General features: G+C 37.9%; 1 protein-coding gene across 4 annotated transcripts; it reads right to left on the bottom strand.

The window, feature by feature from the left end:
* Positions 1-11,794: 11,794 nt before the first annotated feature.
* Positions 11,795-68,459, bottom strand: IBTK (inhibitor of Bruton tyrosine kinase). Of its 4 annotated transcripts, none has more exons than XM_032682617.1 (29): positions 68,210-68,459; positions 60,185-60,852; positions 56,582-56,678; positions 55,204-55,328; positions 54,560-54,670; positions 52,515-52,685; positions 51,246-51,363; positions 49,279-49,459; positions 47,918-48,041; positions 46,009-46,186; positions 44,186-44,360; positions 42,762-43,355; positions 41,326-41,412; positions 40,337-40,419; positions 40,197-40,234; positions 38,342-38,438; positions 37,873-37,974; positions 36,834-36,951; positions 35,164-35,224; positions 34,312-34,439; positions 33,357-33,469; positions 32,580-32,728; positions 32,224-32,387; positions 30,772-30,864; positions 29,471-29,629; positions 23,016-23,168; positions 16,497-16,565; positions 16,264-16,396; positions 11,795-13,874 (listed from the first exon to the last, which is right to left on the bottom strand). In XM_032682617.1, the coding sequence occupies exons 2-29, from the start codon at positions 60,506-60,508 to the stop codon at positions 13,749-13,751; spliced, it is 4,071 nt and encodes a 1,356-aa protein (XP_032538508.1). In that variant the 5' UTR covers positions 60,509-60,852; positions 68,210-68,459; the 3' UTR covers positions 11,795-13,748. The 4 variants fall into 4 exon arrangements, with proteins under 4 accessions (XP_032538508.1, XP_032538507.1, XP_032538510.1 ...); XM_032682616.1 differs by having other exon boundaries at positions 44,186-44,363; positions 68,210-68,444; XM_032682619.1 differs by having other exon boundaries at positions 29,471-29,626; positions 44,186-44,363; positions 68,210-68,444.
* Positions 68,460-72,089: the final 3,630 nt, after the last annotated feature.

Below are 72,089 nucleotides of genomic sequence, written 5' to 3'. Positions count from 1 at the left end.
AGTTAGTCACATGAAAAGGGTAAAGATTGAAATTTCTCATAGGGAGGAAAAGTCACGGGTTCCAAATAAAAACATGCATATAGCAACTAAAACCTCAGATACACTAAACCTAAGATACACAACAAAAAAAAGTAAAATTTGATAAAAACAGGATAGTTATGAGTCAGTCATAGCACATAAGTAACACATTGTTTATCACTGACTCTGAAGAAGTAAAAATGCTACTGCAGATATCCATCCTTAGCATTATCAGTGCAATAACCATTAGGATTTAAAACTATCTGGTATTTTCTCAAAAACTTGGAAGTACTTTCACCATCTGAGACAACAAATGGAGTAAGCTTCTACAGGATACTGTCTCAGCACACTGCAGCTTAAATTTTGATAGGAGCTGGAAGCCAGCTACCACATCCTGAAAAACAAAGTGGTGAATGAAGAGGCAATCAGAATACAGCATGAGATCAGCCAGGCAGAGCAGAAGTACCACTCCAGCAAAAGGCACTGAGCTGCTGGACTGCACATCAGCTTCATTATCAACAGATGGTCGAGAAATACTTGGAAACAACATCTTAAAATAAATGTCTGCTTGACAAAAGCCAGCCAAAACTTTTAAGAGTAGGTAAAAACTAGTGGCAAAGGATATTAGAGGATATTAGCCAGTAAGGAGAGGTTTTTTTTTGTTCTTTTCCCACTTAGTTGATTACTGGGTTGTGGGAGTTCTGGGGTGTATTTTTTTGTTCTGTTTGGTTTTTAACAAAAAATATCACAATCAAAACAGGTACTTCACTGAAGTGACTGAGAGGTAGAGAGCAAACTGCTGAGGCAGAGTGGCCTTGCTATGAGAAAACACATCAACTGAACAAGAACTTTGACCTCGCAACGAAACAGAAAGCATCAACCACCCCAACTAGTTGAGAATTTTAATGCAGACACTAGAAGGAAACAGGAAAATAAAGCAGAAGTACCCAAGTGCACATATTCCTTATTCTGTCAGGCTTCCCCTGTCCCCACCTGCACTTGGAGAAAGAATTCTTCTCTGTGCCCACAAAGAAAAGAACCACAGAGACAAGAGTCACATTCAGAATCAGATTGAAAGCATTGCTTAAAAGATGAGTGGATCATCAAGAACAAAAGGGTTGTAAAAAGTCAGAGCCACTATGGGAGGGAAGGCTATTTCTGAAAAGTCAGATTTGCCAAATTCTGCCCAGGACGCTGGGTTAAGTGGTCATGATACTTGCAGAAGTCAATTTAAGTGGTAAAGAGATAATGAGAGCTCATAGCACTGGCAGCAGGTTTTATATTTTAGAGTATTGTTAGCTACAGATAAATCTTTACAGGGTTAAAAAAAAAAAAGGGAAAAAACTTAAACATCAAAAACTAAGGAAAAAATTTAGAAATTTAAAAAAAAAAGAAAAAAAAGAAAATGGAAAAAATAGAGAAAACACAAAAAAAAGGAAAGAAAAAAAAAAAAGAAAGAGAAAAAAAAAAAAGAAGAGCCCCAATAGTATTTCAGTGGAAGAGTATGGTTGTTTTCTTGCAGTTAGTTTGTAGAAATATGTGCATATAACATTACCACCATATCACTGTCACATATGGAGGAAAACCAAATCTTCTATTAAAATCCCAAAGAATACATTTTTTAATTGAAAAAAACCCTCTTCCTTGACAACACCAATGCTGAAATATTTCAACCTAAACATCTATGGAGGTCACTGGCTCTAGCATGTCCACAGACAGAAACAAGAGTAGGACTGATCATTCAGAAGAAAGATGATTACAAAGTGTCCAAGAAGCCCAGATCTGCTAGAAATACAAAAGCTCTGTAAGCATCAATCTTTCTCCCTGGGAGATATTGCTACATACATGAAAGAACTTACTTACAAATTCCCTTCAGTGTAGGACTGAGCACTTCAGTGAATCACCAGTAGTATGGAGAACACTGTGTTTGTTCAGGTTAGAGATAATTTTGTATTGACAAACTGTGCTGGTTTTGGCTGGGATAGAGTCAATTTTTTCCATATTAACTTGCATGGGGCTGTGTTTTGGATTTGTGCTGAAAACAGTATTGATAATACAGGGATGTTTTCATTATTTTTGAGAAGGGCACAAGGAGCTGGAAGGGGACACAGCCAGGACAGCTGACCCCAGCTGACCAAAGCAACATTCCATTCCATATGGCATCATGCTCAGCACATAAAGCTAGGAAAGAAGAAGGAAGTGGGGGATGTTCACAGTAATGGCATTTGTCTTCCCAAGTCACCATTACCAATGATGGGGCCCTGTTTTCCTGGGAAATGCTGAACATCTGCTGGTCCATGGGAAGTGGGGAATGAATTCCTTGTTTTGCTTTGCTTTTATGTGCAGTTTTTGCTTTACCTACTAAACTGTCTTTATCTCAACACATAAGTTTTCTCACTTCTACCCTTCCAATTCTTTCTCTCATCCCACTGGTCAGGGGTGAGGAAACAGCTGTGTGGGGCTGAGTTGGTGGCTAGGATTAAACCATGACACAAATATATAAAGAAGTCATCTAATCTACCCTAACACAACATGATTTGATTTTAAATTTACTGTCTCAAACTAATGTGACAGAAGCACAAGTGATGCAGTCTCCCTGAATAGGTAGCTATGATCTTATGTAAAAAAACTGAAAACAACTTTCAGGACCTTTTACTTGGTGAAGACAGCACATGTGCAAGAAGAAACAGAACCCGGACAACGAATTCTTGTCTCACTCTTGTCTTACACAGAACAGGAGGGAACCAAAAGAGTCTCCGTGATAATTTATATGCTTGAAATACTTTTAGCCACAGGGGACCAGGTCAATTTTGCCTGAAATTTTCTCTGCTCATTTGGAAGCATTTCCTGTCATGGATGTGAGTATGTGAGGGTGCATGAGAATGAAACTGGTTCCTGATTTCAGTCTGCTCTCCATCCTCCTCTTTGCTGCTTAGCTGCCTATACCTCCATACTACTGTCTAGGAGTTACCATAACCTCCATGTCACAGGTCAAGAGCATGAAACAGTTTAATGAGAAAATAATTTTTGCTTTTTTGTCTTTTCTACTCAAGCAAGCTTTCTGTACTATATAACTAGTACTTAGCATCAAAAAACCATGATAGAACCTTAACCCAGACCTTCATAATGTTATTACTGCAAGGCAGCATTTCAGTCAGTTCACTGCATAAGACATTAAAATAAATGCAACTGAATTTTTTTTTCTCCCTTTCAGCCTGATCCAAAATGGTAAACTGATAGAAGAATGCCAGAAATATTGCAAAGGCTCAAGTTCAATACATTGCATCTACAACAGCTGAACTGTACCACAGCTGCACCACCACAGGAGAGTACATGAAGAAGCAGCCATACTTTTAGTAGATATTCAAGGCACAGATACTCTGGGGGAAACAGGGCTGGAAAACTAGCATCTGATTAGAATCTGAGAAACTGCAAGAGAAATACTCTATATGTACAGCTCAACAGGACACAGAACTCTGTGAATTCATTTTTCATCTCTGCTTCACACTTTCACTTAAGCTTTAGTTTCTCTTCCCATGAACTGGAATTCAACATCCAGTATGTGAAATTAATCATCATTATGCTATCAGCAGTAGAATCCAAAAGAGATGTTATTAAAAATGCGAGAAATATCTAGACAAGAGTAAGAGTCAATAAATCAGCTCTTGAATCTGTTGGATGTCAGTGTATTGTTTCAGAGTCCAAAGCAGCATTACGAACATCCAACCCTGAACTTACAGATGTCACTTTTAATATGTTAATTAAAGAAATATTAAATTCCTATTCATAAAATCTTCCTTCTTCCAGAACAGAGATTGATTAATGTTCTCAATAAATAAAAGATCAACTTTTATTCTATGATAAATCTTTCAGTTGTCATGTGTTTGTACTTTCCTGCTCTACCCACTGCATCTCCTCCAGCTGCTATGAGCTATTACTAATATTTCCAGAATGAAAACATGGAACTGTTCCTGTTTCTTCCCAAATGCCAGAACTGACAAAAATGAAACAGAAAGTGACATTTCCAACAATTTTTACCTGACCCATCGTCCTTGCTGAAAATAAGTGTCCAAATAATAATGCAAGGCATAACTACTCCCACTTGATTTAACCTAAATTTTCCTTGGACTTAAGTGGGAGGAGATTCTTCATATGCTAGTCACAATCCCTAACCAGAGCCAGTGTCTCTATACTTCTCATTTCTCATCTGTAGCTTCACCTGGGGGGGGGGGGGGGAGGAGGTCTGTGTGGATGGAGTGGTGACATTTACCAAAAAAAACAAACCAAAAAAACCAACCCCAAAGAACAGGTCATGAAACAAACAAAACAAACAAACAAAAGTCCTGATCCACACATCATAGTTTAGTGAATATCTAGCCATGATATGCAGTGTACAGTTGTTTACAGGACCATATTAAAGAGCAGAATGTGTAAGTTTGTTATTTCCACATAGTCACATGCCCACTACCTAAGTTGGGGCTGGCCATGATTCTCCCAAGCAAAAAACTTGTGAAGCAGTAGTCTAAAGCAGATAGGTTTACAGAGAACTATCTTGCCAAAACATTTGATTTTTCAAAATATTCCTCAGCTTTGTAGCCCGAGGTTACTAAAGTAAACAGCTTTACAGTCCTTCAGGATAACCCAGTTCGACTAAGATGAAAATAAAGGAACAGTGATAAGTATAAATGTGATAAGGCAAAGCATTGATTTTCAGTCCATTACATTGCTCCTTTAAAAGGCATAAACCTCCTTGCATTAGCTTCACGGGGAGATTAAGTTCCTGTGCTTTCCTTGCCTAAAAAGAACTGATGCAGAAATTCTCTTTTCAGAGTTCCTTTTCTCCAATATACCCATCTTACCATGGTAGAGATAAGAAGTCCTACCCAAAGAAGATCATCTTCAATAGTTCATAAATTAATTTCCTTTCCTATTTAACATACAACACATTTTGTGCTAACAAAGCTTTAAGAGCTTGCTGGACTTTCATATTTCTGTCCCTGCAGTAAGGTTTCTGAGAATCTGGTCAAGACCTCACCCCAACAGAAGCACAGTAATAGCAATAGATATATTATAATGTTATACAATGAATGACATGGTAATCTGCTTTAAACTCTTGTTTAAGGATAATTCTGACCATGCAGACATTCCCTATCAACAACTCCTTTAAGTAAAGCTGAGAAGGACATGTAAATGCAGATGTGAAGGGAGGTGGTGAACAGAGAAAGCTCCTTTCCCATTCATGAAACAATTGAAACAAGCAAACAGTACACTATCAGTAAGCAAACTCTGACAGCTTTCCCCCTAAAATCTTACTAACACAGAAACATGGAGGCAAGTAGGTTGTGAGGCCTAAGATGAATACAGCCAGTAAAGATCTCTTTGATCCATCAGTGCTGTCTCATCCAAACCACGGGGAAGGAAAAGGCAAGAGGGTACACATCCTAAGTGGAGAGAAATGGGAACACTCTCCTCAGAAAATGAAAAGGAGGTAGATATACTAAGACTAATGGCATTAGTCTTTAGGCATTACCTCTTCTACTGGTGTTTTCCCCCAAATTTAGGGTCATTCCCCTTCAAAGATCCAACTGTTTGAATGCAGCCTCTGAACACTCCAACTGGAAAGCCTGTCCCTTAAATATTCCTAGACAGTCCAAAAGCACAGGCATTTAATTTTCCCTTGGTGAGAGAACTAGCTTACCAAGAGGGTACCCCCGACTACAGATGTAACCGTTGTGACTTCCAACATGGTGCGACAGAAAGGTAACGGAAGACAGCCTTATGCTGACCTCTGCAAAACAGGACAAGACAAAGATGTTGCAAAAAGTGATTTCATGTTCTAACAAGAGTTTGCACCAGGTCAGTAGTTACCTTCATTTTGCAATGGTTTTCAATACTAGACCTTCAGTTACTGCTGCTCCTTCTGAAGCTTCAAAGGAACAGGGGGAAAAGGACTGTAAGAAATTGTAAGATGAAAGTGAACAAAGGGCAGCATAAACAACTGCAGCTTGCAACTTATACAATGAGTTTTCAGAATTCCAGACAAAAGAGAGAGTGCCCTTGGGAGTGCAACTTCCACCTCTGCTTGCATTGCTGTCCAGCCCTGAAATATTACACGTATCAAATAATACCACATGCTTTGAAATCTAAATATATTCCTCTTTTCCCCTTAATCAATTATGCTCATGCCTTTTTTTTTTTAATTTTATTGTACTGTTTAACCATTTCCTTGTCTCTCTTCTGCCACTCCCACTCCCCCTGCCCCCAGCTTAACTACTGGGAATAATTTTAATTTTATTGCTTCAAATAACCGGAATTTCAGGTCAAAAATTTCCTAGATTTACAAGAGGACATTTTAGAGACTCAAAAGTTGTTTACCACCTGTTCTTACAGGTTAGATGAAAGATGTTACCTGTTAAACACCTCGAAGAGAATATCTGTGTTGAGATGAATACACGTTGTGATTAAAATCTTCACCTTCTCTTTGCTTCTTTCTTGTCCTGACAGTACTAAGATAATACAGTATCTTTAACATAGAGATGGATTGAACATGTGATGCAAAAAAAAAATGATGTACAGAAATATGTAAAAGATGTACTGTAAAACTACTTCTACGACATGAACAACAAACCGCAGAGGATGTAAATTCAATTTTCTTCTCTTTGCAGTTCACTTTCAGACACCTTACAGTCAGCCCATCACTTCTCCACGCAAGTGGCACTTATTATTTTGTGCAGTTCCTGCCACAGGTTAGTGTGCTTTCCCTCAAGGAATTCATCATTACCAGTTCAACTAGTTAAGCTTCCCTATTTAAAGTGACATCATCACACTAAAACGTAATCACAACCATCATAGACTTATCAATAACAGGTCAAGCACTTTTTACAAAAACATTAGTTTACAAGACTAGAAATTGCTCATGAACATGGAAACAAAACAAAAGAGAAATATGACCTGATCAGCTTGTGAAGGGCTTACAGCCCCTTCAGAACAGTAATGAACAGATATAACCAAACAGCTGGGAGCCCAGAGGAGCATGTTCTGGCAGCAGATGCACTTGCTTTATAAAGACGGTCAGAGAAAGAGAAGAACAAGTTTTGGTTGAAAGGAATTTCTATATAGCTGATCCCAGAAAAGCTGCAGTCTCCACATGGGACTGGAACAAAAAAACTTATAGACTCTCCTTCAGGACATGACCATAAATGAGTACATTTAACCTCAGACTAACCAAATTCCTACTTGTGTGCTGACAGCCACCACCTGGAAGCTGGGTAACAGTCCACAGTTAGTGTACCTCACAAATACAGTGAGACGTAATTGTTAACATTTGCAAAGCATAGAGATAAAGTTCAGATGAAAAGGTTCACTACCACTCAGTACACACAGATGGAGGGAAGAGATAACACATTAACTGTATTTGTTGAAGTGGTGCAATATATTCTAATTCTACAAAGACAAGCAAATATGGCTATGCACACGTGCATGCACACACATTCTCCTTCAGCCCATTTGCTACAAGCTGTATGTGTAACACAAAGATGTGATCCTGGAAACCCTGCTGCACTCACAGCTCATTCCATCTTTGCAGTATCCATGAACGTGGACAGTGTGTCTTGTAAACATCTTAAAATACAGTGGGGGAAAAAAGACTTATATTCTGCATATTTTTCCCTTCTGTTGCAATAAAGGCAGCATATAGAAGGCAGGGTAAGCAAAAATATCTGTATGTGTGTATAAGGAAAACAAAAAAACAGCTTTATGCTTAATACATCCTTTATATCTTTTTGTTTTATGCTAATGTATCAGCAGTTGCTTTTGTATGAGTACAGTTCTCACCAGGAAGTGCTGTGTTGCCATCTATGACATTTAGCAGAAGTGGTAGGGTCCCCTTCAGAAAAAACCCTGCAGCAGAAGATCAAAAATACCCGTAGAAGCCCAGTCACGCTGAAGGCAGTCACAGCTGATGAATCAGGATGACGGGAGAGAGCTGAGCAGGAGCAGGAGCAAGTAGCTTGTATTCCCTGTGCAGCTCTCATGACCTCTTCACCTCCTGTACAGGGACAACAGCCAGGCTCATGCAGCAGGTACAGCTACTGTGCTTAAAGCAAAGGGCACCTGGCACCCTCCCAATCACGTAACCTATAGCACAGGCAGCTATTTCCCTGTAGTCAGGGTTCAGTGCCTGACAAACATACGTGACATATTCCTGCAGAATTACAGAACAGTGAAATGACTACGTGAAGAAGACTCATCTTTTTCTTTAATGGTACTTCAATTCGAGGAGACAGAGACCTGTAAATATTTTTAGTGCTATGAGAAATTAGTTAAGAACACAGACTCAGGAGTTGCATTCTCCTTATCTTCCTGAAAAAACTTTTAAAGAATATGGAAGGGGGGGGGGGGAGGTGAAGAAATCTTGAAGTATTGAGAATGATATAAAAAAACTTTTGGGTCCATTATTTCCTGCCTACTTTCTTATTTGAGAATGATACATGAAAATTATGATTATTTTTTATTAGGAGAAAGGAGAGAACTGACTCTTGGCTTTCCCCCAGCTGTACATTAGTACTTGAGAGAATACGCAGTGGATCTGTTTCAGTCTGCTCTAAGGTAAATTTGCCTTTTGTTTGTTTGTTTGCTTGCTTATCTGGATCTCATGCATGCTATATCCTTTATGCAAATGAAATCAGAAGAAAAAAAAACAATAAAACATACCGAGGCTTTTACCAGTTTTACTCCCCTCATTATCTGAAAAGTTTATGCACAATTTGGAAGAATCGACCCCAAACATTAAAAGAATGTATTTTAAAGCAACTCTTAAAATCGGGATCAAGGGGCGTGTGATTATCTGTTCTAAACCATCCCTTAACTCAGACCTCGTGAACTTTCTGGATCAGTTTCTTCTCAAAAAAATGCAGTTGAATGAGAACATTGTTATCCCACTGTGAAATTATTAATCCTATAGAAGGTTTTGACTGGGTATTAAAAGCATCCTCCAAGAAGGGCTACCCAAAGAAAATGCACTTGCACAAAGCCTCATGCTTTTGACAAACTCATGCTGTTCCTGTGAAAAGATGAACCAAAAAGTTCTTTTCCTTCTTTGGAAAGGCTGAGACATGCAAATTCAAGTACCTTCATGTGGTCTGAATGGAGCTGGAGAAGACCCATCCAAGGCAAGCACCAGAGCCTAGAGAACTCCACTGAGCAGCCCTCAGAAGCCCACTCCAGGATCTTCACGCTCCCTTGACTCAACTGCCGACCTCTTTACTGTCTGCAGCAGCAGCTTAGTCACATAACTCCTACCCCAAGGCCCGGTTTCAGGCCCTGATACCCATACACAATCACATCTGAGCAGAAGACTGCTGGCATTTCAGTCACTCAAATTACAGGAAATACAACATGGTTTAAGCAACACTTTGATAAATTTGAGTACACTCTTCAAGGCTGACCTACAGAGCAGAGTTTCAACTTTTATTAGTATATGTTAGTATTAGTTCCTGCCAATCCTTATCTGAAGCCATTGCAAGTTTGCTGAATTTCTTTTCTTATTTTATTCAAGTGCTAAGAGAGAAAAAAGGGGGGAAAAAGGCCATGCTAAAGAAATAGCATTCTATATGAGTAATAAAAGCAAAAGAAAAGGGGAAAGGGAGAATAAAAGAGAAAAGGGGGGAAAGGGAGAATAAAAAAGGGGGGAAAGGGAGAATAAAAAAGGGGGGAAAGGGAGAATAAAAAAGGGGGGAAGGGGAGAATAAAAAAGGGGGGAAGGGGAGAATAAAAAAGGGGGGAAGGGGAGAATAAAAAAGGGGGGAAGGGGAGAATAAAAAAGGGGGGAAGGGGAGAATAAAAAAGGGGGGAAGGGGAGGGAAAGGGGGAAAGAAGGTAGAAATGCTGCTGGAACAATAAAGATAACTCATCTGAGGAGTATCTTCATCTTGTTTCTTTACATCCAACTGCCTTCCTCCAGAAAAGGCCTTCAAGGCTCCTAGTGCTGAAGCACTAGTGTAACATAAGTCCATGCAGGTCTTATCCATCTGAAAGCTGCTACAAAATTGGTATTTTTTTGGTGCCATGATATACACCATAGTTCAAGAAAGTTTCCTGAAAAGCAAAAACTTTCTAGGTAGAGTTTGTGTCAGATACAACTCCCTCATCCAAGAAAAATCTCTCACAAACATTAGGGGAACTTTCTGAACCCAAAGAATACCTTTGCTGCACCATTGCTAAAAGCCTTTCCATACATGTATTGTATGTGTGTGAATTTGTTGGTCTTCTACAATTAATAAGTTCTTTTTTAAGGATAGACACCTAAAATGCTACAAATAGTCTCTGCCCTCTTGGCGCTTATGAGGTCTGCCACAGCTTGAGTCTTGACAGGAGGGATTCGCCTTTTGGATGCCTTAACATCTCACTTGACCAGGCTACAGAACATCACATGTTAAAGAGAGAAAAACTTTCCCTGTGGTTTAACTAACAGGCTCTTTGGTGGAGTTTTACAAACTTTCTTTGGAGTAAAATGGATGGAATCCATTCTGAAATCTTTCAATACTTTAACTGACCAGTTCCTGTTACTGGAAAGGAACATTCTCTGATGACATCACGCAAGTCAAGGTTTAAGGGTTTAAGTTACTTAATTCCAGTGTAAATCTTTTATATTTAGAGTGAGATCTAAAAATCCAGTGTTCTACTCTGACTTATGTTGTCTTTACATTATAGCAAGCAATTCTTTGGGTAAGGAAGAGTTCAGATTGCAAAGGGGCTGCAAAATGTGATTTCAATAGCAGAACGATCAATGAACTTCAAGTTGAGCACTTTCAAAAGAGTTCAAAGAGTTTCTCACTGTATTATTTACAGAAAAAGAAAAGAGGGGGATGGGAGGACGTGTGGACACAAATGGACACCAAAATCATTCAAAGTCCAAAGGCTTTTAAAGAAGTTCAGTTCCACAACTTGACTATTGCAGTAGAGCCTTCGTGAATACTTTCATTTTAGAATATGTAGCTTTTTAAAAGGTCCTGTTGCCACCTATAAATGACACCAATCACAAGGGGCAGGGAATGGGGAATTCAGTTAAAAAACATATGGTAGGAAGGTATCATCAAGATTTATACAAGTCAAATTAGGAAATTTAGTAACTTTTTGTCAATGCTCTTCTGTGAAAGATTGTATAATCAGTCCTTATATGGAGATTCCATTCAGTGATACTCTACTGTCACATTATTCACTAAAAAACAACCTCTTGAGGAACAAAAGCAGTTAAGGTTCTCTAATTGACTGAACTCTCCTACTTTACTTACATTTTCATTTCAATATACAATGCAGAAAAGTTATACATTTCTCAAATGCCTTGACACGACTATAACAGCACGTGCTGAAGGCAGTGCAGTACTATTAGAATTTTAGATGTATTTTTTCTCCATTTTAATGTGAAAACATTTGCAAGTTTTACTTATCCTTCCATTTTTTAAGAAGTGACTAAGGTTGGGGATAATGAATGATGAAGAAAAGACAAAATGCTTACTGTTGTTCAAGAAACCTGTTTCGGGGGTTGGTTGGTTTGAGATATAACAAATATTTCACTAGAATCCTTTTGATAACTTTGCATTTCTTACACTAATTAGCCATAATACATTTCCTTGAAATATATCTGTATCCTAAATATTGTTTTTTACTGCAAACTCTGAGGTGTTGCTTTATGTTTGTAGGAACCTGGGAATTCCACCCTGTTTTGGTGTAAGTTAAAGGAATTAATAAGCCCAGAAATGACAAGAAATTATTAGAGTTGAGTGAACAAAGATTTTTAGCATTATGAGAAAGGTCACAAACTTGGGCATCTGACTTAGAAAATGCCAGCCTTCTGTGTCACAGTTTAGCCTTAACTTTAAGCTATTCTACCACAACAGTTTAAAAACATTCTCAGCTCAAGAAGAGTGGCACACTGATCATTCCTTATTTTTGTTTAGGAGTATTACATATAAGTGATGATGCCTAAACAAACTGTGACAATAAACCCAGAACTTAAAGCAGTCAAGCTCCCTGGCACAGTGGAAGCATCAATCCTCTTACAATATCAGGAGAATGAGATTTTAAACAGCATATTTTGAAAAGAAAAAAACCCCACAAATTAGGAACTTTACAATAATTTTACATTTGATAACAAATTGGGTTCACACCTGGAAAGGTCCACTTCTTTTATAGCTGTTTCTCACAGTACATAAGCTTTCTTTTAAATCAGAAGTATAGTTTCAGCAGGCTCTAAAGCCCTGCAGTGCATCAAGTAAAGCCCTTACTGCAAGCAGTACCATCAGTATAGTGAATGAATCACCAGTAGAATTTAAAACAGAATTAAAAGTTACATCATTTTTCACCTGTGCAGCTTCAAAATGCCTACAATTCTTGTTTCATACAGAAGAGAAATACTTTTAGATCACTCTGCAGTTACCTAAATCATTGATTATATATAGACAGCACATAGAAGTATATTAACTTTGTGTAAATCAAGATTTTATGGTTTATTGCGTTTGTTTACAATTTTTGTGGGGAATTTTTTTGGTGTAGCTTGACCTGAAATCATTAAGACATATCTACATAAGTTTTTTCAAGATTCTTTTATCACACAGTGATCAATTCTCTACATTCATTTTCTATAGCTCTCTCAATTCCAGTTTTCCAGAGTTTGCAAGTACTAACACTACTGAGAAAGTACAAGTTCAAACACACCTACACAAACAAGACAAACTAGACAGAATATTGCAGATAAGGCTACCTTTTTTTTTTTTTATATACAAATTTGTTTCAACCAGGCACAGAGAACTTTGGAACACACTATTGAAAGCCATCTACGATAATCTTTGAAGGTTAGGTGTTTGCAAATTCCCCAGTCAAGCACTCATCTCTATAGCTTTAATAATGCATGCTCAGATCTTTTATTTCCTTCAGCATTTCAAGTGAATTGTTCCTCAAACACAGTGGTTCTAAAACTGTACCATATTTACCAGAATAAGACTACAGATGGGCTAATTAAGTGCCACCATCTTCTATCCAACTGTGTGCTTCACTTCACAACAGAGCTCACTGCTCAAAGGCTGATCTCACAACAGTGGAAAACATACAATTGAGCCAGGAGCAGGCAAAGATCGGGCACTTGGGAACAGCCTGGGGCACAACAGTGAAATGTACTGGCCACAGCAACCAGAGAACCAGTACCGGCACACGGAACTTAAGGAAAACTGCATCATCAAACTATACCTTTACACAAAATCCAAGCACAAACTTTTTTCCAATAATCCCAATTGGTCAGAAAGCTCTAAAGGACATACTATCCCCCCAAACTTTTCAAGTGTGTAATTCTGCACATTCAATTCCACATTAAATCACAAAATAAGCACTCGCTTTCCAGCCACCTGTAAATTTAACAAAAAACCCTTACAATTTAAGATTAGCAAATGCATTCCCAATCTACAGCTTCAAGTAACATTACTAATAGTATGTCTTGTTAAAGAAATTCTCTCAAAACATACATACAATAGATACTGTGGGAAAAGGACACAGTGAACATATTATTTCATTCTCTTTAACAAATACCTAGTGATTATGGGCAGTGTTTTAATGCTGATGTTAAAAGTTTCATGATTCTTATTCTTCCAGTCCTGTTTTACTTGTAGCAAGAATTACAACTTCAAAAGTGCACATACAACTGTGAAGACTGTGTAAGGGAGGACTTTGAAGAGTACGGATTAGTGCTTGTTCCACATAGGTGCAGCTATGGGTCCCTGTGAAGCCCTTTCAACAGTCACAAATTCATCAGGGTTGTCAAAAGCTTCATAGTGGATTAATAAATCTTGAATTGCACACTCCTCGATCTGGAAGAAAGAAAAAGAACATGTATGTCAGTGTCAGATCTACATTTACAACACTGGCATAGTTATGAACTGGCTTTACTGGTCCTGAATGCATGCCTGTTACAGACCTCCTAATCAGGAAGGAGTAGTAGGTGAGATTTTCTTCAGGCAACTTGAAGAAACCTCATGTTTTCAGGCCCTGCTCCTCATGGGAAACTGAACTACCATAGTATCTGCTGTAAAGGCAACACAGTAGGGCACAAGCAGTCCAGGAGGTTTGCATTGGTGAAAACTTCTTAACACAGATGATCAAGGAGCTGATCAAGGGAGACACTCTGCTGGATCTCATACTTGCAAAAAAAAAAAAAGGACTGGTCAGGGATAAGAAGGCTGAGGGCAGCCTTGGCTGTAATGACAATGAGATGCTGGAGTTCGGGATCTTGAGAGTTAGGAACAAGACAAATAGCAAATAACAACCTGGGACGTCAGAAGAGAAGACTATGATCTGAAGGGGTCTGCTTGGAAAAAATTCAAGAGTTATGGTCTCAGAAAGCAGAGGAGTCCAGGTCAGCCGGTTGATTTTAAGGATCAACTCCTCCAAGCTCAGAAATGGTTCATGCCAATGAGCTTCTTAGCCCAGCAAGAGTGGTAAGATGACTGCATGGACATAAAAAGAGCTCCTGACAAAACTCAAACAAAAAGGAAGCATATAAGAGGTGGAAGCAGAGAAAGGTGACACAGAAGGAAAACACAGACACTGTAAGCACACAGGAACAGAATTAAGAAAGTCAGTGCCCATCTGTAGTGGAATCTGTCAAGGAACTTGAAGTGCAACAAAAAAGGCTTCTACAGTAGCAAAAAAAGACAACATGGGTCCACTGCTGAATGACAAAGGCACAGAAAAGGCTGGGGACCCAACAGTCGTCTTATCTTGGTCTTTAGTGGCAAGATCAGTCTTCAGCAACCTCAAGCCCCTGAGATAAGAGCTGGCTAATATATCTGCAAGCCTCACTCTCAAAAAAAAAAAAAATCTTTGAAAGATTGGTTCCTGAGAACTTGAAGGAATCAAATGTCAGTGCTACATTCAAAGAGCGCAATAGGGTGACTACTTATCAGCAACCCTCATCTCGATCCCTAGGAAAGTGTTACAGCTTAAGTATGGACTAAGAGCTTAAGTGGACAAGCCTAAGAACAGACCATATAAATGGCATGTGAGAGACTGAAAACTGGCTGAACTTGTGATCTCAAGGGGTTGTGTCCAGTGGCAAAAAGTCCAGCTAGATGCCAGGTACTAGCACCAATACTGAGACTAGGGCCAGTACTGTTTAACATCTTCATCAATAACCCACATGATAGAACACAGTGCACCCTTATCAAGGCTGCAGGGGTGGCTGATATACCAGATAGCTGTGCTGCCACTCAGAGAGACCCAGACACATTGGAGAAATGAGCTACAAGGAACCTCATGAAGTTCAAGAAAGGAAAACACAAAGTCCAGCTCCTGGGAAGAATAATCCCAGGCACCAGTACACACTGGGAGTCGACAAGCTGGTAAGCAGCCCAGTATAAAAGCAGCTGGGGTTCTGGTGGACAAAGCTGACTTTTAGCCAGCAATGTGTGCATATGGCAAAGAAGTATGACAGCCTTCTGTGCTCTGTGAGGGACAGCACTGCCATCAAAATGAGATAGATGACCCTTTCCCTCTACTCAGCAGTGGTGAGACACATTTGGAGTGCTGGGTCCACTGATGGATTCCTCAGTACAAGAGACACACAGATATACTGGAGATAGTCCATTGAAGAGGTAAAAAATGATTAAAAGCTTGAAGCATCTGACACTGAAGAGATGCTGAGTACACTGCAGTTGTTTAGCATGGAGAAAAGAAGGCTTTGGGAGATCTTATCAAAGTATATAAATATCCGATAGGTGAGAATAAATACAACTGAGCCATGCTCTTCTCAGTGGTGCCCAAAGACAGGAGAAGAGGCAAAGGGCACAGATTGAAAAACAGAAAATTGCATTTAAAAGTCTTTTTTATTATGAGAGTAGTCCCTGGAATAGGTTTCCCAGAGAGGTTATTAGTCTCCATCCTTGCATGGCAGCTTTGAGAAACCTGATCTGACTGGCCGTGCTCTGAGAAGGGATTTGGATTAGACATTTCCAGAGGTTCCTTTCAACTTCAACCATTCTCTGATGCTGTGAATATATTTATCATGGACTCAGTAGTCAATCTGACTTTAATACAGGTCTACCTTATCAAAGAGCAATGTAAAGTTATTATTAAATTATATTTAACATTATCATATAAATGGCATGTACTAATACGTAATTAATACTATTAACTGATCTCTGAAACAGCCATTGGAAACACGCTGTGTTACTTTACAGCAGCAGTAACTTGGCACTTCACCTGGATCAAAGCCAAAGGTTTTTCTCTGCTCCTAATAAGAGCAGCCTCTTGCTGGAGCTCTTCCTCTACAATAGCTGAAAACATGACAGGTGCCATCACAGGAGAGCTGGCTGGTGACGCTGCTGACCAAGGACTGCAAAAAACACAAACAACATTATGAAGCAACATCAAGAACAAAGTCAGCACAACACACAGAAAACAAGCTCCAGAATCTAAGCCACTGTCAAACTTACTTATGATTCTCCAGCTGAGGAGAATCCACAACATGGTCTTCCAGACCTGGGCTACTTCTACTGGTGCACCTGGAAAAAAGTAGGAAAGGAGACTGAAAGTCACAGACAGAGCATTCTCCTACATCACATTGTGAAGTACAAACTTCCAGTAGGCAATTTGAACAAATGTGTATGATTTTTCCAGAAGAAAGGCATTACAATGCAATGGTGAATTTGTTTTTAAGTGTGATACTGTGACTAAAGGAGACACTGATGCTCATTTTTAACTACTAGAACTTAATGGAACTTCAGTTTGGGCATTAATTCTGGCATTTCCTAACATTTGAGCATTTAAACAAAAGTGCGCCATTTTTGGGTTTGGTTGTTTATTAAAAAAAAAAAAGGCTTTTTTCCTTTTTTACATGTGAATTAGCCAACTGAGTTATGCACTAACAGCACTGACTATAAAACTTTGCAATTAATATGAAAAGAACATGGTTTCAAGATAAAAATCCAACTGTCCTGCATTCAAATTAAGCATTTCATATAAAAGAACCAGTGTTACAATAGCACTAGAGGAAATTACTTCCTCAAGTGTAAGCCCAAAAATTATGGACTTTCAGTACTTACCCTGTAACCACCCCCCCACATTCATAAGAATAGCATAAAACCAGAATTAACAGAATAGAAAAAAAAAATCTTGAAATATTTATAGAGTTCCCAACAGGATGATATTTTATGCAGTTGCAAAATGTTAACCTCTTAGTAAAATAAGTCACATTTGGTATATTGTATTCCTCAAGAGACAAGGATTTTTGTAAGAAAAATCCTACACCAGTAGGAAGAGAGGACACTATTCTCATGATTTAATACCTCTCTTTGACAACCTCTGCAATTTCCAGAACTCTAAAAAAAGTGTTACAGCATACTATGAAACACTGGCAGACTTTTTTGAATTATTCTGTGGCATTGCAAATAACTCTGAGGGTGTTGCTATTACAATAAATCAGTCTCAACTTTCTTTAAGGTTTTGGTAATCCTTTGTAAGTGACCACAAACTCTTGAAAATGACACAAAAAAACCCTATAGAACGCTAAGAGAATTCCAGTAACTACTAAGTTCTCCGTATGGAATATTTTCCCCAGAACACAATTCCAAAGACAACAAAAACCATGATTCCTACCGCTAAGCAATGAGGGCAAGATCTCAAAAACTCTGGAATCCAACATCCATCATCAAAAATGACATTTAAATGAACTGTGTTGACCTCTTTGTCAAAAAATATAATTTGCCCACCAAACAAACAATGCACATTGCCAGGACATGTATCCTTGTACTCAGTCTGAAAAATATGGACTGAGTAAATGGACTACAAGATGGGTATAAAATAGGCTGGAAATGGATTAGCTGTACAAAGTCCAAATGGAAACCAAGTACTTGTGGTGGTTCTCAAGGACTGATACTGGAACCAATCCTTTCAAGTGTCTCTGGTACAAGAAAACACACCCTCAGCAGGCCACAGATGGATGGGGAAAGGATGTGGACAGTGCACACTCTGAATGCCACGCTGCCACTCAGAAGCCCTCAAGAGGCCAGGGAAATGTGCAACTGATAACCAATGAATTTCAACAGCAAGTGCAAAGTCTTGTATTTGGAAGAGAACAGCCCCACAACGCAGTACAGGGTAGGGGCTGACTCGCAAGAAAGCAGCTCTGCAGAGAGAAAGCAGAACCTGCAGAGTCCTCACTGGCAAGAAGTCGAAGATGTCATCAGCCTGTGCCTTGGCAGCAAAGGCAGCCAACTGCATCCTGGGCTATAATACAAAAAGTATAGCAAGGCAGTCAGAGGAACTGATTCTTCATATAAATGAAGAATAGCTACCCTGTATCTATTTGTCTATAAACAGAGTATCATTCTCACTTTTGTGCTCCTCAATTCAAGAAGAATGCTGTCAGGTTGGAACAAATCCAGCAGAGGGCCACCAAGATTAGGTGTTAATCCCAAAGGGAGTCAGCAAAGGGCAGATCTCACTACTGTTGTCTTCAACAACCTCACTGGAGGGTAGAGAAAAGATGCAGTGAGAATCTTCTTAGAGGGGCACAATAAGAAGCAACATACGCAAGAGGCAAAATAGGAGATCCCAGACAGATATAAAAAAAATAAAAATCCCATATGGAGATGATTATACACTGAAACATGCTGCCCAAAAAGTTTGGGGTATCTTCACACTTGGAAGCAGTCACAACTCAACTAGACCAGGTTCTGAGCAAAATTATCTAGTTTGACTTACTTAGAGTGGGAGTCTGAACTACAGAATCTAAATTATTCTATGATTTCAACAGCAGGGCACTACTTTTTATCTGCATCCAGCTTTGGGATCCTCAGCACAAAAAAACATGGACCTTGGAGCGAGTCCAGAGGAGGGATATCAAGATGATCAGAGGGATGGAGTACCAACTCTTGTATGAGGAAAGGCTGAGAGAATTGGGTTTGTTCAGCCTGGAAAAGAGAAGGCTTCAGGGTGACCAAATTGTGGCCTTCCAGTACTTGAAGGGAGCGTACAGGAAAGACAGATAGGGACATTCTACAAGAGCGTGTAATGAAAGGACAAGGGGGAACGGCTACAAGCTGAAAGACAGTAGGTTTAGATTAGATATTATGAGGAACTTCTTTGCTGTGAGGTTGGTGAGGCACTGGAACAGGTTGCCCAGAGAAGTTGTGGATGCTCCATCCCTGGATGTGTTCAAGGTCAGGCTGGATGGAGCTCTAAGCAACCTCATCTAGGAAAACATGCCCCTACACATGGCAGGGGGGATGAAACCAGATGATCCTTAATGTCTCTTCCAATCCAAACCATTCTATGATTCTATGATAAACTAGCATCCAGCTTTTACTGCACGTTAAGATAATAACATATTAAAAGCATGAAAGAACCAGAGGAGGGAAGAAGAAGAGGAGATGAAGGCAGCTTTTTGCACTTTTATACTCATGTTATCTCTCAGTTTTATCTCTTTTTCCACCTGCTTTAGTAATACTCACCTTCCTGCACGTTTGACAGTAACCAATTTGACAGTTACACTCTTCTTCCCACTCCCATCCCAAAGAACTCACAGCACTACTATAAATGACCCCAAGTAGAATGTTGTACTTGACAAAGTTGTCTCAGTACAGACTAAAAGTTCTTTCCAGAGTAAGATTTCTATACAAACAAACAAACAAAAAAACCTAAACAGCCAAAAAAACCACCTCAACAGGAATTTCCAAAAACTGGAATTGCTAGTTCCAGCATCACAGCATACTCTAGCGATCAGTTAAAAGACAAGTAAATACTTGTGTCATCTCCCTCAATTTAAATGTGGCTTTAAAATGTAGGAAGCAGTCGAGGTATTTTGAAGCTGTTTGTACATATATACATCTGTGCTGCTTGCTAGCAAGATATTCAGTCCAGATATTAAATCAACTGCAGATATTTCAACATACTAGATTAATTCCTCAGCTGGCATCAAAATAACTAGGAGAAATGGAATAGACAGGAAATGTGAAGCTAGCATATACAGGAAAATGGGAAAAAAAAGGCTCAAAAATATAAAACTTGGAAACCTGGAAGTCCTGGAATTTAAAGACTGATGCAGACATATAAGTGGTTCTGCATGATAACAAAGTAGCCACATATCATCAGTACTGAACCAACCGGATTAACTCAGTTGGCTGAACTTGCCATGATTCCTGCACAGCCACCAAAATGTCCCAGCACTCAGCTCCCCAGTGTTTCTTTAGGATTTGTTCATTCGAAGCCAGGTCAGGTCCAGTGCCTCCCTGATCTAATAACTGCTCTCAGAAAAAGAACATAAAGCGTGGTCTCCTGCAGAACCTCTTGGGTTTTGCTGTACCATTTGAGTCATATACTACTTATTAGCTCATTATTAGCCATGACAGAACTAGGTCGTTCCCACACAAAGCCACAAATGCTTGTTTCCACTAAGACTCTTCACTGCTCCCCGGAGTAAAACAGTGAAGACAACTCAGGCTGCCACAACAAAGTTAAGTCACGCCAGGCCTGTGTTTTTAGCTTGGACTATGAGCTACACATGCACAGCTGCACAGCGTAACTCCCAAGGTGAGGTGCCCCTGGAAACAATGCAGCCACATCCACACACCCCGGCTTTTGGGATGATCTGTGTCTGGACAAAATCCAGTCCACATCACCACAATAAATGACATGGCTTACACACAGAAAATTTCTGGGTTGCATAAATTTGAAGGTGGCATAGAAGAGTGTTTATGCAACCATCCAAAATCCACAGACATAAAATTGTCAGTTTAATTACCACACATTTTATCCAAAGAAAAAGTAAAAGCAGGAACATTAGTCATGCAAGTATCTTCAGTGTTCGACTAACAAATCTCACATCAACAGGTGAGGATTACTTATGTTCTACATGTGTGTAATTTTCTTCCCTTAAAAAGGAAGAGGTAAGGGTATGGATAATTAATCTTCACAGAAATAGTCCTTGAATGCCACAGGGAAAAATCAGAGCCTACTGTGACAGGAACTGTACAGTCAAAGAAGAAAATTACCTCAAACTAGAAACTCAGCTCATAAGTTTCAGATGGAGGAAAGAGTCACTGAGGCTCTTTATACCTAACACAGAGAAATAAGTGTCTTCAGACACAATTCAAAACCATCCTGAAATAGCTCTAGAAGTACCTTCTTTTCAAACTGATGATAGTCAAATTAGCCATTACTAGGTTTCCACTGGCTTAATGTAACATTTTCAGACAGTTAACATATTAGACCTGGATTCAGCTCAAATAATCCACTTTGAGAGCATGCAGACTGCCCAGAGTGCACAGACTAGACAGAGCAATGTGAAAGGAAAAGAAATGACTTCATGAAGATTACAAAGCTGTTGTGACAAAGCTAATAATAGCATCCAGTGCACCAGCCCTTGTCATCTCCTATATGATGAAAAGTTTTATTATTGTGCAAGCAACAAAAAGAATACCTGGTTTTGTGTGGATTTGTGTTTCATGTCCCTACACATCCACTCACTACAGCAACTTCAGCTTTATCCCTCTGTTCCTGAAGAATGCATACTCATCACACACACTCTCCAAATCTCTCCTACATCTCTGCTCCGACATCATCCCACACACAAGTGTTCCTATATTTCTACCCTCGTTTTGTTCTTTGTCTACCGATAAGACATGTACTACTTCTGTCCTAAGGAAACACCAGTTTTTATACAAGCTGAGCAACCAAAAGTGAGGTCCAATAGAATACTCTTTTCCCTAAAGAGGAGTCAGTTACTGGAGGAGAACAGAACAGGAGTTCATAAGAAAAACTAGTAGATAATGAGTGTCAGGGCTCTCTATGCATCAATGGGCTCTGCAAACTCTTCTCCCTCAATGCAGCTGTGTAAACTTGAGTCAAGTTGCTGTGAGGAGAGCTGGGTTGTAAGGAAGAGTTGAAGGACTACAGAGGCTACTGCTCTTTACTCAGGAGCTGCATTTAAGCTCAGTCCCTCAGTCTTAGCCGTTCTTGAGCTATGCTGCAGCTATGCCCAAGCCCAGCCTTGCTGTTCCTGAGCACGACATGACTTGCAGGTTTGACCTCAACCCTGCCTCATCACAATGGAATGCTCTGTGGTTCATCCAGGTTTCTGTCATACAGTCTGCCCTGCTCACCTCACTCTGGCACACTGGGGCTCTGTGCTTGGCACAAAGGCCAGCGCCCAGCCAGTCCTGCTGTCATCTCGGCTTCTGCACCACTGTGGGTCAGCTGGCCTGCATTATTTCCAATAGGAAGTAATGGGAAAATCTAAGATTTTCAGGTTCTCTGTCTTGTGAATATATCTGAAATGCCTAGCATTGAAAGTTACTGATGACAGAGGGAAGAGATGCAGGTGAGTGGGCAGCTCAGAAGCACCTTAGCAGTACCTTAGAACTGTAGTCCTGCAGTAGTTATAATACACAGACATAACCAATGCATCAATATTTCTGTAAGCCCTCCTAATCCATGAAAAATTCCTCTTAAACAATTAAGTCAGTTTATAAGCAAACTCGTATTAGGAAATGCCAGAACTGTGTTTGAATAAACTGATTTTATCCAGTCAGTGGTTACACAGAAATACCCCCAAGCAAACGAACTATGTAATGAATACATAATTTCTACAGAAGTCAGAAAATATAGGATTATCATTTTATACATACATATACAAACAAACACACACACACACACATATTTTGTTTGGAGGCTGAAGTGTTTGTATATATATATCTATATATACACATATATATCCATCTATACAGACACAAACACTTTGACCCTGAAACAAAGTATCAGCAGTGGCATTAAACTGCTTCCTATTCAAAAGAGTATTCTATTCATAAATCCTATTAATAGAATCATTAGAAAAATGTTTATGGGATTCTTTTTTCAAATTACAATTTTATTATTTCTTTTTTCAACAGAATCTAAACAAGGTCACTGTGATTCCTGTATAATGATTGATCAATTAGAAAAGACTACATTCTTACCTTAAGGTGTTTTGGACTAATGAATCCTCAGATCCTTTATATCCACATCTTCTGATACCAGTACCAGATGAACTATTCACACTCATACTTTTTTCTTCTTCCATTACAAGATCACGGAATGACTTGGGCGAGGCAGAATGTAACGAAGACGACCTTTTTAAAAACAAAACCCAAACAAAACCAATTCACTTTATATTTGCACTTTCCAAAACTCCATATTGTTCCATGATTCAGATATTAAAGAGAACCTTTTCACTTGCTAAAAATAAAAATATAATATTACTCAGTTTTTCTATTTCATCATTATCCTGATAGACCCCATTTGCTAAAATAAGTCATTTTGGGTCAAATAGGTAAAGAACAGGAAATAAATATCTGTGAGAACAGAACAAGCCAGTAGTTTTGAAATTTCATTAGAATTAAAAATAAAAAAATCAAACCAAAAACCCATCCCTCCTTCTATTCCCCCTAACACATCCTCTCAAAAATCAATTTTTTTTCCCACAGTACTAGCCTAACAGTACTAGTCCACGAAAAATATTTTCACAAACCATACGATGCCCTAGTACTGTTGATCTAATACTGGCAGTTTACCACCATGAAAGTCAAGTATAGCTGGTCTTTTTTCCCTGAGATATTGAATGAGTTACTCGTACCTTTTAGATGCTCTATAAATCACTTAATCCACAGTGAAGCTCAACTGATATCCTTGATTTTCTTTAACTTGACCAAGCATAAGTTACTGAACTAGAGCCTGCATATTATCTTTCAAAAATAAACCATTATGAAAATATAGCAATTTAGCACCTTGGGTATTATGAACTCTTTCTGATCCCAAAGCCTTTTTGTTTACAGAATTCAAGGCAATTACCATCAGTCCTTCCCTTATCCATCAAGGCTTTGGAATTAATTCTTCATACATTTGCAGTCCCATTCATTGTTAAATATACCAAATACATTCTGGAAGTACAGCTCTGCTCATTATCTACTCAAAGAAACAAAGGACTAATTATAAACACTACTGAAGTAAAACAAGCTCTTTATACAATGTCAATTGTTTGTGCAGCTGCCATAAGAAGGCAAGCATCTGAAGTCAAAGACTTTCAAACTATATCTAGGTGGAATACAATTTAAGATAAGAAACACAAAGGAATTAAAACATTGTAACATTGTATCTGAAATCTTACAACAAAAGCACCTGAAAGCTATACATGATGCCTGATGTTAGACCACCCCAGCTTTTGTTTGGGTCTTTTTCTTTTTTCTTGGTTTTTCTTTTTCTTTAAGTTGAATATTGGATGAGCAGCTCAGCAGACATAGAAATCAGAATGGGAACCTCCAGATGCAGGGGCTCAGAGTCATTTTGAACATCCTCTGTTCCTACCACCAGTTGGCACACAGAGGTCAAGGCAAGTGTTTGAACTTCCCCAAACCTATTATACCAAGTTGGCAGATGGTCCATATGATCTGCTTCCATAGAAGTTTCTTCTGCTACTAACATTTTAAGTAGCCTACTCATTTTCACGAAAATTCTATACTGCAATCAGAAATGTATTGCAACAGAGAACAAACAAAAAAACACAAACATCAAAACAATCTCCCCCCCAAAAAAATCAAAAAATCAATCCAGTTTGTTACCCAAAACAATTATTCTTGGCTTAAAATGGTTTGTCTTAAACTGGTACAAAACGTTTCTAACAGTAACAACTCTAAATTTCAGCCTGTCCTGTCTGATATATTGTCATTTCAATCTAATTTGTAAAATTAGAAAAACTAATTTATAAATTTTTTTTTAAAAAGTGGAATATGACTAAGTTTCTCTAAGCTGTAACTGCAAAACATCAAAGCATGAAGTTACAAAACAGCTGTTGATGTTTCAGTATAAGCTGGAATACTGTCAAACTGACAACCTAGACAGTAAAATATACAATTGTTAATTCTCAAGAGAGACTTCAAATTTCTTTATGCCTCCAGTCTTGAAAAGCCAGAGGTTCCCTTGATCTTAAAAAAGTCCCAAAACAAATAAGCAATACCCCCCCTCCCTCGATCAAAGTAGGTTTCAAGAACTAATAAAGTCAACATCTAGTTAACTTTAGAGATTCTTTCAAAGTATTTGATTTATTTTTTTTTTCCCTTCTAATTTTCACTTTTCTTTAAGGGAGGAAACATAGGTTCAGTTTCCACAAAAACTATGAAACTGGAGGTTTCTTTTGGTGGAAAAGGTATTGTGTATGACAGACTCTGACTTTCAGTCAACCAAAAAAGAGCCAGAAGGTCCCACACCCTTCTGGCAAGTGCACTCACTGCACATCCAAGATTATCTGATTTCACTGGAACACAAGTTCTATGGCTCTTACTATATTGCATGTGTGGAAAGCTCAATCTATTGACAAATGCACTCTCATAATCCACTGTGAATTTCCAGACTATAACTTTGCAAATATAATACTAGAGCAGATGAGTAACACTTATCATTCATACATACAAAAGATACTTTGAGAAAATAGGAGGGGCAATCAAATAATTTACTGCTTCCCTAAAGCAGCTTAAAGTTTATTCCAGCAGCTAGAGCTAATTTTAAATATTCATCTAGCTCTCACTGTTCTTTGCTTGAATTCTTGAGCTATTGGCATTTTCCAGAAGAGCAGCCAGAGCAACACAGGAGAGGAACGTACGGAATCATGCATGGAGACCACATGAGCATTAGATTGGATTCCATCCTCCTGAAATATACCCTAGCCTTTCCACTTAAGATGTTTGTGTAACACAGTAGAGCCCAGCTCTTTTCAAAAACTCTTTAATCAGAACCTTAAGAGCACAATATATTTTTTGGACACAGTTATCTATGGGTATTCCAAAATCAGTCCATATTTGCTTTTTAAATGCAAGGAACAGTTTATAGGCAGTTGGTAGTTTAAAATTAAATAACACCGAATACGTAAAGAATTATCTGTCAGAGAGTAGATGGGCAGCATGAATAGGACAAACTATTCAGGCAGGACTGCCCTTCATTAACCAGGATGATCTGCTCCATGACCTTCCCTGAAGCTGAAGTCAGGCTGACAGGCCTGTAGTTTCCCACATTCTCCTTCCGAGCGTTCCTGTAGATGGGCATCACCTTGGCTAAACTCCAGTTGTCTGGGACCTCCCCGGTTAGTCAGGGCTGCTGGTAAATGATGGGAGGTGGCTCAGTGATCACCTCCATCAGCTCACTCAGCTGGATCTCATCCAGCCCCACGGACTTGAGCGTGTCTAAGTGGTGTAGCACGTCACTGACTATTTACCCTTGGATTACGAGAAGCTTCATTCTGCTCCCCCCATGTCCATCTTCCAGCTCAGGGGGCTGGGCACCTGGAGAATGACTGGTCTTGCTATTAAAGAGTGAGGTAAAGAAAGCATTAAGTATATCTCAGGCTTTTCTTCATCCTTTGTCACTGTGTTCCCATCCACATCTGATAAAGGATAGAGATTCTCCTTTCCCCTCCTTTTATTTCTAGAAACAATTTTATTGTATTTATTTTTTAGAACTTTTATATTTCATTGCCTTTATGCATAACTACATTAGTAATAAGATTGAAAATGCAGATGGAGTATTATTATTTTAATATAATAAAGGATTGAATAACTCAGTATTCCCTGTGTTCATCAACATGTGATTCAATTGTCAGTTTCTCCAAGCACATTTTAAGCCTCAGAGCTATAACTGCCCTGTGATACCTCCAACAGCTAAGGCAACTAACAAGGGTGCTGTTTGACCTGCAGAATCACCTGTGTAAAGCAGGTAGCATGTTCTTCGGGGCATTTGAGAGGACCAGTTTTAAGGACTAAAATTCATCTGGCTCAATAGACTTCAGAAGATGAATCTTGCAAACCTTGTTTCTCCTACTGTGAAGGTCTTCGATTACTGTTCAGAGGTCAGGAAGAGTCTGAATCGTTAGGTGCAAAGCAACTCATTCTCTTTCCTCTTAAGACAAAATTGTGGATTTTTACCAATATTATTTCAGAATAACTTTTGGGGACTGACGGAGCAAATGAGACCCTAAATTTTAGTAGTAAGCATTCATGGATGAAAATAAATTGAGGAGACAGATATCTAAGTCTTGCCTGTATAAATCATAGAATCACAGAATCAACCAGGTTGGAAAAGACCTCTGAGATCATCAAGTCCAACCCTTGATCCAACACCACTGAGGTTACTAGACCATGGCCCTAAGTGCCACATCCAGTCTCATCTTAAAAACCTCCAGGCATGGTGAATCCACCACCTTCCTGGGCAGCCCATTCCAATGCCTGATTACTCTCTCCATAAAAAATTTCTTCCTAATATCCAACCCAAACTTCCCCTTGCAGAGCTTAAGATCGTGCCCTCTTGTCCTGCTGCTGGCTGCCTGGGAGAAATCAAAACAGCCGAATTCAACCTCTTCTTAGAATCATTTGAAATACTGAGTGCAAGGTATTTTTAAAACCAGGTCATCTTAGGCAATTTATTTTTGTAAGTAGCTACTGTAGTAACATACCTCTATAGCTTGTAAGCTGGACACTAGAAAAACATAGATATAACTATTTTTTTTTAGTTATAATCAATTTATGACATACAGATGCCCAGAAAAGACTCCTCGTCCCTGTTTTCACTGGCTCTTGGAGGAATCCTTGTCATCACTACCAGAATCACTACTTGAAGGAAACATCATGCCACACTACCTTGAATTTACCAAACAGCTGTCCATTTCAGATCAGACTGACATGATCCTTGACAGATCCTTTAAGATACTAAAGCCTTTTAACCATAAGGCTGAATGTACTGCGTACTGTCCAGTAGACAAGCAAAGCTTGTTCTGGTGTCATAACCAGAATATCATTTTAGAATCACATTTTTCCCATACATTACTAATATATTGAACACCAGTTCTACATTGCTGTTGTTGTTTTCCAGGATATTACTGTTATTACTATGGTCTTAAGACAATAGCATACCAACAGACCTCTGTGGAATCTCAAATAAATCTAAAGGCACTTAAAACTCAAGGTGCTGATTATATTAGCATCCACCCAAAATAGAGAAATGAGGTAAAAGAAACATGAAATGAAGCAGAGAAGCAAGCAGTTCTAGATATTGTCCTAAACCTTTTGACACAGAACGCCTTTCAAGAAGGGACTATCACCAAGAAGCAGCCTACCTTTTCCTCAGCCAGTTAGCCATGTGACTTTTTTTTTTCCTCTTCATACAATCATTAAATAGCTAACAAGTTACTTTCTGTTTTGAACTTGCAGGAGCATAGCAGAAAGGCAAAGATTCCAGCAGATACTTACTACCGTTATTTCTGAAAGGAGCACCCAATTCATATAAAAGATCAAAGGAAAGAGAGCCAAAAGACACAAGAGGGAGATGACTGTGGAAACTAAACATACTCTTTAAAAGACAGAATGCTAATTTACTTTGAAATCCATCCAGTACAAAAACCAAACTACTATAATAGCATTTAAAACAGCTAAATTGTATAAAAAAAGACTTCATTTAAAATAGTGACTGTGGAGGGTATGCAGCTACCTTTGTTCCCACTGAGTTACAAAAAAGTAAGCTATAGAAAGAGGAGAATAACAATTCTTCTAGGGTAACAGAAGTAACTTGCAATAAAAGTCCAGACCTTCTTGAACAGGGAAAACTGGAGAACTGCCCAACATTTACTTCAAGCTTAAGAGCATGCAAATAGGTATTTATCCTGTAAGAATTAAACACATTAAATTTACATAACTTGCAACTTTTACATTTTGCATTTGTGCTTTTATCCAATACCAACAGTAAATATGAAGAACAAAGCATGAGTTGGGCTAGCACCTCAACAGTTATAAACCTCGGTCATTGAACAGATGATATACTATTTTTCTGTTCTTGATATTCTGTGATATTAACTTGAACACCTAAATTGTGTGCAATTAGCATTAAAAGTCACTTTAAACCCATTATGCATCCTTCCACCATAAAAATTTTAGAAGCATCCAACACCCCCTCCAGCTCCAAGACTCCAGATAACTTTGTTATCTCTAATTTCAGTTGATTTTGCTCTACTTCAAAGTCACTGCAGACCTTTCCCCCAGGAAGGGCTAGCATTTTTCTTTATGTTTTTGACAGAAAAAAACCACCATTTGTAATGTTTTTCAGTAACTCCTTCCTTCCTAAGTTTCAGAGTTTGTGCTCAGCCTTCATCTATGCTTTACTTGGATACCATCTGCAAATACCACATCATACACAGGAAAGCACCAGATGGGATGCAGTCTTCTGACTCATATAGAAATATTTCAAAGAACTGTTAAACTGTAACCACTGCATTTCTCTACCCACTTTGAATTTCTAGATTACTACCAAATGTAGACACAAACAGTTCAGTCTGCTTTTAAGAGGCTATTTCAATGTCAAAACCCTCCAAAGAGAAAGAATTGATAGATTTATAACATACCATGCATTCCCTAGTTTTGCAACTTTTGTAGGTGGGGGTGGTGTAGTTACTATAGTGGTAGGCTCCGTGCTGCTACTGATTGATCCATTATCTTTTGCTGCCAGGGCAATCATTTTCCTTTGCTTCTGAGAAAGTTTGGTTCCATGAGACATCATTCTGCTGTGAATGGATATTACAAGGAGAAAAGATGTAAGATCAAGGTCCTTTGAGATGACTCACCTTTAATCCTGCAAATTAAACTGAGAAATACTTCTTTCCTGGACCAAAACACTTTGTTTAGAGTGCCAGGAGGCAAGGAAGGGAGGGCTCAGAAGGCTGGGAAGCAAAAGGAGGATCAATTAATATCAAGAATGACAGAAAGAAAAGCATCATAAAACTATTCTTCACATAGATGTCTGTAAATGAAAACATGCAGAGTAGGAATCAAGTGTCCAAAAGAGATGGACTACCACTAGATGAAAACTACTATTTTCTAATTTTATGATTTTTTTAGAGACTGTTAAGCCTAGCTCCCTTAAACCAAAAATATTCATGGATTAAAAAAAAGTATAAAACAGTATATAGCCATTTTTTCTATTTGTAATAATTTTCTTTTCTAAGTTATTTGGATTCTTCAGTCTTGGCTGTTTTGTTTGCAGCTTCTGAATCTATTTAGCAAGCAACCCTTTACCAGGCTCCATTACTACTGTCCTAACTCTCTTTTACAAGAATGCCACACCTCAAAAGGTCCCAATAGTCATCTCCAGTTCTCTTCCATATGTTTCTAGTTAAAAAACACTAGGTTTAATACACTGCCTTGTTAAAAAAAAAAAGTACATTTATCTCCCTGTGTCTTTTGGGACACTTCTCCAAGCAAGAACTACCATTGCTTCTGTCTGAGGAAGAACTGTCAATATCAAGATATGAGTGCTGGAGAAGGTCAGAGGATGAAAGACAAGAAACAAACTTATCAAATACAGTACTCATCCACAAGCAATTTCCAAAGTCCTAGGGAGAAGAATTAATTCTTTCTGGTTGGAAATACAAAGGCTCAGTAGAGCAGGGCACTTATTTAAGATACTAGTTTATTAGCTCTTTCGCAGTAGCTGACAAAACAAGGTTAGAGTAAAATAAAGGGATAAATTTTGCATGCCTACAGAAAAACAACATAATGAACTGAAGTAAACAAAGCTGTTCAAAACCAAATAGGACAGCTTTTCTCCTGCTTATTTTAAACTCTGAACTGCCTAAACCACTAAGTAAATTCATAATAACCCAGCCTATCACACTTTTTTTTTTATAGATTTTGGTTTTTTACCAACCCTGAATTTGCCTTTGGCATGGTTCCACATTTCTGCATATTTTCCTCAATTTCCATGATGGTTCTCAGATCCATAGCAGGAGGGCTGGCAGGGCTAAATGAAAAATAAAAAGTTACCTTACAAGGCACTGATTTTTACTTACATTCCACAGTTCCAACCTTCACTGAAATCCTCTAAATCATACATGAGATTGGTGACCAGTTGTATAATTTATGTCTGTTTCCTCAATTATGGCAAACCTCAAATAAAATGTTTCTGACAAAACTTTTATAAATATATACATATTTAAGAACACACTATAAAAATACTTTCAAGACTCATTATACTATGAAACAAAAAGATGTGAACTATGATTACTCTAAAAAAATTAGATACCTAAATCCAAGATACTTATTTAGTAGTAAAATGCTCATGCTACGTAATAGAGAGGCACTGGTCACAGCTCTTTCATGAAAGTTGAATTTGATCTTTCTTTGAAGAACAGGATTAAAACTATTTCACATGATGAACAGAACAGTCTTCGCAGTCAGAGGTCTGTACAAACATCAGTAACATTCTCAATCTTTAGGAATCAGTCTTTTTTTCATAAATGACCTAATTTTCAACTTCCAAAGAAATGAGCATGAATTAAACCTAGACATTTTCAAGTTTTACATAAAACTATAAATTAAGACCCATGTACTTAAAAGCATCCGTAAAGCAAGATGTGTTACAACCAGATCCGAGGACGGGCTTTGAAATGAAATATAAGCAGCACTCCCTCCATCTCTCCCTACGTAAACCCAATGCCACAGTCTAACTAGCGAATTAACCACTGGAAGGTCACTGCTCCTCCAAAGTATTTCAACAAAATACACTACAGTATGAACCCTTTAAACAATCTACACAGCAGCACTGCCTGCTTTTCTCTTGACATCATGCCAGTGATATTAGAAAAAGTTAAGAAATAGTACAAGAGAAACACATAAAGGCACAGTGACATTACAACAAAGTCTTATGGTTTTATTTCCTCCTATTCCATACAACCCTCTAGAAAATGATCACAAAGAACCCTAAGATAGAAGATGAGAGTCAAGCTTCTTCCAACTAGTCTGAAGATCAAAGAGTTGGTAGACATAGTGAGACAAACATAGATTCACCCTGCTCATGATACACTTCAGAGCTGCAACTTTAATTTCTACAGCTTTATCACCTGTATTAACAAAGCCCATCAGCCACAAACCCACAAAGCCTGGGAAAAGTGTCAGAAATTAGCATTTTAGAAAAGTAGCACTGCTTTTTTCAAAGAGTAATTAAAAAATGTACCACTTTTATTAAAAACTACCAAAATCTTGAGTTCACATGTCAAGTAACATATGATCGTTTTGAAGAGCAGACGGCTTTTCAATCTGAAGAGAATATTATTAGCATTCACTACCAAGTGTAGAACAGTGATTGTAAGTATTACTCCACCTGAAAGTGGTTGCTACCCAATTGGGAGAGCTTGCAGAGTTGTGTCTGGCACTGGGAATGGACTGTGGAACAGACTGTTTCAATGCTGATGCTCCCTTGTATGACTTCATCTCCTTATTAGCTTGAGAGGGTTTCATTCCCTGAGCACATGCTTTGTCTTTCATCTAAAAACCAGGCAGAAAATTGTTGAATAAATGCTACAAACACTAATTTTTATTTGCTTAATCAAACAAACAATAACTACTTAAAGTTGTCTACTCCATTTTAAGTACAACAACTTTGCAGAAAGACTCCAAAATACAAACTCTGCCTTTGATGAATGAGATAAAAACAAACAAATATATTGTTAATCCAACCTCAGTCCTCTCTGGATGAAATCCTTTTGTGAAGTCAGGTGACTGCAAGTCTCTGGGACTACCCACTCCTGCATAACTACCTTCAGAGTCAGATGTTAAGAGTTCTGGAAGTGATTCTACAGAGTTAGTTTTATCCAGTTTTACTGAGCCTAGAAATAAGAAAATATAGTAGAACTATTAAGTCATAAGAGTCAGACTAAACAATGCTTAAAAAAACCCCAAATTATTCACTCCATATGATGAATACAAAATAACCAAAAGTTTACCTAGTCCAGAATACTAGCCTGTAATAAGCATAAGCAAATTTTAGACTACCTTAAATATTTTTCTCAGAATAATATTAGTCCCAGTTTTCTTCCTGTCTCACAACATAAAGTTTTATGAAGTAACACTGGCACTTTTTCTTTGAAAATGAAGCTTTCTACCATCTTTTCAAAAAAAAGGGCTAATTTATCTTTTATATTCCAGAATAAAACAAACAACCCACAACACATTAGTAGAAATGTTCCAACTTATTAAAAACACATGAGAAAGTGTCCATTATCTTTATTTGATAAAATATGTGCTTTTATCAGAACTTTGGGCACAAGCTTAAAATGACAAAAGTCCTCCCAAAAAAACCTTAATCTTAAGAATTCACTATTCACATTCAACTATGGTGTTCACTACAAAAGAAATAATCTTTTTAAGATTTCCTTCCTGAAGTACGGAAATTGCATTGCATATTATACTTTATGTTCTGGTTTTATACCTGAAAGGAATCTCTTTTCCACTGACCTGTAGAGGCTGGACTCTGAATAATATCTGAGAGATTATATCCTCCAGAGCTGTCAGACCGCTTTCGTGGCTTCTTTTTTGCCTTATTTTTTGCTCTTTTGAAAAGGGCTTCTCTATTAAAAACAAACAAACAAACAAAAACAAACAAAAAAAACCCCAAATGCGTTAAGCCACAGAAACTGAGGCTCAGAACTACCGGTGTCAATGTCAAGTTTTTCAGTCAGCAACAGCCATTATACTTCAAGCAGTAGTACCTGGTCCCACCCGCTGGCAATAGCTGCTTGTTCCTGCTCCGTTTATGCACTGGCACAACTATTTCATAAATGATTTGAGGAGACAAAAAGAATCCAGGAGGAAAAGAAAAAATTCTTTTCAATCTAGATCTAGTCTCCGGACTATTACACTGCACAAAGACTTCTGATGAGACAGTGGAAGATACAGCTGCTGCACAGACTGGCACTGCCACCTAGGTCAGATTAAACCTGCTACACAGCACAGCAATGGACATAAAGCAAATGACATACAAGTCTCCACTTTCTTCTCTCTTGATTTCTCCTAAATTAGTGAAGTTCAATAAACTCCACCATTGGTCTCATTTTTCCCCAACACAAACATTCCCATCATAATAATACGAACTTTACAATAAAGTAGGTATAGGGCCATGCTACCTAAATGTCATGTGTTCCTGTATATGCTATTAGGAAGAGTGGAATAAAACAAAAGGCATCTTTCATTTTACAAAAACTACTAGAAATTCAGAGTTATATGAATCACAGTTACAGTACCCTATTTCAAAAAGTTTCTTTAAGAAGTTTTTTGTGGAACAACAGTACAGCTACTCATTATTTCTTAATATTTCAATTCTGAATCTAAAGGGAGTCAGGTACCATGAAAATGAGGATTTAATACACACAGTTCATCTAGTTAAAAATGTTGATGAAAAACAGATACTTACTGAGAATTTTGTTCTGTGTTCATTTCTTCCCTTAAAAAGACAAAATTCTCTCCATCTTCAGGCTCAAATGAACTTATGTCAGGCCCATCTGGATATGGGGTAATTACTCTCCTGACCATAGCTGGAATCTATAGTTGTAAAAGCCATTACATTAAGTTTCTCTTAAGCTGTATGCTAGCAAATATATGATCTCTTGTAAAAGCACCAAAACTGACTGTAATTTAAAACACTTTCACAGATCAAGTAATTAATTATTTAACAAGCTTATAAAGTTAAGTTACGTCTTTAAGCAAAACAGGAGAACTATTTTGACAGACTCAAAATGTCTGTTTCATCTGTCTATAACTCCTGACAAAATATGCTTCAAGATTTTGCAAACATTTATCTTTTACAATTAAAAAATACTGGATTATAATGTGTCTTGGTTTTCACCTTTGCATTAAAGCTCAACTTTCACATTATTCTTCTTACTGATTTTATGATCTATAGAATCACCCTGAAAATTTCACTGGAGATATATAATTTTCTTTTTTTCTCCTTTCTTCCAAGTAGCAGATGCTCTTTTCCACAGGTTTTGCTTACACTTTTTCATGCAACAATTGTTAATTACAGAACATTAATACATTTAATGTGTATAATTCATTAATTCTAAAGACACGATACCGTTGCAGCAGTAGCTAGTGAATAATGAAATATGAGCTCCTTAAGAGTGATAACTGCGACAGCCAACCTCATCTTTTGAGTCAGATGTTTCACATCTAGCCTGTCATCTACAGAACCTGCAGGTATTTTTATTACTCATCTATTCTCATTTTAAACCTAATCAGCTTACACTCAAGTTGTACAACTTACCATTTTCCTGTAATAAACAGAAAGATCCTTCACAACATCATCACTTAAGACATCCAGAGTCCTAAAGGAAAAAAAAAAATTATCTTAGCAGTTTATTAAAAAAACAAAAATCACAGTAATGAAAAATTCAAATTAACATTTTGGATGAATCTCATCTACACAGAATATAAACTAATCAATGCCTTTGCTGTAAGGCAGGATTAAACACACAACCTTTCCACTTACTTTTATTTAAGGTCAGAGCCAATACAGGCCTACATAGTTAAGTAACCATGAACTGGTCATTACTTTCTCTATTTCTGCATATTTTCAAGTTTTCCTGACATGTATCTAAACACCCCAAGTCTATGTAAATTCTCCTACAAAACTCAACCCAACATCCCTACACACTTATGCCAAAAAATAATTCTATAGCAACAAACTGGACTCAACAGAACTGTCTTGTCCATGTGAACAGTTCTCCTTGCACGAAGCTGTCAGGACTAAGTTCTACCTGTCTTAGGTATCAAATTAAAAGTTTTTCTACCCAATACTAACATTTTCAGATTTTCACTAAAATACAGATGCAGTCTTAATCGTAGTCAGAATGCTGCATGTCCTTCAGGCCTAAGGTGAAACAAATCTGAATTCAGAGTAATATTTAAAGCAATTTTATTAGATTTTTCTCTCCAAAATCAAAGGTTAAAATGTTTATACTTTATACAGATGTGACAAGGCAAATGGCTAATATGAATAAACTCCTGTGATACAAGTGGAGCAGCTATGTGACATGGCAAGGAAGTGCTGGCATTCTGAACTGTTTCAGATCTCTAAAAATTTCTTTAGGTGAAAAGAAGTCTAACAAAAAGGACAGTGAGGACTAACAATAGAGACAGATTTTTTTTTCTTTGGCTGGGTCTTTTTGGTGGTTTTTTTCCAGTTTTTGCTAGAAAAGAAGTTCAATCAGTGCTGATAAGATTTGCTCTGAAAAGATGGTATGTACTTAGGAAGCAACCTGAAGACCTGTCCAAGAGAAGGAAGGCCAGAGCACACCTTCAACTTCTTAGAACTTTAGAAGAATCACTGTGGAAAGCAAGGATAATAAATTAATTTGTTCAGCTCTCACTGCAGACAGTTAAAGCAAAAAGACTACCAAATGGCAGGCCCATCCTCTTTGGAAAATGCAGCAGCTATATAATAAACCTACTTAAAATAAATTAAATATGTATAGTAACAATCATGTTTAAAAAAAACCCAAATAATCCTAAAACAAAGCAAACAATCAAATAAACCACACAACTCCCTTCCCCCCAAAAAACCAACCCCCAAACAGAGAACAAAAAAAAACCCCAAGTAGTTTTATGCATCTTCAAAAACACTTCTAAAACCCCAGAAATGACTATGCATAATGTCAAAGCCCACTGAATTCAAGAGAGGTTTTTCCACTTAATTCAGGCTCTTCATGGTAGACAGCAACATACGGTTTTGTTCTATAGAACTGGTACAGTATGTACAGATATTTAACTAGTTTTTCTCTCCCTCTCTGGTAAAAATGAGCCTACCTTTAAACTAGCAGCATTCAGTTGCATTTTAACATTTAACTGCCTGTATTAGTTCTTCCAATCCTTTTGCCTTTTTGAGATGTTTAAATTCAACAGTTAATATATGAACACAAAGGCATTCCTACTAACCTTGCTTCAAGTAAAGCTGCCATATTGAGTCCTATGAACTGCAAGCAGGACAATTTTAGCTGTTCAGCATTATACATGGCTGAGAACTCCAACAGCTCAGCAGCATTCTTTAAAGTAACTGCAGAGAAGAAACAACAAACTAAATTAGATAATCTGCTGCACTATCAAGCAGTAGTTTTTAAGACTTACTGTACAGCAGGATCTAGTAATTGAAACATATTATATACTTCTCCATTCCTAGAAAAAATGCTAATGCTCAAAATGGTTATAAATTATAGCAAGCCCCATGTAACTTTGCAGCAGTTTGAATGCAATGGCTAATTCACAGAAACAAAAAGTCCTACCTGCAAACAGATCAGTTTCAACAGCAGTCCAAAATAAAGGGGGAAAAGCAAGCTAAAAATAGCAAGTTTCATATATAGCATAAATAGTTCTTAAAGTTCCAAATGTTCTAATTTAGTAGGGAAAAAGAAAAAAAATAAGGGGGGTGAGGGGGAGAGAGAGAGGCAGGGATCGGGGCCAGGAGAGAGGAGTGAAATGAAAGTCAGTAAGAAAGCCAAGCAAAAATATCAAGTTATGCAACAACACAGTGTTTTCTAGAAGAGACAGGTCTTCACAGACATACAAAACCAGCACTGTATCAAACAAACAACAGAAGAACTAGTAGAACTAAATACAAGGATAGAAACAGAAACATATAACTAATTTTGTCGTATTTTAAAGAGAAGAAATTTGAATTCAATGAAATAAGGGGGTGTGGGGGGGGTGGTTAGCTTTTTGCTTTTTTTTTTTTTTGTCTTTTTTTTTTCTTTTATTAAAGAGCATGAGATGAAGACAATGATGCATAAGGAATGAAAGATTATGCTAACCGAGAACATTGCTCAGACTAAAGATACAACTGTTAGCTGTGCAATGAACAGCAAAACATAATCAGTGCAAAGGAATATAAGCAAATAATTCTGTGCTGAAAAAGGCAAGAACCTCTAAAAACCCTATTTTTTATTCTCTGACCCTTCATAATACAAGCGAAAGAACTCACGTTTTTCTGCAATGGCTACTTCACAGATTTCTTTGAGTCTGGATATAAGAAGTTGGTCTGCTACCACCAGAACGTTACACATGAATTCCACGTTTTGAGAATCTGGAAAACAAAGCATCACGTAAATGCTGTGGGCAAATCAAAAGCAATTATCACACATACAGCTTCAATGAGATTTTACCAAGGGACAAATATAATGGCTTTGCAAATTTCCGTGGGATTTTCACAGCACAAGGAATAGCTTAGAAGAGCACTGACAGTCAACTTTTTTAAGCAATAGGAGAGAAAAGGAAAATTGCAAAAGAAAAGAAACCTAGGGTACAGCTATCACCTCACACTCTTAAGCAGAAGGCATAAAAATTGGGATTTTTTTTACATATAACTTCAGCACAAGCACGTTAAGTACTGAATTTCTATATTAAAAATACAAAAATTGCAACAGCTGCAGTTGAAAATATGTTAATTGCACCTTTTATGGCAAGAGCTTCATCTGTATACAGGTAATCCACAATTATCTGTAGTATGTCAGAATGGATTGGCATTTCCAGAGCTGAACAACAGGTAGCCTAAAAGTATTTAAAAAAAAAAAAAAAAGAAAAGAAAAAAAAGAGTAAGAGAAGCTGAGTGCTTGGAATAAAATACAACATTAAGACAGTAATTATATTTAGCAAATGACTCAGACTGAGGGTCATATTTTCAAAGTTAAACAATTATTTAAGCATTTGTACAAAATCTGTTCAAGTTCTCCAATTAAGAATTGACCGTAGTAGAGCAATTAAGATCTGCCCAAACTTCTGAATAAATATACATAAAACAATTCGGTGTTTCATCACTTTGATCATCTTATCTTACAATCCTCTTTGATGATATTACTTTACCCACAATTGTCTAAAAGTAGAACTACAGGAATCCCCTATGCAACTACTGAACTGTTTTCCTTTCAAGGTCAAAAGATCTAGTGAAATCACAAGTTCCCAAGGAAAAACGAAATTAAAATAGTCATTACTGTTAATCTCTCTGAAAACAAGGTCCTCATCAAACCCTCCATTTGAAGGACCATCCTAACCATTAAAGTTTTTGTATGAGCAAACATTAGCCAGTAAATCATGTGTCCCCATTCACTTTTTATATAGCATCACTGCTTAACAACTTTGGTTTATTTCAAGTGGTACTGAAGTAAAGCTTCATACTAAAATATTTCTTTTGCTTTAGAACATGCTACTGGTAATGACATATTTTCCATCTAAAGTTTAAAACCTCTTACAGACATTAAGATTTTTATACGACATCTAGAGCACTTGATTCACAAAATATTTATTTATTAATTTAGGTTGATTTAGATTTACTTATGAAATAATAGATAACTTATGAACTACATACAATTGATATAGAAATCAATGATACAAATGGACATTAAATGCTTAAAAAAACCGCCTTAAATCCATCATTTGTCTCACAGTGTTTTAATTTGTTTCCTCAGGGTTGACTGAGGAAAAGGTAGCACGGTAACTTAGAGGTGAAGTTCTGTTTTGCAGCAGAAGAGAACTGTCAGTACTTTAGCAGGTTCTTAGATTTACATATTGCCAGAAAGCTATGAAACTGAAAAAACTCCTGCCACTGCTTTAGCTTTCAGTCTCAGAAAAATGCTTCTCCACTTACACCTCTCCTCTCTTTCCATAAACATTTTCAATAGTATTCAGATACTTAAACAGAGGTATTTAGTGAAATTACAATGTCCAGGAACAACCAGGGCATTGACACACAGCTAGCAAATAGGAACCATGACAAATTAAAGATCTACATCTTTTGAAGCACCAGTTGATGACTAAGTAGAATAGTCCTTGATATTCTCTATTTCATTAAACAGCAGAAGTCAACTGGAGGTTCTATACATTGACTCTTTATCCTGTTGTATCTTGTACTCACTACAGGACAAGCTATTCCAAACTGCATATTATTTAAATTGTAAGATCTTTTACAGAAAGAAAATGAAAATTCATTCAAAGCAGTATCCCGTAACTCCAGTACTTTTTATAAATCCATGAACTAGCTCAAACTAAACCTCTAAAACAAAAGCAATACTGTAATTTCCCCTGATATACAGTATTACATTTACTACTCTCATTTAATACACAATGTAAATAGCACAAATGTAGAGTAACCAAAAATGTGGTTTGTGGGTTTTTTTCTTGCAAACAAGACCCAAGAATCCAGCCTTTCCCTTTCCCCATTATTTAGGTTATCTTACTATAGGAAAAAGCTGAAAATCTCTCACTTATTTGATGCGAAAAAAACATAGCGCCACACGTGTTTGGCAAGCTTACCTCAATCCATGAGCTGCTTAACATGCTGTGAAAATAATCTGTAAAGAAAGGCATTTCAGTTCAAGATGCAAGAAAATGACAGTTAAAAGAGACAATATGACTTATGTTATATAAATATATATAAAAATACACACACATACCAAGTCTTGCACAAAGTACACACTTATGACACGGGAATTCCTTTCCATCTAAAGATTTCAGGGTCACATCGCAGAGGTATGAACTAGAAGATATTTAATAGGATCAAAACTGTGACTATTCAGAAGACCTACAAGCTGTAAACTCTACAAATGAATGCTAATTTTAGCAAGTTAGGATTTATTCTTTGAAATAAAACACACCTGAACTTTAATAATATCACAGAAAATGAACCCAAAAGTACAAGCACAATAGCTTTCGGAGAGAATTTTTTTTTCCAAACTTGAGCTCTCAAAATTCTATCTGAAGTATTTCCTTCAAAATAAGATCAATTACCACTATGATCAAATAAATTAATTATGGCTAATTTTAGTCAATCTTAAATGGTCTATGTTAAGTTACAGATTTCTTTTATATCAGTAGCTACTATAGGCTTTCATGATGCATTTTAAGAGTGCAATAATCCAAATTCTGTTAAGAAGTTACTTTTATGCAATGCTGGTTTTACTATGTAAATAAGACTATTCAAGACTTTGGGTATAAATAACTCAATCACATCAATGGAATTAAAAAAACAATATCACTTAGCTAAAAGCAAATTAGAAAAAGTATTATCCATTTGCTTATTTCCAATCTGTGTAGTCTTATTGTCACAGTAAACACATTTACAGAAGTCAAATTGCTTTTGACTGAATTACCCACAACACTTCTCCTGACATTAGCATTCTATGACACAGTTAACCCACAACACATTGAGGTACAGTAAAAAGAAACAAAAATACACCACACGAAATCTATCCCAGATTACTAATTTAGAGATCAGTCTATAAGCATCTAGAAAGAACATCCAAACATGAATTACTGTGAAAGAGACAAGTGTACACCAGAAGTGAAAATGCTGCTATCAACCTTAGTTTGCACTTAATAGAGAAAGAGATAACATTAAAGGAAGATGATGGGGGTAGGAGAAGCTTGATTTAAAAAAAATTACCATTTCTTCTGATTTAATTTTGGTTTGTTCCCATTCTTCTTGTTGACAACAATAATTTTTCCATTTTCTAACCTGACTCCATCCAACCTGCAAGTCATTAACATTAGTAATAAGCAATACAATTAGTAGACAGTTCAAACCATTAAGAACAGTTCCACCAAGTAACAGTACTTCAGTGGTCTCATATTGTGAATATGAAAAAAAATCAAAATGATTCATCACAGAAAACTATAAAAGGGCCAGTTCTTATTTCGAAGTCTTCACTGTAGATGTAAAATACAACTGACATTCTTTCCACATCTTAGCTGTCTTATTTATTATCTTAACTGAAAGCTATATTGTATAGTTAAGGCCAAAGTCCCACATGTCAAAATGTACAAATAATATATACTGCTACCAGTCAGTTATCTGAGTAAAGACAGCAGTTTAGAAGAGATGCATGTTTCAGCACAGGCTTTTTTAGCATCCTAATTCATCAGAGAGGCTCATGAATGGGATGGTAAAGACACAGGAGTACTGCTGGCAGATTACAAAGTAACACACTTCCAAAGGCAAAGTGCTTTACCGTGGAAATTTTACTCAGGAACACAGTTTTAGCAGCAGTTTCACATCTTTGCTGTGTGTGCAAAAACTACAGCAAAGAAAACTGTCCTGAAAAAGCTCATTCCCTCTTTTGAAAGGACAAATGCAGAAAAGAAACCCTAGACAACTGTGTAATACTGTTCTACAGAGACATTTGGTCTCAATTCCATTCGTTTCACCACGTAACATAAAATTAACAACAGTTAAACAAGAATTCAATTTTGCTTTGGGTTGTTTTACACAAAATATGTTTGTTGTCTATGGAAAAACTGCTAGACTATGGACCACAGTATAGAAATTAGTCAATCTAAAACTCAGTTAGATCAGCTGTCTCTAACAAAACAAGTACTGATGTTTTAAAACAGCCATTCTGGAAAGTCACATGATCTATATCAGATATCAAATCCCATAGAGCTCATGCCTTAAAAAATACTGCCACAGTTTAACCTGGCTGGCAGGTAAGCGCCACACAGCTGCTCACTCACTCTCCCCCACCCACCCACCAGTGGGAGGGATAGGGGAGAGAACCAGGGAAAAAATAGTAAAATTCGTGGGTTGAAATACACAGTTTAATAAAGTATAAAAGCAATGGAAAATATTAATAATAATGGTCAAATAAAAAACAGTTGACACACGATGCAAGAGTTCACCATCTGCCAACCAATGCCCACTTCCTAAGCAGCATCCCACCACCATTTCCTCCCAATTTTTATTCTAACATAAGTGTCTTTACTTACATTATTGTCATAACAACTAAAGTTAAATCAGCTGACATAAAAACACTCCATGAAGACTTTGTTATAATATAAATTTAATATATATATAATATAAATATATAATTTCCTTTCACCTACCTTCCACTTAAATTGCTGAGTCCAAATTTCTTTGCTGCACTTTGCAACATTTTAATGAGGTTAGCTTCTTCACCAGCTTTGCCTTTTTTAGATTTGCTCTTCTGTTTTTCATTCAGAACTTGTACTTGGTTATTTCTATAAATCTCAAATGCAGACTTTCCATTAACATTTTCATCAAAACTCATTTTGCTCAGATTAGAAATTAAAGTATTTTGATATTCTTCTGATTTTTCTTTATATGGGATTTTTGGTTTATAACCATGAGTCAAAAGATCGCAAGTATCAGTGTATATAAACTGCAGGAGGTATGCAAACAGATCTGGATGAACTTTCTCTATCACATAAAGATCACATCCAACAGCATCTTCATCTTTACGGTAGATGTCTGGAGTGTCTAGCTGGTTGTCACTGGAAACAAACAGCTTCCTGAAGAAGTCAGAGCGTACAGCCAAGATGTATTTGTGCACGGGGTACGTTCTTGTGCCAATCTGAAAAGTCACATCATGGATGCTGTCCATTTCATCTGTTTCATCTAACAGTTTGCCAAAATCCATTCCAAAACTTGATAGTGACACACTTGGAATTTCATAGAGACTAGAATAAAATGAAATACATTAAAAAAACCAAAATCTACAAGCTTCACAAAACTTTACATACTATGTTTGATGAGGAAGATGAGGTTGCTTCTGTTTGGTTTGTTTGGGTTTTTTCTTACATTGCTGCACTACTCAACATTTCTTGTCCTATTCTTCACAAAAATAACTAATAATATGGTATTTAGGCAATTACACCACACATGTAAGACCTCCCTAGCTTCAGAATATCAAATATGGTATTTTGTCTTTATAATGTACCCAATAAATATGTATTATCAGAACTATCTTATCTTCATCTCATTTTTCCAAGAAGAAAACACAAAAATGTTTGCTGTATTTCATATTACAAACCAAAGTAATATGGAAAAAAAACCCCTAACGCTTAGCTGTTTATCAGATATATTGGAAACTATTGTGAGAGTATAAGAAACATGGTTCAGTATTCTACTTATTTATTTTACTTTATGCATTTTTCTTCAAACAAGTAAAAATTCACTTTTCACTTCTATTTAAAATCTGATTATTGGTGATTACTGAAGAGGTGAATTTCTACAGTATTTAGAACTCAGAGTGTGTTAGGAAATGTAGGGCAAACACTTGCCTTAAACACCTTAGATAAAACAACACTGTCTATACAAATTATGCAAATATGCTAGCTGAGGCTTTTGGGTAACTTCAATCTAGTTACTAACAAGTGTGTCCTCTAGCAGGATGGATAACCGTATTTACTGTGACTTCTGTATGAGTCAAAAATAGTTTGGAAAAGAATGATTCAATTGCAATCACACACAAAAACGCGAAACATTACCATTGGTGTTTTAAATATACCTGGTTTTAGGATCTGACTGTAATACAGCAAAATTGCAGCCACTAGGGTCAGTGGCAATACTAACAGCTCGGTGGACAAAAGTTAGCTTCTGAAGTCGAATTCTTTCATACACACTGTTTGCATCATGTTCACAAGACACATCGCATGAAGAATTCTGAAGGCTCGATACAAGTTCTGTTAAAAAAAAGTAAATACAAATCATAGAAAGATCCTGATAATTAAAATGCAACAAATAAAACAAAAAGGCAAGACTGACTTTTGTATGTCCACTGATGGAGTCACTGAATAAGACTAAATCATGCTGAAGATTTCAGCTAGCTTATATACAGCATATATAGGAGGAGAACTTACCCAGAACTTCCTGCGGAAGTGTTTTGCCACTTCTTATGTAAGGGAAAACACTCCACCTAACATTCAATGCAACCTCTTGCAGAATGAAACAAGCTGTGCATCAGCGTACAGCCGTGTAAGACTGTTCTCTTTTCCTGTCAAATCATTATAACAGAAATAACACAATTGCCTTTGGATTTCATATTATATCTGTTTAAATTATACCCAAACTAACCAAATACTATTGAAATAACATGAATACATCTCTGAATGCATCTCTAGAATTTTCCATTATCTGGTAATTGAAGACATGCACACCATTCACAACATTCATTAAAACCTTGCAAAAAAACAGAAGCCCTTATTCATTACAAATCACTGATGAATATCACAGATGTTCATCTATATGAGAGGAAATGGCCTTAAGTTGCACCAGGGCAGGTTCAGATTAGACATTAGAAAAAAAAAATTCACTGAAAGTGTGGTTAGACATCGGAAAAAGTTGCCCAGGGAGTTGGTGGACTCATTCTCTCTGGAAATATTCAAGAGGCACCTGAGGATATGGTTTAGAGATGATTATGGTGGTGCCAGGCTGACGGTTGCACTAGATGATCTTGAAGGTCTCTTCCAACCTTGAGGATTCTGTGTATGTGTCATTGTGTGTGATCAACTAGGCATTCACCTAGTCAACAGGTGTGGATTCTGAAGTTTCCCTGAAGACAATAAAAACTACAAAAAAGAATAGCAATAAGCATAAAAAAGAGTGCCTACAGACACATATCAGCACCAGGACAAACAGCAAAAAGGAGATGCATTCGGTGCTTCTGTACTATGTGCTGTGTAGAACAAAAGAAAGTAGCAATTGACTGTGCAACTCTGAATTAAAAAACAGAGGAAAGATTTTTACTGTGAAAGAATACAAAAATGGACTGAAAACTGAAGATGGATCTCAGTATCAAAGGAAGTCGAACTGCAACATACAGTTATAAAGTTCAAATACATCCCTGAAAAAGAGCTGACAGTTTCAATTAAAATCTTGTCCTGTAGCAGACAGGCAATACGAGCCAAGCTAGTAAGGTGGAAATTGCTCTGGACCCTGTATTCTGCCAGGTAAGGGTCAAGCAAACACGATAAGGTTTCACACACTTAGCAGCACAAGCAAGAATATGCTCCTTCTTTGGGTTAATGCCAATTCTCTTAGGACTCATTATCTAATATGTGACAAGATCACTGCACTAGACCCTCGTGCTCCTATTACTCTTCAGAAGCACTTTTCCTCCCAGGAATCTCCACCTAAAGTTTAACTGAAGGCTGCAAAATAAGTAAATCTTAGTATTACTGAGGAAAGTGTAGAGTAGGAGTCAATACTAACAACCATCAGTCACAGAGGGAAGAACAAACTCACCACATAATATGGTTAGACTGTAAAGATTCGATTTAACTTTTATATTAATTTAAAGCACTTAAAAGCCATTGAGAAATCATGGCTAACCTTTCTTTTCTGAGATTTTTTTCCCTTCTTCCAGCCACTTCCCTGTAAAGGCTTCACCATCCTGTGTGACAAACATTATTTCGTTCCCATTTAAAGCAACATCAGACATGAAGACTTGCCGGCTATATACCCAACGGCACTGCTTCATGGAGCTGTTAGATGACTTCCAGCAGAACACCTACAATAAAAATATTTTAGAGAACGGGGAAATCTTCATATCGTATAAAAGCAGTCACATATTACACACTACTTTTTTAAACACAAGAACATACCACCTCTAAGTTGCATATAAAAGGAGAAACATATTCTTCAAAATTTTAGAATAAAGTCTTATGAGCATCAAAGAACCCACAAGTAAAACAGGGAAAATCTATTATGATATCAAGATCCATTTGCCCATGAAGGGCATTTGAAAAGTTTCTCTGAATATTCAAATATCTTCAAGGCAGTAATATACAGTACAGGTTTTACTGACACGTCAACAAGAACAGCAAAAGGTGTCATCAAGTCAAGAAACAGGTTTCACCTAGTTCTTAATTTACAGCTTTGCCCAAGTGGTTTGCTTATAAATCAGACAAAATTCAAAGCTAGCACACCAAAAATTTAAACTGTTTCCTGCTAATTGTTTGACAAAAATCTTAGATTTCTCTATACTAGCCAAGGTTTTGAAATGGAGACCATGACCAAACACATTCAAAATATTCAACAGGAATGTGAAACACTGCATGCACAGCAAGTCCCCAACAAGGTAAACTGTACATGTCAAGGAAGCGAACATAAAGAAATAGTCGCAAGCAAGGTAAAGCCCAGACATGGCATTAACAGCACTAAGGTCAGACTTTCATCTTCTCCCATTGAAGGGCTTGCACAGGTCTGTTAACACCTACATAAGGAGAGGACAAAAGAACCCGAGCAACCTATTTCCTTTCCCGTCCCTCGAGCCCTACAGAATCACAGAATGGCTGAGGTTGAAAGAGATTTCTGGAGGTTATCTAGTTCAAACAGAACTACCCAGAAGTAGCCGCCAAGGAACACATCTAGACAGTTTTTGAGTATTTCCAAGGATGGTGATTTCACAACCTTCGTGGGCAACCTGTGATAGTGCTGGACCACCCTCATAATGAGAAAAGTGCTTCCGGATATTCAGACAGAGACTCCTTTACTTCAGTTTGTGCCCTCTGCCTCTCGTTCTGTCACTGGGCACCACTGAAAAGAGCCTGTCTCTATCTTCTTTACATCTCCCTTCAGGTACACATTCCTAAGATCCCCCTTGAGCCTTTTCTTTTCTAGGTTAAACAGTACTTCCTTAAAGGAAGTATAACCAAACCAGACCAGGAAGCACTGATTTAGGAAATAGAAGTATTAAGATCACATCCCTTTCCTTACTCAATAATTTATAATGCCTAGAAGCACTAAAGATCCCAGTACTTGTCAGTATGAAATGTACATTGACATAGTTCCACTGATGCAGGAAGATAAAGTAGTTTCTTACTGCTAAAGCAGTGTCCCAAAGATGTTAAAAGGGCACTACCAATACCACAGATGCTAGAGGTTAAAACTCACATGCACAAATACTACACTGACCTAATGAACAGATAAGGGCATCTCAAAACATAATTCAGTCAAGGGCAAGGAAAGAAAAGGAAATACCCACATAGCTCCCTTATTTTGATATACAAGATCAGTTTTTAACATTCTTTAAAAGGTATTTCAGTAAGAAAAATTTTTTGTAAACACCACTAGATGGCACTGAAGGCTTAACTCTCCCAAGGAGCAGATCTTAGAAAAGGCCGAGATTCTGAAAGGTCCTGTAAAATGGGACTTTATTATGGGAAGAAAACAATAAATCCACCACAGTATTCCAGTTTTAAGACAACACAGTGTCTACATTTAACTATAAATAACTTACTCTTCCAGCTTCATCCAGTGTCAGAATGCAAATCTTCTGACCTCCATTTTCTTTAAGATGCTGGGTATCTACCTTATATTCCAAATATCCCCCACTGACAAGAACTTTTTTAAGGTTCAGTTGTCTAAAAGAATACAAAAGGTTAAATTCGTATTTCTTTATTGTGTATTTATGTTACTTCTATGACAGTTATTTTTTTTGTTTATAAAGCAGTAAAAAAAATATAGTTGAGGCAGTGACACTGAAAAATTACTTATGTTTAATTCTGCCCCACTGATACTATTAGCACAACCGCTAGTAGTATTCTATTGCTACTATAATAGTATTCTACTACTACTATTAGCAGACTAATTTTTGTTTTAAGTAAGCACATTGTATCTACAGGTTCTTCACAAAATTCCATTAGTGAAAACCAGTAGATGATGCATCTTTGATTTCAGAATTACAAAAATTCACTTAGCTGTTTGTATTAAAAGACCTATCTTATCCAGGTTATTTCTCAGGGATTTGGTACATTTTGGCTTTTAGCTGATCAAAACCATATTCCTTATCCCTTCTCAGTTTCTTAGTATAAGAGCACAGCATGTTGTATTAAGTTTCTACGAGTGCCAGCACCTTCACTTACAGCCACGTAGAAATGAAGTATAAAATAATCTTTAAGCTATAATACGTCAATAAATACTGACAGAATTTGAAATGAAGCTGAAAACCTAGTTGGGAGTTAACTAGGCAAAATCTAATCTAAACAAATCCAATCAATTCTAATCTGTTATTGCAAACTAAGCAACAGAGAACAGGATCAAATAATTTCCTAAATTTATGAGTCAAGGATCCAACTTCTTCAACAGGTTTTACATGCAGGTTTTAGCATATGGACCAGATGATGTCACAAGGGCCCTCTTGCAACTTAAATTACTCTTCATAACATACTTTATCCACACATTAGTTATGAACATCAGACCCTAAATTACTGATTCAAAATCATAACAACATAAATAAATAGAAAAGTTGATCTTCAATGCCTCTACCAAGATGCACTTATACAAAACCGGGCTAACAGAGGAAGAAAAAACACCAGATTCAATGTTTTCAAATCAGCAGAAAATATTTCCTCTTAGTGTGTTTTTTTAAAATATCTTTGGTAAACAGCAAGTGGCACCTTAGCCTCATGTCCCAACAAATACAAATAAAGAAACAAACAAAAACGATAGCCCTGGTTCATACAAAAGAACTGCAAATGAAGAAAACATGGGGGACCATTGTATTATCTGCACAAAAATCTTTAAAGACCTTCAAGTATACAACTACAGTGTAATCTTCACCTATTGTTTTTCACGACAATTTAGAAAAGTAACACATACTTTGAAGCTATCTTTTTGCACTGATAGTCTGCAAGTAAATAAATATCTCCTCTTTCAGTAACACATACTGTAGCACCATCACTTGCAGAGACCAAGGACACAGAGATGTCTTTATGATGTAGAGCAGAAACTTGGCGAGGTGCAGTTACACATTTTTCTCCATTAGGATCCAGCAGATAACCTAAAAAATACAACACACCCCAAAAACATTATTTGCTATTCTACACGTCGTACATTTAAAGGATACTTTGCTACACTACTTTGAACAACCCTTAAACTCTAAAAGATTTTTTAGGTAGCTGGATAATTCATCTTCGAAATAATTAAGGTAGGTAAGAAACACACCACACATACTTGTTAGTTCACCACAAACATCAGAAAACACTCAAGATTTGATACATAAAAATGAAGTAAGGCATATTCCACTAGGAAGCTATTTAATGAGGTTGTACTGCTTTGATTCCAAAAAAAAGAATATTAATTTGATCATATTACAGTCAATACAGTAAAATACTGTAACACTGGCATAAACTACAGCTTATTTCAGCCACTGGAAGACACCAAAAAAGTTTTTCAGAAAAACTACTGTAAGTGCACGAAGGTAGCAGTTACATGAAACAGACAAATTTTCAGCTGTAATGCAAGATCTCTGAAAACATTAAAAAAAGAAAAATAAAAACAGGCCATTGCTGCTCTGCTGGGATAAGAAATCTAACAACAAGAATCTCATATATAATATAACCCTGCTTCGTATGCAGGGCATAATTGCAGGGCACTTAGGTCTGCACCACTGAATGGAGCAGGGTACAGATATCCAGGAACAAGCAGCAGAGTTACCTCTACAGTTGGAAGCAACACTGCCTTATGACAGTGTAGGGCCATGCTCAAACATTTTAAACAGGCAAGGTTTACCAGCACAGGTCTATCATGGTGCCCAGCTGACATAACTATACCGTTTACAATTCACTTAGTGTCTCTATGGTACTGCACTGGGACGTGTGCTAACCAGAATAATCCCAACAACACTAGCAACCACAAAAACAACTTATATGATGGGTGCATATGAAAAAAAATGGCAAAAACAAAGAGATATTCACTGTAAAATACTTCTCTGACAAAGACAAGTTTTTGCACATACCTCTTCAACCTTAAATAGAAACACAAAAAGTGTTGGAACCTGAGGCCAGAGCTGATACAGATTAACTATAAGCACCAGAACTAGCTAAACAGTTTTGTTTGCACACAGACACAAAACTGCAAAAATGCAAATCCAAACCAATACTGCAATACCTGTTTATCAAAAAAGACAAAAGCAATTAAAATATACCATTCATACAACAAATCAAGAAGTTCACCAATTGGTAATACGTTTTTAGTAGGTTCTTTCTTGACTTCAGAATAATACAGAGTTAAGTGAAGCTTCTGGTAATGGCGTTGTTGGAAAAAATCTAGATATAGGCAAGTATCTAACTTTAAAAAGTTAGTATGGAAAAAGTTATCAGTATCATGTTTACAGTGCATGATGAAAGAAGGACATAGGCAGGAGAGCTGAAGGCTGGTTTATAATTTATTAAGGGCAGTACAAGCCAGACTGTTGGAAGGAGAAAAGCATGTCTTGGGGTAATTTCCAACACAAACAGCAACATTCTGTTTCCTGAAAGTATTCAGCAGCAGGACCATACTTGATACACGTAAGGCAGAAGAATTATAAAGAGTTCAAATAAGACAGTTAAGTCTGACTAGCTCCTATCATCTCAAAATGTGAAACTGGTAGTAACGAAAAATATTCTTCAAAAGAAGTGTGAAGGGATGATGTCACCAGATCGGTTTAAAAAAAAAAAAAAAAAAGAGGGAAAAGAAAGCTTCAACCAGGCTTCTGTTCTAAGAAGCAGATGACAGGTTAAGCATGAATGACATCTTTAAATGGTTGGATTTCAGGTTTTACTTTCAGAACACTTCTACCTTACCTAGTTGACCGCCATTCAGCCCCATGGTATACACTGCTTCCTTAGTCCATAGCACTGTATGGAATCTGCCTGCAGCCACTCCAATCACCACTCTACCTTTCAGGTTTTTTGCCTGAACCTAAGCACAAATCCAAAGTACATCTTAATATCAAGTAGCAACAGGTGAATTTCACATGTACAAACTTCTGACAACATTTAACTCCTAAAGTCATTAACCATGAAGCACTGACATCAATCCACATACAGTCTAATAAATCAAGATTATTTCAGAAGTTCGTCAGGTGAGACACTATTGCACTAGTGACAAAAAGAAATAAACTTTTTTCATTATCTAATCAGAACTGGAATCGAGTCTCTTTACGCTGTCTTCATATGTAAGATTTTGAACAAGACTGCACAGAACATGTTATAAGACAGTCAAAGAAGATTCAGGTGCTGCAAAATTTCAGCTAAAAGTTTCAACTTGTAAATCCTAATGCCCTAAACATACTGCAGAACACTACAGTACTAATTCCACACTTCAAATTTAACTTCATTTTCCAGATTAAGATGAAAAACTCAAAACAAATCCTGTGGATACAGAGCTGTCATTACACTAATGAAGAGCATCCCATGGTAACCCAAAACACTATCCTGTTGCATTTTGGCCAATAATTCTTTTCTACTTTTATAACACTGGTAGTGCAGTGTTGTTCTACTTCAGATGAACCTTCCTTTCAGTGAAAGGTAATGTAACACTTTCTTTACTTACAAAAAAATAAAACTTAAGAGATTAAGTATAGAAATATAGTTAAATTGTTGATGCCTATACCCTCTCTTCCCTGTAATTATTCTTCCCAAAGCACTGACTCCAGAATCAACAATGCTTCCAGCAAAGGATATAACAATCAAACCCTGAGAGCCATCATTCAGTGACTCAAAAAGAGCAAGAATGTCAAATAATACACACCTATTAATGTTACATCACTTCAGCTACAGAACAATTTGAGGAAGAAAAGGGTTTTGGCAATTGTACCCTGTATCATACTTCACACTACAAACTTTAGTAGTGTTCAGGTTACAAACTAAGACATTTATCAGGACAGAGTTAAGCATTTAAGATCTGAGATGTATGATAAGACAGAAACAAGATTTATCTGAACTCACATCAAACTTGGTTGTCCTGAAAAGGTTTAAGTTATTTCCATAACCTTCGCATTTTACTTTCTGTTAAAAAAACCAAAACCAACAAAAACTAAACAATTAAGCTTTGACTGATGTTATTTTTACCTGTCTAGGAACACTACAGTTAGGAGGAGGAGGAAGAATACCCAATTGATGGAAAGTATTCAAACCAAATGTGTAAACATATCCATCTTCTGTTAAAACAACAGTATGATCCTTAGCTGCAGCTATCTGGGAGCACTGATGACCAGTTAAGCCTTCCACAAGTCTTGGAACCTGAACAAGAAAAGAAATACTGATATAAAAATATACTGGTTTGATATTAACTGGTGGCCATCTATGACACCAAAGTAACACCAATAGACAGTCATGACCAAATACTGAAATACAGATAAAAATGCATCTGAACACACAGTACACTCATTAACATAATTACCACATCCAGTGCAGTAAGATGAACTACTTTCATTTGAAATGCATCCTCTGCTATGAAGTGAGATGACTTTTAAACCACCTGTTCCAAAATTAGATTGGAAACTATATCTTTAGAACAGCTGAACAGATATTAGCTATCACCTCTTTTGTTTTTCTTTTTAAATTACTATGAACATTAAAGATTTCTCCCTCCAATACAGAATAATTCTAAGAAAATTCCACAGAATAAGGAAGCAGTGCTGTATCCTTGACTCTTCATGCCCTCTAACATGAGTTCTCCTTTATTCAACTAGGTAACATCCTAATTTTGAAAGAGCAATTTGGATAAAAAATTCTAATTTCATAGAATTGCTTTAAAAAGCTCTCTTCTTCAAAGAGCTCCAGTCTTCACTATAGCATTCACCAACAGAATATCCAGTTCTACCAGATACTGGATATTAGAAATTTTTAAAAATGACTGTGCTGCAAGTTAGACACACACTACCAGGTAATGTGCACAGGATAAGATGTTTAAGAATTGCATTGTCATCATATCTTAGTCTTCTCAAATCTTAGTTTTCATATTGCAACAATGTACTATTCAAATGAAAGTGATCAGTGAGTTTGCACTTAATAGCTGTGTAAGTCCAGTAAGAAGGAACCTTACCATCACTCTTCATGCCACTACAGCTCCACAGTACTGCTGTTTCCTTTGTGACAGCCTTGCAAACATCAGAAGGCATCACAAACCTACTTAAGAAGCCAACCCAGACAAAAGACATTTGCTTCCACTTATCTGGCATCAGCTAACCTTTAAAACAACTCAGCCATAACACAAAAGTCTGACTGCTCTGTCTAGCTATCTTAAATCCATCATCATCATCATCATCATCATGGCTGGGCTTCGCAAACGAAGATTTGGGAAGGCACTATCCACATTTGTTACAAGCACGGTGGTGACTTATGAGGCCAATACGTGACAGACGTATCCGATTGCAAAAGGCACAGCAGAAAGACTCCTTAGATGGTGTAATCTGCAAAACACGGTTCTTTCTGCGTTGCCTTTTTTCCTCGAGAGTGATCCTGCATGAGTTCTCAAAGGAGACAGCTGCGTTATAGATGGTGTGTCTCCAGGCCTCCCGATTGGAGGCCAGAGTAGACCAGTTATGTTGATCAATATGGCCAAGGCTGAGATGTTGTTTCAGGGAGTCCTTGTATCTTTTCTTCGGGGCTCCTCTCTTGCGACAGCCAGTGGCAAGTTCACCATAAAGCAAGATCTTAGGGAGGCGGTGGTCCTTCATCCTGGAGACGTGCCCTGCCCAGCGCAGCTGTGTTCTCAGCAACATGGCCTCAATGCTAGTGACTGCTGCCTGTTCTAGAACAGATGTAGTGGTCACATAATCTGACCAGTGGATGTTTAAGATTGTACAGAGGCAGTGTTGATGGAAGCGTTCTAGGAGACGCAGGTGGTGGCGGTAGATGACCCATGATTCGGAACCATACAAGAGAGTAGACAATTAAACTATATTTAAATGCACATTCCTTTACTCTCTGCCACCTCACTACTAGCACTGGAGAGGTTTTTGTTATTTGGTGGGGAGCAAGGGGGCTGGTTTGAAATCAACAGCAAACTCGTTTTGAAAGTACACTGACAGAAACTCCAATTCACTTTTTAAACTTGCTGTTTGAAATAAAAGAAACATTATGCTAGACTACATTAACATAAAGCAGCATACCAGGCACGTTTGTTCATCACCATGACCCAAGCGCCCTCCTTGTCCATGTCCACATGTATAAACTTGACCTTTGTGGGAAAGGAATACAGAGTGGAATTTGCAGAGTACCACCTGAAAAAAAACAAAGGCAAAAAGGGAGGGGAGGAGGTAATATAGGGCAAATTAATTTTCCTGGATAATCTGAGAACATCTGTCAAAAGTACTTTGTGAAGAAGTTCTTCTTTAATAAAGATATGTTCATGAAAATACAAGTAAGATATTAAAGCATAGGACTGCCAAATCAAGGTACAAGGAACACAAAATATATATACATATATTAAGTATATTATGTATTGCTTTAACGTACTTGAAGAGATCAACAGTTTCAGTTTAATAGCCCCCAGGCTAACAGAAGCTCAAAGACTGAGTTTTAAGGGCCATAATACTGCCTCAGAATAGCTGAAGAAAACATGCTAAGACTGCAGCAGATTGTCTGCCCTGAATGTTTGCTCATGTTCTACTTTAAACTTCCAAACATTCTCAAACTGAAGTCCCAAGAAGTTATTAGAGTTCTCAATAATTGATAACTTCTTTGATACTTCTTCCTGCTCACGCACCCGTCCAAGTTCATTGAGAAAGGTGCCTATGTAATACATTAAGAATACCTGTTTGATATACACGCCATTCCGAGGAAAAAGATCCACCAGCTCAGGATGATGTTTACCCTGTTGACCACCATGACCCAAAGTGAAATTTATATTGTTTCCCCAGGTGTAGACTTCTGTGGGATCTGTAACGAAAAACATTCTCTCTGCAGCTTGTAAATTTACCAGTCTTGCGCATACTGACTCCAAAAACCAACTGTTTCTATCTAAAATTTGAAGAGGAAAGCTGTTTCTTACCTAAAACTAAACTTTACAAACATTTAATCCTATGAGAAGTAAAGTGTTACAACAAAATATTTTAACAATATTGTACAGATGATCAACATTAGTTATATTTGCAGAAAATGTGAACATTTTGCAGCAGTAGATTTACACATCATTTTCAGAAGACAACTATTAACCACCTTAAGTTATATATGCTTTGTTTCAATTTAGTAAAAAGCCTTTCCCAAATTCAAATCAGAGAGGTGGCCAAAAATGACATTTATATTTTTTAAATAACCTTTCAGAGACATCTGAACACCATTTTCTGATGAGTAAAAAACTGAAATCAATGTGTATTTCACCAAGCTGCACCACTGCCCAGGGAGACCTTACGGCAGCCTTCCAGTACCTGAAGGGGACCTATCAAGAAGGCTGGAGAGGGATTTTTTTATAAGGGCATGTATTGATAAGACAAGCAGGAACGGTTTCAGATGGAAAGAGGGTACGTTTAGGATAGACAATAGGAAGAAAATATTTACAGTGAGGGTGGTGAGGCACTGGAACAGGTTGCCCAGAGAAGTTGTGGATGCCTTATCCCCGGATGTGTTCAAGGCCAGGTTGGATGGCACTTTGAGCAACCTGGTGTAGTGAAAAGTGTCCCTGCACACAGTAGCGGGGTTGGAACTAGATGACTTTTAAGATCCTTTCCAATCCAAACCATCTCTGATGATTTTAACTGAGAAAAACAGCAGAATAACTGAGGTCAAAAAACACCTCTGGAGATCATCTAGTCCAATGCCTGTGCTGAAGCTGGGTCATCTAGAGCAAGTTGCCCAAGACTATTTTCTCTCATGTTTTGAGTATCTCCGAGGATGGAGTCTGCACAACTTCTTTGGGTTACCTATTACATCACTTGCCTTTTTTCTTATTTTTTTTTAACCTCTGAGTCAGTCATTATTCCTACATTTTTTCAACACATGTGCATCCTGTGCCTACCACCAAGATTCTGTTCTTGCTTTCTTCTGATATTAGCAACCCCCATACCTTCAGGTATCTCATAATTTACAAAGTCCTAACTAAAAACACAAAATATTATCTACGCTGGTACATACATTAATACATTGGTGACACATATCTTCTTAGAAAACACAAATTAAGCTATTTAATCTCCTACCAGTTTTCTTGAACACCACATGGATAGGTCTATCTTTCATCACAAGATCCAGGGCTGATAAGCCTTCTTTATCCTGAACATACAGACTAACGCCATGCTGAAAGTGAAGGAGAGAAGGGGAAGAGAAGAACTGAAGTTCATTTTAACTGCACAGCTTGAAGTAAACCAGGTAAACGTTTAAGAATCTATACAAATCTTTAATTGAAGTTTAATACTGATAAAAGAAACTCTTCAGATTCAAATAAACTGTGAGCAAATCTGAAAAAAAAATAAACAGTGCAATTCTGTTCAGCCACATATACATCGTGTTGACTTATTAACTGGGATTTTATTGTCTGAATGCTGACTGTGTAATAGGATGTAATCAGTGAAATACAAAGTAAAGAGATTTGAAGATAAAGTACTGACATCTAAGAATCACAAATATTCATCAAAAATGCATTCACCAGCTTCAAAGAACATATTTTCTTAAATTGGCATGTTTATAGAATCAGTTTTGACAATCTAGAGAAGTAAAAAATAAAAAAAAACTAATATGACTTTGAAAACAAGCAAGGAACAGTGGTTCACAGCTACTGAGAAAAGGCAAGAGGACATAGTCAGACAAGAGACAGTAGGGAAGGTTCAGAGGCAGAAAACATGAACAGTTCATTCCTTTAGAACTCAGAGAGACATAGACAATCTCTGTAAATACCATTTGCTCATTACAAAAGAGTGTTGCTACACCAGCCTTGGTTTTAAGGAAATCAGGTGTCATCAACCACTTCCCTAAAGGGAGGAACTGCAGATGTTCCCAATAGAACCTAATGGATAAAACAGCCGTACCTTGCTAATGCGAAGGAAAACCTTACAGAACCTCACACTTAAGAGGTAAATACATGCAATACAAAAATGGAGGGAGCACAGTTCACAATTCCTTCAAGCATGACAGAAGGACAGCCAGCCATATCTGAAATAGGGATTTTAACCCATAATTTTCCTTGGAAAACCACTAGCCAGAAGAACAACAATATACATTCTCCAAATTATAAAGCCAACCCTATTAGCTACAGTGCTGGTATTAACTCACTATAAAACAGAAAGACTGATCTATTTCTTTGACTTAACCAGTTGTTGGATATTCTTCACTTTGGAAGTCATTTAAGTCATTCACAAGCAGACAGAGGCTGCAGTGATATTCACATGGCCTGAATTTGTGAAAACAAACCCCAATCGCTGAGTGGCAAATCTTGTAGTAAGATACAGTCTGAGAATAAGGTATGACTGCCTCCAGCCCACAGCAGAAGTCTGTCATCCCCATTAGCTTAGGGCACCAGGGCCTGATTCTGGGGCCAGTACAGGAAGTTGGTTAGAGTATGGTGCTTGCTAACAATGCCAAGGTCACAGGTTCAATCTCCATACAGGCCATTCACTTAGGAGTTGGATTCAATGATCCTGGTGGGTCCCTTCAAACCCAAATATTCTTTGACTAAACTATGCTGGTGTTGCAAACAGTACTGCTTAATATCTTCGGACAACGGGCCAGAGTGCTCCCTTAGCAAAGGTGATGATCCAGGAGGAGCAGCTGATAAGTCAGAGGATTGTGCTGACATTCAGCAGGAAGGACCTTGACAGGCTGGAGCAATGGTCCAAGAGGAACCTCATGAAGTTCAACAAACGCAAATGCAAATCCTGGCCCTGGAGAGGAACAATCCAGTGTACCAATACAGCTGGAGGCCAAATGGCTGGAAAGCACCATAGTAGAAAAGGACTTGGGGCTTCTTGTAGACAACCAGTTGACCGTAAGCCAGCAATGTGTCCTCACAGCTAGGAATGGTGAAAGCACTCAGGGCTGCCTGTGGGACTGCTGCCAGCAAGCATTACTCAGCACTGGCAAGCCACAGCTGGAGTGCTGGCTTCAGATCTGGACTCCCAGACATGGATATAAAGGACCAAGTCCAGCAAAAGATCATGAAAACAATGACTGAGGCATCTGACATACAAAGAGAAGCTGAGAGAGCTGGGATGCTTGCCTAGAGAAGGTTTGGGGCGGGGGAGAAGGACAGCATGCTTTATCAATATGCATAATAAACAGCTGCTTGGAGGTGAGAGGTGGGATCATAGCGATACTCAGTGACAGATAAAGCGGCAACAGGTACAAACTGAAATATAAGAAATTCTGTTTAAATCTAAACCCTGCTTTTACTGCACCGGTATTAAAACATTGGAACAGAGATGTCTGATGCTCTTTTCAAAATCCAGCTGGACACAGCCCTGGGCAATCTGGTCTAGTTGACCTTGCCTGAATATGGGGGTTGGACTAGACAACCTTTAGAGATATCCTTCTAGCTCAGCTATTTCGTAATTCTATTCTATAATCTGTTCCTGTTGTTGCTATAATACCTTAAGAACATATCCTTTAAATAACACAGTACAGCAGAGGATTCACTTAAGGAACTGGGAGACAGAACACTCTCCATGAGCTGTTTTTTTCTGCTTCTTAGAAGAGTATCACAGAGTTGGCTATCACAAAAATCTCATTTTTTTATGCAACTGACAGAAAAGTAAAATACATCTGGGAAAACCTGTAGAGGCCTCCTGTAAGCAAATATCAAAAACACAGATATACACACATACACTAGAGGATTGAAAATTTTTTCATATATCAAGCACAGAGTTACTAATTTTCTAGAGAACAGAATCATGTACAATTCTTACAAAAACACCTACTTTTGTGAAGTTTAATGAAAAACTCCTCACTATGCAAGGGTACAGCACATATTTAACAATTACCAGACCTTCAAGAAATATAAAACACTGGATCCACAATCTTTTTGCTTCAAGTCTTGTTAAAAGCAGAGAATTCTACGTCTACAAATGGCTAGCCACTCTAATCTAAAAAGGCTGAACTCAAAATGGAAAATTCTCTGCCTTAAGAGGTTTTTAAGCAACTCTGAACCACAAATATTTCCTTTTCTCACATGGTTAAAGGGATATCGGACACCTCAAACAAATGTAGCTCTTCCCTTTGCTGTACTTGGGACAGGAGGAACAGAAGGAAGATTAATTAAAAATACATACAACTCGCTAAGTGGATGGGAAGAAACAGCAATTGTAAGAAAGGAATAAGGGGGACTGAGCAAAAGCCACTTAATAAAATATGCCATATCTTGAAGTGCCTCTCTCTCTCAAATATAAGATTCATTTCTAATTATAACGCCATTTAATCTTTCGTTATTTTATGTCCTCTTACACCAATTGGTACAATTACTGAAGAGTCCTTTCTTAGAGTATCTTTAGTCTGATCACTCTCCACTTTTAAGATCCTGACCCTGACATCACCCACACAAACAAGAAGAACTTGTGGACTTCAGGAACTCCACAATTAATCAGGGATTCTTACTCAGTGTTGATTTCTGCCCGGGCAGACAGTCATTTTTCATGAATACAGAGACAACCTTCAAGTAAATCAATGCTCTGAGATCTAAATACAACATCATTAAGACATATATTGAGAAAACCCTCAAGAGGCTTTCAGTCAAATTTAAAAACACACTTTTACATAACCAATACAACTCTAAAAATTGTAGATGCTGAGGAAAACTACAGTTGCAAATTACTCACCTTCAGTAATGACAAAACACAATCAATGTATCCATAAAATATACTTCTGTGCAAAGCTGTCCATCCAGACTCTTTGTCTTTCGCCAAGAGATCTACTCCTTTGGTCTCAGCCAACCAGTCTAGCACACCTTTTTTGCCACAAGACGAAGCGAGATGTATAACATTTCTGCCAAAGGCATCCTTTATAGTTGCAGCATTGTAGCAGTAAGAAGAGAGAAAGGCCTTGATCTGGCCTTCACTTCCTCTGGTTACTACAGAAATAACATCCAAAGCATGCTGTAGAGATCGACACTTTGAAGTGCACTCTGGCATGTAAGAACTCATCTTCACTTCTAAAGCTGCTCCTCTCCTTAAGGGGAACAACCCTTAAGTGTATCAAGGCACTCTGATTCAGTACACAACACAGTGCCCTAGAAAAATTGTAATTCCAAGGATGTAAATCCAGTTTTATTGAGCTGCCATTAGAAAACTTTGTTCTATTACGTTTGGCACTTGATTCAAATAAATATTTATAAATATATATTTTTAGAAGTCTTATTTCACCATCTTATATAACAAATATTCTTGTCCATAGAAAATTCCAAAAGTGAACTACCTCTAGTGTGCAGAGGGGGATTCCCCCTCCACACAACCTTATTCTTCTAAAACTCCATAATTGCAAGGGAGACCTGAAAGAGAACAAACCAGAACAGATTAGCAATCAAAAACTCTTCTCCCCAGCAACTGTACTGATTTAACCGCATACCAAACCAGCACTTTGAAGTACAGGACAAGACAATGTGCAAGGGTTAACTGACCTGCCCCATGCCACATGAGCTTATATTCAGATATTCACTCTGTTTAAAAAAAAACATTACTCCCTTCCCCACCCCAACCGCCAAAGGCACCTCCTACCTTTCTTTGACATAAATCTTGTAGCCTACAATGTGAACTGGATCCAAAAAAGTCATCTGAAGAAAAAAAAAGTATGCTTTCCCAACCTTAGGGTCCTCAGCACCCTGTTTACTGTCTAATTGTATCGTTACTTTGTTATCAGAAAGCAAGAACTGAACTAGAAGATTGACTGGGGGGCAGGGAGGGGGGAGAAAGAAAGAAAAAAACCAAAATACAAACAAAACCAAAACCAAACAGGCATCAAACCCCCCCCAGCTGTTGAGCGCACTTTGGCTAATAGAAGACTTGTCAGTAACACCCAGGGGGAGGGAGGGACCACCACAGTTTCCGTAGCCACTGCAAAAAATAGGATTATGCCCCACTTTCTCTTCCCTGCCCTGAATGCATACTCATGTCCCTACTAATTCTATTCCACAGAACCAACAGGAAGGTTCCTCTCCACCACTCCCATAGCTGCTAACACAGGTGGGAGAAAGGATGGCATCAGAGCAAATAAAAGCAGCTTGTACAAGATACATGAATTCAGGCAGGGCTAAGGTCTAAAGCTCCTGAAACAGGCAGGAAGAAGTGAAGGTCTAGGTTGGAAGAGGTAAGGGAGGAAAAAGAAGGAAAAGGAACCAAAGATACAAATTTTTCTTCATGAAAATATATTCACAATCTGGGGCATACAGCATTTCTGCTTAGCTTGGCATACTTATCTTTAGCACATCCATCTTTCTCTGGCATCCTCTTTCTCAAAAGTAAAGGCCTGACAGAAGCACTCACCTTGCATATGAAACATGTACAGTTAAAGTCAAAAGCGTCACAATTCACAAAGTGCACACAGCAGTATAAAAGTCACAGACAAACCCAGAAAACAGAGAAACTACATACATCACTGATACACTGCTGAATTAATTGTGAACTGCTATTAAGCCCCCAAAAAACAATATGCTTCAATCTTCCAAGCATAAGTTTAGTTTCAAACTGAGTGAAATAGGACAAGGCACAACACAGTTAACAACCCCCCCCACACACACTACTACTTCCAGCTCAGCAGTCATTAGCAAGTTCAGGTCCTACTCCTTGACCCCCACCCTGTCCGAAAAACCTGTTGAGCTTAGCTTCCATTGCTTTTCAGGCACTGAGTGCATAACCATATTTTGTTAACATCTCTCTCTGCAAAGACACGCCACAAAAAAACTTATTTTGTTCGGAAAACAGAAATCCCAGTCCTCCTCCTGTTTCAAGAATTATCATCAAGATTTCCATAAAGCTGCAAGCAATCAGTTTAGAGCAAACACTAGTAATGGAATGTAAACTTCAAAGAAAACAAAAGTCTAATTCAAGAGTATTCCTTTAAACATTTCACGACAAAGCCTTCAACAATTATTTTTCCACCTCAATCACAAGGGATTAAATACTCGGAATGCAAATCTACAGATCAGAGGTTGTTTCAGTGTGTACCTTCAAAACAATTTCACAGAGAGGCAAATGAAGAAGAAAAAAAAAAGTAGTCTTTATTTACTACAATTTAGTCCCTCATCCCTGACCAGGAGTAACAATCAGAAAGCTTTATGAGACCAGAATTGACCAAAACTTGTATTTGTCAAAGCAAGCTCCAGTTCACCCTACAGGTCATTTTCCAACCAACTTACAAACTTCTGCAGTAACGCAAAAAGTTAAACATATATGTGCATCGACTTTTCTCCTCTGGTCTTCTCAAGCTTGAGACTATAAAGAGAAGTGAATCACTGTCACAAGCTTAAAAAAAAAGCTCTAATTTCAAGAATGCAGCCTGACTTGCTGCTCCAGGGAATCAAAGTGTGATAGGTGACTATCAGCAGACTCAGATTGCCAATGCAAACACCGTTCTAAACACTAATAATTAAAAAAAAATATCTGGAGATCTACAGGAAGAACATCAGAAGTGCCATTATCCTCAAGTCAATTTGTCAGATTTCATCAATATGCCACTAGGCAAAAAAATTATGCTGTGGCAGAAGGATGAATTTTACACATACCTTTTAAAGTACATCTTAAATATAGTTCATTGTTTAGACATTATTATCAGTGCTACAAAGAATAAAACTAAAAACAACATCAAGAAAAATTACTCAGAGGAGCCATAAAACAAAGTAGACTAATCTCTTAGGTAAACTGGTATGAAATGACACCACCACCCAAGGGAGCAGTCCTGCTGTGCCATGTGCCATACCTCCCCTTGTGCAGATACACACCTATTTAAGACACTGAATTGCATGAGAAAATGATTCAGAAGAAATCAAATCCTAGTTTCAAAGAAACATGTGCCATTGCAAGAAAGGAAGAGAGAGGCCAAAGAAAAACCTATTTAAGGTACCTGAGGTCTAGCCTCACCAAACACCAAAATGTGAACAACAAATCAAACATTAAAAGAATAAAAAGTCTTCTCCTAGGTCACACTAACTCCATCATGGTGACATTTACCACAGCTATGTGAAACCTTACTCTGCTGAATTATTTCTTTATAAGTCATTCCAACCCATCCCTCCTTTACTCCAAACATTACAAAACTAGATACTATAATAGTGTATTCATACATACACCTTGAGATTCAAGACAGAAGGATGCAGATCAAGTTTTCACCTCTCCACAACAGACTGGCACACCAGTAACAGACATTATCATGTTAATACTGCATCTGAAAAAGGTTAATAATCAGACCTGACTGTTACACAAAGGAAGTCCTTAAGTGAAACCTTAAAACTTTCAAACTGTGAGTTGAAGCTCAGGTCTGTGTAAAAGCCTTTCTGCTGTTCAAATGCTTACTTCTAGTACAGGGAGTCCCAAATGAATGATCAGGATCTAAAATAAGCACAAAATAGGAAAAGCAACAGCATTTTTCAAACTTTTAAATGAAATGTCTAGAACACAGTGCCCTTTTGATTATGTGTCTCTACTTTTATTTGCAGATATTTCTGTAGGCTTCTCAGCACTAGTCATATTCATGCTATAATACCAGTGTCTTCCTAATGCTGTAATTATCAGAAGACATAAATAAATAAGATTATAACATTTTCAACATTTTTATGATAAAATAAGTATCATTTGGAGTTCAAAGTATTTTTAAAAACAAATTCCTAATTACATTTTATTATAGAAAAAAAGTCATCAAAAAATGGAGTATAACAAAGATGTTTTATTTCTGCAGCAAGTGGGTTTCTAAATTTTTGCCCTAGAGTCGTGAACTACTTATTATACATGTTCACAGTCCAGGAAAATTTAAAAGATTACAACCAACTTGGAAGCAATTCCTTAGAACTAAGAAAGTGTTTGTAGTATGTTGCCTCCTGGAATTAAGTAGAGCTGTCTCACTCAGCTCTCCCCTTCAGATAAGGCAAAGCACCACAGATGTCAGACACCCTCCAAGGAGGTGTGTGTCAGATGTGTCATCTGACCTTATGGAGTCAGAACATTTGCAGTTGAAAAAGTAGCTCTCTACCTATTGTGGTTGTTTCTTTGAAGAAGTCACTACAAAAATCACAGCTGTCACACCTCTCTTGAGTATGAAATGAACAAAGATTCTACACATTTGTAAGACCAAGCTAACAAATAACTTCATGACTAAGGATGATGGTGGCAGATTTCATTTCCTGAAAACAGCAGACAGCGGACATGAAATCTCAACATTTGAGCAAGATGAACAGAGTTGCAGAAGCCTTCCACTGTGAAGTTCCAGAAATCTGTGTATCACATTATCTATCAACACATCTCCAATTTTCTCTTTTCCTAGAAAGCATTTCCACAGAGATTGTCTGCTCTTGGCTCAAAGGTACAGGGGAACAACTAACCCTCACCTTATGGCTGGCAGCTTCAGCATATGTTTCTGACAACCAGTCTGGGAGGCACACATTTGATACTGGAACTCGTATCTGTGGTCCTTCCACTTCTTCCTGATGAAAGCCTACACTGAGGTATTACATCCAGCAAAATCTGGCTAACAAGAATGTGGATATCAGTACCAAGGCAGTGGCTAGTAGCTGTTGTAGCTTTTTTCATCTTAATATAGACAATGGTTTCACATGAAAGAGAATACAGAAGAGATTCAACTACTCAGAATTCAGTGCCACTTGAAGACAGATTGATGGGTTTGCATCTTCCACGTGCACTGCATTAAAGTAACTCAATTGCCAAATGAGTGACATGGTCTTGAAATCCATCCTCAGGCTGCTTTACTAAGACCTTAAAATTGGCATAACTTCATTCCATTCACTTTGTTTTTTATTTGTTTTTTAAGATGTTACTAATTTTACTAAATACTAGTTGCATCTAAAATGCACTTGGTGAAAACCTACCTAGCATTTGACTCTTCTAAAACAGAACTAAATAATGGTCTCTATTTTCCATATAAAAGAAGCCTAGAGCCTTCCTTGTCAATCATAATACCCTTCCTTTACAAAAATAGTGTAAATAATATGGCTTTTCTGAAGGTGCAAAATTCACTTGCTTTTCCTTTTGATAATAAGTTGCTAAATGAAGTGAGGGATGACTGGCAACGTCATAAACTTCAGGAAGGCTAAGTCCATCCTTATAAGGGATCCTAAAGATCCTAAAGATTTCCGTTGTGGAATGGAAGGGGAGTTGTTTTTCAAACAAACTTGCTGAAATTTCATAATGTTCTCCAAGTTGGTCCACTTGCACTTGTTTCATAAGATCACAAAAGATCTGTAACCATAACAGCATGAAAATCCTGAAAATATTTGTTGCCAAAGCAAACTTCACCACACCAACTACTTGACTAATAAGCTAATCAAAGAAGCAAATCTAAAGCTTACATAATTAAAGCCACAGGAATTTGCTATCATGCTACTAATTTTTCAGGATTTTCTGTTGACTATATTCTTACCTAAAGGCAACTTTCACTAATACATATTAAAGTAATAGTTTAGAATCTGACAAAAGTGACTAGAAAATTGAAGCTGGGTAGTAATATAACAAACTTAGCACTGGCATTAAGCAACATATCCTTAAGGAAACACAGATGAATTCCTAGATAAACAAAGCGAACACACCTTTAGGGTATAGGCAACATATTGTCCTAGGTTTAAAAGAACAGTTAGACTATTAATTTCTACTCAAATTACATAGCCACAGATAGTTTAATCTGTTTAAAAAGTCTCTGTACAATTGTTGAAGTCTAGGAAAAAATCTAAGCTTTTCAACCCCTTGAACGGTATTATATGAATACAAAGTACATTTTATGGAGAGAAAAGTGATTGATTATACAAGGAAAACCAGGTAAATCTAAGCCATGCAGCAGCTCAGAGTGGTTTGGCAGTCTCAAATTCTCACATAGAGACCTTTAAAAAAAGTGTTCTGCTCTTCTCAATGCAAAAATCATCAGGTAGAGCCCTGCCTCTAGCTCAGCTATCAAGTTTTAAGAGAAGTAAGTCAGTAGAGGAAAACGTTGGAAAGAGTCTGGGATTCAGAATGTTTATGAAACAACCTGTGAGTACAGGTTGAGCAAATTGGATCTCTTTTTTCCTTCAGCTGTGGCTTCAGCAGAGCACCCACAGCCTCTGAATGCAGCATCTGTTACATAAAGAAGAAAAATCAAAACTCCAGTCTGTTTTACCCCCGACAGTGGGATAAGTAGTCATTTGTTCAAATTCCATAAAGGATTCAGACAGGAAGGATTTTCAGATGACAAACTGAATGAAAATAACACTCTCAAAACAGGCTAGACAACAAGCAAACTGCTCAGGTTATAAATAAATGTGACCTGCCTATAAGTAAAGCTATGGAGGAAGACCGAGTTGCTTTAGAAACACCATGTTCCACCATGGCTGCTGTGTCCCTCGGGCCATGGCAGATCCCAGCTGCTTCATTTACTGGGCTGGGGCCTCTGTGCCACCGCTTGGCACAGGTACACTCTGGCACAAGTGGCCTTTAGAGGCTCTCTCCAGAGTTTCTATAACTTCCTCCTTCACAGTGACAGCAGCATAATCCTTATCAGAATTAAAACTTTCAGCAATCCAGCAACTCTAATTCAACTGTTCTTAACTGAGCAAACAAGCACTACCAACTAAAGGCAGAAACGTCTGTCAAAAAAAAGACCAAAGCACCATTGGTAGCTAATTTCAGCTACAACACGTCAGAGGACATCTATTAGTCAGGAATCATAGTACATAAACAGTAAACTGAAATATTGTGCTTGGCTTATCTAGAAATAGTCAAGACTACTTACATTTAATAACTTAATACTGTCCAAAACAATTAAAACATACAGAAAGTGATACGGACAAAAGTACAGTGAGTGCAGCTATAGGCATTTCCACAATACACTGGGACCTTGCTATAGATTTTTTATTGAAACAGATAATGCTGAAGAGAAGTCAAGCACAACAAACCACAAGTGTGCTCTAGAATTTCACCACACTTAAAACCGTATTTGATAAATCCATCAAGGATTTTTTCCATCTTAGGAAAAGTTGACTTTTTTGAACAAACTCTGAACTTTTGGTACATTATTATTATAGACTAGCCATACCAGATGTTGGGCGATTGCTGGTTTTTTGTAAACCATAAATTGTGATCAGTTTCCATGAAGACAGACAACTACACTAACCACGTCATCAAAAAAAAAAAAAAAAAAAAAAAAGAGTTGATTTTCCCTAAGAAGACTGGATGAAAGTATCCTTTTAAGCTAACTACGAGACCTCAGCTCTCTAGGGCTAACACTGCTGCTCAAATGGAGCAGCAGCCCTGTGAGCTTCTACCAAACGCCACAGACAAGGATCACGGCAGGCTTCCCGGGAATCTCCAGCTAAGGAAATCTGGCAAGAGGCTGCAGCCAGTGTCAAGAGGGGGAAGGTCTGAAGTGTTTCAGAGCCGGGAGAGAGGCCAGGGGAAAGCAGGGGGACCGAGGACCGTTCTGACTCCCACTACACACGTTCACATAGCCGGGGACCGACGAGGGACACAAGAGACTCCTCCACACCGGCAGCCGAGCCACGAAGCCGCTCCCCTCCCATCCTACGTGGCCGGCTACCCTTTACCCTGCCCGGCTACCCTGCTCAGGGCTCTCCCTCTTCCCGTCTCCACAGCCCCCCACCGCCCCCGCCCCGACCTCTCCGGCCGGTCCCCCCGCGGGCCACCCCCACCCCTCACCAGTCGCTAGATGAATGGGCTCGGGCGGGCAGGGCGGGACGCGCGCTGGGCAGCGCGGGGGCTCATCCTCAATGACTGTGGGGCAGGGCCAGGCTGTGGCTGTGTCTGCAGAAGCTACCGCGACACCTCAGCCGGCGATAGTGCCAGTGACACCGACGGTGACACCGGCGGCGGCAGCGCCAGACGGGGCCAGAACTCTCAGCAGGGAGTACCGACAACCACCGCCGCACCCACCAACAAGCGAGCCGCCGATTGGTCGCGGTGCCGCCGCACCTCGCACGCTGATTGGCTGCGACTGCCGCCTCGGCTCCGCCCCCTCCGACCGAGCCCGGATTGACTGACAGGCGGGGGCGGGAGGGGCGAGGGGGAGAAGGCCGCTCGGTGGGCGTGGTCTGGGCGTGGCGGAGCCATAGTGGTGGGCGGGGTCGGCTCCGTGGGCGGGGTGTCGAAGGTGCGCAGGCGTCAAATCAAAATGGCGGCTGCGGGTGAGGAGGGCTGAGGGTGCTGTGTGTCTTGTGGTGGGCGAGGGAGGGGGCTGGAATTAACAAGGAGATTAAGGAAAGGCAGGGAGCTGAGGTGCCTCCCGCTGGCAGACTTCACGGGAGAAGCAGCGTGTCTGCAAAGAGAGGGGATGGGTTTCTGGCAAGGCAGCGCCTCCCTCCAGCATGGCTCAAAAGCAAATAATCAGCCTGCAGGTCTCCTCAAAATAATAATCGAGAAGGCTGTGCTGATTCAGGTTGCGTTATGCTACTGCAGTTTGTCTCTCCGACAGAGCAAGTGGTCTAATTTATGAGACATAGGTTGATTTTTTACGAGGCTTTTGACGCCACCTGGGGGCAGTCTCACAAGCAAACTTGGCGTGTGGGCGGGATTTGCAAAACTGCTCTTGAACCTGTGGTTCACTTCATGTGTGCTTCAAGTAAACTCCCTGAGGGCTCAGTTCAGTTCTTGATTAACGTCTCAGATGATGCAATGGGTGCTACAGATTACAGTTTAATCTGGAACAGGATTAGGGCGTAGTATTTTAGGGTGGGAAGCTGGAACCAAGACAAGCAGTACCTACTGTAAAATACAGAGTAAAAAAAACCACACATCACTTTTTTTTTTTTTTTTTCAAAAAAATCGTTAATGATATATTTTTTTCCAAGAAATACATGAATGATGCCTTAATGCCAGTGGCCAAAGTTTCTACATGTTTCTTTAAAGCCACAGTATTATACCATGTGATGTGAGCATTAAGACCTTAAAAGAACCTAGCTATTTTTTAAACCACAAAACAGTTGAAAGAGAAGTTATGTGTGTGCTTCAACAAAAGTTCAGTTTGGGAAAGATTGAGTAGAAGTTGTATATAGATGAATCTCAAGCATTTTTATCTGTGCCATCTGACGATACAGTCTGCTTTCTGATTTTCTCTGTATGAAAGTTTAGTTTGCCAGCAGTCGTTCACCATTATAACTAACCCCACACGCTATATGAAATTTATTTATGCATTATTTTCCTAGTGATAGCTTCTTTGAGCTCCAGTCACAAACGTACTTCAGAGATGGCCTTGCTCCAAGTATGCTGCCAGCTGGCCTAAGAACAGTGATGACCATCTGGGGAGATATGGAAGTCCAAATGCAGCTGAAGTCAGTCATAAACAATGCTTTGTTGCACAATAACAAGTTCAAGTGAATAGCTGGGGCAGGCATCCTTTGGAGAGGTAAAGAGCTCGGTGGAAAAATAAAGGGGTCTAAGTAGAATAAGGCCCAACATTCTATATGAGAAAAATAATTTCTAGAATCTGGACTGCCCCTCAAGTCTTTAAAAAAAAATACTATTGTAAAGAATAGAAAACTACAGCAAAGAACAAAGAAAAGTTGGAAAATAAGTCATGAATAGGACCTAATGGAGTCCGAGTCAGCCAAAACCGTGACATAATAACCAAAGACTTTTAGCAATAAGTTTCTATGCAAGATTTTTATCTTCTTTACAGGACTTTTAATATTTTCATGGAAAATTAAGATATTAACTACTTTACCTGTTGTTTATTGTTCAGGTTTTTGTAATCGACCCCATCTTATAGGTCAGTAACAGAAATTCCTGCTATCTTGTGCTGCCTCTGCATAAGCAGCAGCAAGCTAATAAAGACCTTTCACAGAACACGGGTGCTGTAATTTGATTTGCTGGTGCTATGCTGAGGTGATAAAGTAACATTGTAAAACAAAAGTAGCTCAAACAGGTTAACCTGAGCCTCCGTTTAAACGACGTCTTTTGGTTTGGCTTTTTCTACTCCTGGAAAGCTACAACATTGTTACAGAAAAATATCCTATTTTAAGACTTTCTGAAGAAATTACAGGCTGTGGAGATAAAAAGCCAGGAACAAGTCGCTGAAGAGTCCTTTTTTAAAGTTCAACAGCCCGATTTGTGTACTACTTGCTTGACAGTAAGGAACTGTCCATCTGGCTTTTTTCAGTCGGTGATGAAAAGGTTTGAATTATCACAAATAAATGTAATTATAAGAAAATAATAAGCCTCTGAGCACCATTGTTACTTTTTATAGCAGCTCTAGACTTTTAAGTCAATAATCCGTAACACAAAAAGGTAGAATGAAAAAAGCAGCACTTAAAAAGGAAAACGGGTATACTTGGCCATCTTCAGAATTTGAGGAGGAACATCAATTTTGAGTGACTTAACCAGCGTACAGAGGGTATGTTTGTCTTAGTTTTGCATCTCAGTTCATTCATGGTTGAAGGGTTATAGGTTGCCTGTGCTCCAAATGTGTATACTCATTTAAGGTTAGGGGAGACAAATCTAGGCTATAGGGAGGACAGTACCCCAGTAGGCAGCTTTCTGGTGACCTATTAATCTTATCAATCCATCCAGTGTAGTCTGGACCAGGCTACTTGGAGGAATTAGAGGAGAAGATGTAAATGACAGTAAGGAACAAATGAACTCTGCACTCTATGCTATCTGAAATTGACCCTGAATGTTGAAAAAAAATGGTAATCATTTTTATCAGCCAATAATCAAAAAGTTCAGTCTATATATCAAAAATTAAAATAATTAATTTTTTTCTTTTCAGCTATGCTAAATGTCAAGTGACAGATTTCCCCCTTCACATATCTATTTATGGTCCATAAGTGGCCTAATTATTACCAGTGTCCTCTGAAACCTTGAGTAATAATTCTTATTGGTAGCAGTAATACTCTGATTAAGAAAAAATTAATCAGCTCCAGGCTTAGCTTCTGCTGATACTAAATAAGTTCCTCGTGATCTTTCTCTTTTATGAACTTGGAAAAAAATGTTATAAAATACTGGAAAATTTGTTTTACAGAACTAATAGAGGAAGATTCAAGGTAACACCTCCTAGCAGGGAAGACTTGCAAAAAAATATCTCCAAATTTATTAAAAGTATGTGCACCTTACTTTAACAAAACCTATCCTCCTACTGAAACAGGCAGGGTTATTAAATTCCATGTGACAATACTGTTTAAGAATAGTTTGGAGAAGAAGTCTGGGGATCGAACAGCGTGGAAAGGAGGATGAGGTCTCCCCGAATTCTGATCAATCTACTTGAGAGTTCCCCTGTGAGGGTGAAGTAGGAAATCGAGATGCAGTGAGCACCCAGGAGCTTTCACTCATCAAACCATGGTCAGCAGAGCAGGGTCTTCATCTTGCATGACTGGGAACACTTCCACGTAGCTCTGTCATGGCAGATACTCTGACATCTCTTCTTTAACTTGCAGGATTTCCAACTTATCTCATTAGACCTTGGGAGCATCTCTGATGCTCAAGGTAGATTTTCTGTTATTGTAGTAGTCCAAATACCAGTGATATGAGGTGTGTGCAATGAGAATGTGTTGTCCCACATTTGTTCAGAATTCCCATATTTAAAAAA

Source organism: Chiroxiphia lanceolata, chromosome 3 (genome assembly GCF_009829145.1).
Source record: "Chiroxiphia lanceolata isolate bChiLan1 chromosome 3, bChiLan1.pri, whole genome shotgun sequence".
NCBI classification, from domain to species: domain Eukaryota; kingdom Metazoa; phylum Chordata; class Aves; order Passeriformes; family Pipridae; genus Chiroxiphia; species Chiroxiphia lanceolata.
This window is presented reverse-complemented; position numbering and strand designations above follow the sequence as displayed.

Coding starts and splice junctions, on each gene's coding strand:
- IBTK (XM_032682616.1), bottom strand. CDS start 60,508: ATGAGTTCTTACATGCCAGAGTGCACTTCAAAGTGTCGATCTCTACAG. Junction 41,413..42,761: donor CTCAGCAATTTAAGTGGAAG/GTAGGTGAAAGG, acceptor AATGACTTGCAG/GTTGGATGGAGTCAGGTTAG. Junction 34,440..35,163: donor CTGTTTATTACAGGAAAATG/GTAAGTTGTACA, acceptor TTACAACTATAG/ATTCCAGCTATGGTCAGGAG.